Source organism: Mus musculus, chromosome 16 (assembly GCF_000001635.26).
Source record: "Mus musculus strain C57BL/6J chromosome 16, GRCm38.p6 C57BL/6J".
NCBI classification, from domain to species: Eukaryota; Metazoa; Chordata; class Mammalia; order Rodentia; family Muridae; genus Mus; species Mus musculus.
The window spans coordinates 84,016,286-84,088,374 of NC_000082.6; the positions used below are offsets into that span (position 1 = coordinate 84,016,286).

At 36.5% G+C, this 72,089-nt stretch overlaps 1 long non-coding RNA gene across 1 annotated transcript; it reads right to left on the minus strand.

The window, feature by feature from the left end:
* Positions 1 to 16,910: 16,910 nt before the first annotated feature.
* Gm41481 lies at positions 16,911 to 41,167 on the minus strand. Its single transcript, XR_876187.1, has 5 exons — positions 41,089 to 41,167; positions 40,116 to 40,189; positions 30,812 to 30,937; positions 18,501 to 18,608; positions 16,911 to 17,103 (listed from the first exon to the last, which is right to left on the minus strand). It is a non-coding gene; the product is annotated as a predicted gene, 41481 (long non-coding RNA).
* Positions 41,168 to 72,089: the final 30,922 nt, after the last annotated feature.

Here is a 72,089-nt window from a genome sequence, read left to right on the forward strand (position 1 = left end):
GATAAACTACTGGTCTCTTTGGTATTAGTAGAAAAATCTAAAACAAAATATATATCATAACTTTGACAAAGTTCACCAAATGAGAAGAATACCTAAGCTTTTAAAAAGATCATGTTCTAAATAAGACAAAATTTGATTTAGTGGGTGATTTTTAAGAAACCCATTTAGGTTCTAAACATAGGGTTCTCTATGTTCAGAGTATTTGTTTCTCAAATAATTTTAGCCAATTAAACAGTGGTAAATATTAAATATTCACATATGAAGCATGATGAATAGTTCAAATGAGACATACCTTGTAAGTCATAGATAAATATATATGTTTATATAGGTAACTATATTCCAGCATATAAACTTATTCCTATAGTTATGAGAATATTAAAATAGGTTTTGACTAGAAATTGTATTGCTATATGATATTACTCTATGAAATAGCTAGATTTGTAAAAAGTCTCATACAAATTAATGATCTGAGTATTCTATTTTGGCTACTACACATACATGCTGGAAAATCAATACATATATTTGATTCTAGTCTCACATATTTCATTAATGTGAGTCTAATCCTGTAGCTTTTTGCACCCATACAATTGCATTCTTCTGTACTGTTTATTCGCAAGTCTTTTGGTCAATACAAAATTTAGAAATGTCCACTGAACCACACTTAATTTATCTCACTATAGTTTGTTGAGTATTGCTTTAATTACACTGCCTCAGTTACTGATGTAGCTCATGATACAGATGCTAGATTAAGAGAATTTCTCTCATTCCCTCAGTTTAGTTGACTTGGGGACTGTGCACATCTAAGTGACTGACAACTTACTTATAAAGGCTTTCTGTAAATATCCAAGAACAGACGCTCACCATTCCTGTTAATTTCTTGTGGTTCTTTGGACCTAATTTAATTAAGTAGCTACTTTCATCAATGAACAATTTCACAAGGAACTAACTATTGATGCAGATAGCCATATGAGTTTAATTTTACTCTGTAATCTTAACAAATTTTCTTAGAGGACAGATAAACCACAAATTAAAATCACAGGAGGTAAACAATAATAAGCCTATAAATTACTTTAGGGGAGAAATCTAATTAATTATGTTCACATGCTATGTTATTGTCATAGCTGCCTATTAGGGATTTCCAAGGCTGAATGCAGAAGAATCTTTTCTCACAGCCACAACAGTATAAATCCAAAAAGAATACACCACAAATATTTGAGAATAATAATTATACTTTAAGACTGTTTTTGAAATTAAAACCTTGTTACTATCTTTGTATTTATTTTCTGGAATAATCCATGCACTGAGTGTCATGTGTCTAGGCAGTGAATCCAAAATAGACTCCAAAAGAAAATGACAAATGTCTCAAAACTAACATTTACACCATTGTGGTGAAAAGTACAAGGAGGGTTATTAGCACATCATACTAGGAGAATGTCAGTCTCTACCTTTACTGCACCATAGGCAGCCTGTTTCAGATAAATATATGATTTACTCATTGGCAACACATCTTTAATTATTTTCAAATTTTGAACTGTTTAAATTTATATTGGATTTTGTTAACTATCCACACAAGATAAGCATATTTGTGACACACCTATTTTTAGTTAATATTTTTATTGGATATTTTCTTTATTTACATTTCAAATGTTATCCCCTTTCCTGGTTCCCCCTCTGAAAAACACATTCCACCTATATGCTCCCCCTTCCCCTGCTCACCAACCAACCCACTCCCACTTTCTGGCCCTGGCATCCCCCCACACTGAGGCATACAGCCTTCATAGGACAAAGGACCTCTCCTCTCATTGATGTCCAACTAGGCCATCCTCTGCTGCATATGCAGCTGGAGCCATGAGTCCCATCATGTGTGTTCTTTGGTGGTTTAGTCCCTGGGAGCTCTGAGTGGTACTGGTTATTTCATATAGTTGTTCCTCCTATGGGGCTGCAAACCCCTTCAGCTCCTTGGGTCCTTTCTCTAGCTCCTTCATTGAGGACCCTGTGCTCAGTCCAATGGGTGGCTGTGAGCATCCACCTCTGTATTTGTGAGGCACTGACAGAGCCTCTCAGGAGAGAGCATTATCAGGCTCCTCTCAGCAAGCATTTGTTGGCATCCACAACAGTGTCTGGGTTTGGTGATTGTAAATGGGATGGATCTCATTTACAGGTAGTGAGATACCTATTTATTGGAACAAATTATTCAAGGTTTCTGAAACAGCCACTGAAGATGTATTTTCTGCTGATCCTTGACCTGGACATGCTTTGCATGTAGTTTTAGCCTTGTCATAGTAAATGGTATGTCATGGTAACAAATATGACAGACAGTAGGTACATGGAAAAGAGAAGGTTTGAACAAAGAGCTTCTGATTTATCATTTTGGGGCAACATGGCTCCTTACCTTAATTTCTTAGAGGACACCAACCAAAGAAAACACAGCCCAGTTTCACTCTGAAATAATTTGGAGTCTTCAGTTTGGAGACTGGACTTGAGAATTATGAATAAATTCTGAGCTGTCAAAATTTCATACAATAAAATTTCGCTAAGAAATCATATATACACCTTGGTGAATAAAAATAAATCCCCGTGAGAATATATAAAATGGTAGTGTCAGCAGTTAGACTCCAGAGTCCTTGTCACTTTCCTGGACTTGTTATTACTGAGATCTCCTAAAGTATTAAGTTGAGCCTCAATAATTCTGACAGAGCTACAAATTCCACCTGGTGGAATTATTGTCATTTGGTCTAAGGATGTGTGATTATTTCTTGAAAATCAGATTGTAAGATAATGGTAAGAAACTGTATAAATTAATAAGTAGGACCAGATTCTAAAAAGAAAAGATAAAATTTTGTACATTTGGAAGAATTCACATTTAATGCATTAGAAAGTACAAAAGAATTTTTGATGGATTTTAGGTTATCTATAGATTTTCATTATCACTGAATGCTTGCATCATGCCCAAATCCATATGTATAAAGTGTGACACACAGAGAATACTGGAATGTTGGACCTGAAGACATAAGTAAGCATAAAAGTATGGATTCCTTGTTAATGGTGTTATTGTCCTAGGGAAGAGACCCCAGGGTGTCCTCTTGTCTTTCTTCAATGTGTGTGTAAGCTGGAGGAGGACAACTTCTATATCTCTGAAACTAGAAATGAAATGAGATTCTCACCATACACAGCTCATCCAAAATCCTTGACCTTGAATTCTTGTAGCCTCCAGGACTCAAGGAAATAAAATTCTTTTGTTATTAGCCACATAGTCTATAACATTTTATTATAGCAAACTGCATCAGGGATGCCATGATTCCTAGAGACAGACTACAACTCAGCTACAGCAAGGAAACCCAGGGACAAAGGTTGACTTTAAAAATTCCCCTTACACCTGCATGAAGCAGAAAATTAGAACTTGAAGCTAATAACTGATTCTTTTAAATAGATATCAACACCAGCTCTCTACCTGCCTCACCTCTCAGCAGGAATTGTCATCTAGACTGATGATAATTTTACAGAAAAAAATTTGGCAGCTAGAACATACTAGGGACTTTCATTTATTGTTCTCTTTGTAAATTGGTATCTAAAAGAAATAGTTATCACTGTATATTATAAATTTCACTAAGAATGTGTGTGTGTGTGTGTGTGTGTGTGTGTGTGTGTGTGTGTGTGTGTTTGTGTTTGTGTTTCAGTGGGGACTCAGTTACTCAGAAATAAATAATTCTGAAGTCTAGACGAGAATTATATCTCAAGCACTTCAAGAATTACCATCTCCCAAAACATTTGCTTCTTGGCACAAATTGTTGATGGAATCAATCAGCTGGTTATTAATAATAGAGGAAATAATATTAGCAATTCTATTCTGTCCCTGAATTGTTTCAAGTAAGAAACTCTTGCGGAGCCTGGAGAGAAAGGGTCAGCATTGAGAGTATTTGCTGTACCTGCAAAGAAGGTTGGTTCAGTTATAAACACCCACACATCTATCACAATTACTCATAATTCAAATTTGAGAAGATTTGTTCCCTGCTTCTGACCTCTGGAAGTATCCTGTAAATAGTATACATAAACATAGGGGCAGATATAATATGCACACACACACACACACACACACACACACACACACACACACAATGTTTATGATCAGAACATGTGTTTTATGATGTGAAAAACAATAGAATGTGTTGTAAGCTGTAGTATACATGGGGTGTACAGAATGGAACAGAGACTGAAATAATTAACATGATGAGAGAGAAAATGACTCTGCTGAGGACCTTGCTAAACTGCAACATGCAGGATAACACTTATTGCCAACTGGGTTTTCATTTCAGGCAAAAAAACTGAAGAGACTGAGTTTGTTTTAGCCAGCAGGGTGAACAATTAGAAATTAGAAAGCTTAACAGTTGCTACCAGGGCCGATTTGACATAGTGAAATTCCAGCAAAGAGTAGATTTCTGACCATGTTTCTAGAGACAAAAAAGAGACATTAATATTTTTAACCACTTTAATTTGAGCTAGTGGAATTTTCTAATATTTGTAGATATAAATCTAAGCTGGTAGGACTTAGTGCCTCATTATTGAACAGCAAATCCCCCTGTGGCTTTGCTGGTAAAGTACTAAGGATATCTCAGAACACCATCATTACGACCAAACATTTATCTTGATAAAACTTGTTCGAATAAACCTGAAAAGGAAATTAGGTTTATTCATTCAGGTAATTTTGAGAAATTTTACACCAAGTTACACAGTGATAGCGTCTCTAACATCCAATTATGTCACTGAATACAGAGAGGGTAATGAAGATCAAATGATTGCCATTCTAGTTTATTCTACTAAACCAATGAACTTTGGTTTTGTTGTATTTTGTGGTTTTTTTTTTTTTTTACATTTTTTACTGTTTTTTTTTATTTTTATTTTTTTATTAGATATTTTCTTCATTTACATTTCAAATGCTATCCTCAAAACCCCCTATACATTCCCCCTGCCCTGCTCCCCAAATCACCCACTCCTGCTTCCTGGCCCTGGCATTCCCCTGTACTGGGGCATATGATCTTCACAATACCAAGGGCCTCTCCTCCCATTGATGGCTGACTAGTCCATTCTCTGCTACATATACAACTAGAGACACAGCTCTGGAGGGTACTGATTAGTTCATATCATTGTTCCTCCTATAGGGTTGCAGACCTCTTTAACTCCTTGGGTACTTTCTCTAGCTCCTTCATTAGGGGCCCTGTGATCCATCCAATAGATGACTGTGAGCACCTACTTCTGTATTTGCCAGGCATTGGCACAGACTCACAAGAGACAGCTATGTAAGGGTCCTGTCAGCAAAATCTTTCTGGAATATGCAAGAGTGCCTGGGTTTGGTGTTTGTATATGGGATGGATCACCAGGTGGGGCTGTCTCTGGATGGTCTTTCCTTCCATCTTACCTCCGAACTTTATCTCTGTAACTCCTTCCATGGGTATTTTCTTCCCCATTCTAAGAAGGAACAAAGTATCCACACTTTGGTCTTCTTTCTTCTTGAGTTTCATGTGTTTTGCAAATTGTATCTTGGATATACTAAGTTTATGGGCTAATATGTGCTTATCAGTGAGTACATACCATTTGTGTTCCTTTGTGATTGGGTTACATCACTCAGGATGATATCCTCCATATGCACCCATTTGCCTAAGAATGTCATGAATTCATTGTTTTTAATTGCTGTGTAGTACTCCATTGTGTGTATGTAACACATTTTCTGTATCCATTCCTCTGTTGAGAGGCATCTGAGTTCTTTCCAGTTTTTGACAATAATAAATAAGGCTGCTATGAACATAGTGGAGCATGTGTCCTTATTACAAGTTGAAACATCTTCTGGGTATATGCCCAGGAGAGTTATTGCTGGATCCTCCGGTAGTACTATGTCCAATTTTCTGAGAAACCGCCAGACTGATTTCCAGAGTGGTTGTACAAGCTTGCAATCCCACCAACAGTGGAGGAGTGCTCCTCTTTCTCCACATCCTTGCCAGCATCTGCTGTCACCTGAATTTTTGATCTTAGCCATTCTGACTGGTGTGAGATGGAATCTCAGGGTTGTTTTGTTTTGCATTTCCCTGATGATTAATGATGTTGAACATTTTTTTTCAGGTGCTTCTCAGCCATTTGGTATTCCTCAGTTGAGAATTCTTTGTTTAGCTCTGTACCCCATTTTTAATAGGGTTATTTGATTTTCTAGAGTCCATCTTATTGAGATATATATATATATATATATATATATATATATATATATATATATATATTAGATATTAGTCCCCTAGCTGATTTAGGATTGGCAAAGCTCCTTTCCCAATTTATTTACATTTCAAATGTTATCCCCCTTCCTGTTTTCCCCTCCATACACCCTCTATCCCATTCCCCCTCCTCCCTGCTTCTATGAGGAAGCTCCCCTCCTCATGCCCACCTCACACACCCTAGCATTCCCCTACTCAGCTTTCACAGGACCAAGGGATTCTCCTTCCATTGATGCCTGACAAGGCCATCCTCTTCTACATCTGCAGCTGAAGCCATGGGACCCACCATGTGTACCCTTTGGTTGGTTGTTTAGTCCTTGGAAGCTTGGGGTCAGATTGGTTGATATTGTTGTTCTTCCCTTGGGATTGCAAACCCCTTCAGCTCCTTCAGTCCTTCCCCCTATCCCTTCCATTGGAGTTCTGTTTTATAAATGGCTTCTACATAGTTCTGTGTCATGATAGTAATTGCTGTCTCTATGTATATAATCCACTTAAACTACTGGACCTTCTGACAGGTGGTAGAGATTTGTAAATCTGTACATGATTGCTTAATTTTCAAGAGTTTCAGTTGTGTTGATCATCTTTGTATAAAGCCTTATAGTTAACTGCAATGAATTACATGATACTTGCATTTTTGTAAATACTCATAATGAATTGGCCTATTAAAATTCTACAGAAGCACAACTTTTTTCAAAAGAACCCATGCAACATTTTTTGAGGTGCTAGGACATTTCCCATAAGATAAGCAACATGGATTTCATATATGCTTTTACACTTCTTGCTTAAACCTCTCTAACGTGTTTATTGGCACTACTTCTTTGACATCTCTTACTTACCTCTGTAATGTAGTATCAAGTGAGATGAACCAAAAAGAATATAGCCCTGGAACCATGGATTATGGTGAGCAAACACAAAGATGGTTAATCAGCAATATCTTCAGAAAAGATTTGTCCAAAGACAGAAGAGGAAGTTGTCAGAACTGAAATAGTCACACTTCCTATGCTAGCATTGGCTTATACTCCTAACACTTAAGAAACTGAAACAAAAAGATCGTAAGTTTAAATATGACCTCAGATTCATGGGGCTCTGTGCCAAACCAACAAGATGGAATCGTTTGTGCCAGCCTTTCCAAGTTAAGAAAAGGCTAAGAATTTACAAGATGGCTCTCATGTGACGCTGCCTGACACTAACTGAATATACTTTCTTTGAAGTACCCATAATCATCATATATGTATAAGTCTAATATGGTTCAGTGGTTCCTATTCCTAAGAGTATAGATTACCTCTCTATATGAAGTTAAATGGAAGAGACAGAGAGAGAAAGATTGGAAGGAAAAGAAGTAAGCAGGAAAGCATTTCCCACCTCCAAAGTTTCTCTTTCTTTGTCCTTTCTTTTTGTTCATGTTCAATTTAGTTAAAGACAGCTCATTTGAAAGGCTTGCTAAAGGAAACTGCTTTGCTGATGGAGTGCAAATGGAGTCTGAGTGAGGAATCTGCCCTGTGTTATTGAGCAGAAAACAATATTTCTTAAACAGCCTGAGTAGAGGGTAACATAAGTATCATTAACGATTTAGCTTCTCCAAGAGAAAAAAAAAAACCAACAAAAAAAACCAACAAAACCAAAAGAACAAAAAAACAAGACAAAAAGAAACCTCATTATTTTAACAAGTTTTTTTCAGCTAAGAAATTCTCAAGGGCATTATGAAAGAACAATAACTGATATATTTTAATATGTAAGAGTATACTGTGCAAGAGAGCTGCCAGGTTTACCACCTGGGCAGAGTACAGGAAAATTAACACAAACTACACAATAGAGTCCAATTGCATTTACTCTCCAACTTACCAAACCTCTTCCTTTGGTCTCTAATTATATATTCATTTCATTTACTGACTTTTATATATATGCTAATTAATTAATATTTATATATAATCATATATAAATATACTTCAGTATTAAGCATATTAAAATATAAGCAAACTATACAGAGGAATAATTATGCTAAATACTATTTTGCTTTTGTTAGTGTTTTACTTATATACAAAGTGAATTGTAACTAGGTGTGTTGATGACCAGTAGCATAACTATGAATGGAGGTTTGAATACAAATGGCCATTATAGACTTACATATTTCAATGCTTGCTCACCAGAAAGTAAAATGAGAAGACTGGAATATGTGGCTTTGTTGGGGGGAATGTGGTATTGTGGGTGAGCTTTGAGGTTTCATAAGCCCATGCTGCCTACTTCCCACCCCTTCTGCTTACAGATCAGGAAGTAGCTATGAGTGCTGCCATGCTCCCTACCATGATGACAATAAACTAAATTTCTGAAGCTGTAAGTAAGACACAGTTAAATGCTTTATTATATAAGATTTGCCATTGTCATTTTTTCACTGCAATAGAACAGTGACTAAGATATATCTTTCCATGTACACATGTCTTGATGTAACACATTATATCATACATATATATGTACATACATATATATATATATATACATACACACACACATATATATGTATATGTACATACATATATATATATACATATATATACATACACACACACACATATATATATACATATATACATATATATATATATATATATATATATATATATATATATATATACAGCCTTTACTTATATTAAGCCCAAACTCAAAAAACATCAAAGCCCACCATAAATGTATTTGGTTATTAATTTTATTATTATGAGAAACTACAAGCAAATATACATTTTATGGGCATTATATTTTGTTGGCACATAATTAAAACTGTAACTCATTAAGAAATATTTTATGCATGGAAGTAATCAAGACTTTTGTATATACATAATCATGATTAATTCTTAAAATTGTATGTGAATACTTCAAATTTACAAACTGTTGTAATATGTGATATTCATTTATACATCATTTCAAACTTATAAACTAACATAAAATAATAAATTTTTCAATTTATCTTTTATAAGAATATTGATTTATAATACATAATATGAATCATTTACTTTCAGTAATTTTTGAAAACTGATGACAAGTAGATAAGCTATTACCCATTAATTTACAGAAATAATCATTTTGATTTATTTATATATTAACTTTAATCAGTTCTTTAAAATGTAACTAAACAAGTGAAAATGTCTTTATTTAGGTTACAAAAAAACTGTCAGGTTTAAGATGTTCAAAGTATTACTTCCTAGTTACCAGAAACTTACAACTGTTGTATTCAGCAGTGGCAATGCCTAAGTGTCTGTGTACAATCAGAGTATCTGCCATGCACAACCATGTAGATAACTTGCAGGTATCTCTTTAAACAAGTTTATTTTGGGACAGTGAGATGGCTCAATGATGAATGACACTTGCCACCAAGCATGACAACCAATGTATGTATAATTTTTCAGACATACATGATATAAAGAATCAATCCACACAACTTGACCTCCACATCCAAGACATGTTTGCACACCTGCACACATACAAACACACACACACACAAAAACCCACACATAACCTAAAATATAATTATAAGCAAGTCTATATTTAATTCTATTATTTCTGTTTGTATTTGAAATGCCACCTACATACTGTTAGTCTCACTGGGATGTTTAAGTTCTGTGATATTGCTTTTCTAATAATCACAAACTGCAGCATGTATGTATGATGCACTTTGTATCTAAAAACTAAGAGGCAAATATGTTTGTATAAAAGATAACTATTTGACTTGGTTGGAACCTGAGCAGTTCCTGTATTAAGTTCTGTTAGTTCATATAAATCCTGATATGTCTACAAGACACTTTTTCCTTGAAGTCACCCACCACATATGGTTCTTATAATGGTTTGCCTTCCCTTCTGAAGAGATCCTTGATTTCTGAGTGGAGAAGTTGGCAACTCCCCATACAATAGAGAACTAATATCCCAAACACTTAGAGACTTAAAACTCTTGGTACAAAAACGAACAACAAATAATCTCACTTAAAAGTCAGGTAGATTTAAACATAACATTCTCAGTAGAGGAAATTCATAAGACTGTCAAACATTTAAGGAAATGCTCAACTTCCTTAGCCATGATAGAAATGCAAATCAAAGCTACACTTAGATTCTAACACCCATCAGGACCAAGGAGAACAGCACTCCATTGCTGGTGGGATTTCAAACTTATATAGTCATTATGGAAATCAGTAGTCAGTTTGTAAAAAAAATTGGAATCAATCTATCGCAACATCTACCTTTACCACTCTTGGGTATAAGCCCAAAGGACAATTCACCTTACCACAAGAACACTTATTCCACTGTGTTCATTGAAACTCTGTTAATAACACCAATGAATTGGAAACAAGCTAGATCTCTTTCCACAGAAGATTAGATAATGAAAATGTGGTTACATATACACAATAGAGTACTATTGCTCAGCTTTTTAAAAAGTGACGTCTTGAAATTTGCAAACAAATGGATGGACCTAGAATAAAAATCATCCTGAGTAAAGTAACCTAGACTCAGAAAGATAAATATGGTGTGTATTTGCTTATCTGTGGATATCAACCATTAAATAAGTGATAGCCAAGTTATAACCTAAGGGGATGTAAAATACCCAGGGAACTAGGCAAAGCTCAATGAACTCACAGAGACTGAAACAGCAAGGGCACAGTCTACATAGGTCTGTATTCTAGTGCATCTTTCAATTAATACTTTTCTGAGACTCTTGCATATAAACGTAACTTTTATTGGCCTGAAATAATTTATGAGTTTGAGGCTTACTGCCTTCTCTGCTAATCTAGTCCTGGAAGCTTCTAGTCGCTACACAATCTAACCTAGGCCTCGGAGAGTTACTTCTAGATCGTGTTACACTTTCTACCTCCTTTTCAACTCTGGATGGCTTGTCCAACTCTGTTGTTCTGTAAGACGAAGTTTTTCTGAGCAATTCAGTGATGTAGTGACCTATGGAGTAGACTATGTCAGTGCAGAGAGGGGGAAGTACATTATATGCCCACCCAAACCCAAGAAGTTATCTCTAATCCTTACCTGCTGGGAAACAGAAAGTCAGTTTTCTCCAAGGACCTATCACTGAATATACTCACAAGTACCCAAGAGTAGTTGTTGGGCACAAATAGAGATCACATTTTTTTTGTGGTTTTGGCTTTAGTTCAGTCTGAGATACATATTGTCTTACTATGTTTTGTCTACTTGTTTGTTTTGATTTGGGATTTCTGTGTGATTTTTTTTTCCTTTTGAGGAGACAAAAATTATAATGTTAAGTGGGTAGAAAGGAAGGAAGGAGTCAAGGAACAAAAATATAAACTATTCAATTCAAATATTCTTTATAAATTATGTATTCTCCTATTTATAGTGATACCACATTCCCAAAGCACCTGTATATACATTCGGTTACTCATGAGCATGGCATCTGCATTCTCCATAATTTAAAATCAGACTTTTTTCAAGGTACCAAACATAACTCCTGATATGTGTAGGACTGTGTCATCCATTCCACTCATAATATCACAAGCAGATTTTCTCTGTTAACAAACACATATTTTGTTTGGTGCAAACAATACTTTAGATTAAATGGAAAAAGTTACAGTTTATTCTCAGTCAAACGGGCATGACCTTGACCCAGTAACGTGGAGTCAGTTTGATCAAAATAATATATCATTACCTTAAAAACACTTGTACTTTTCATATTTACCTAGGGGAAAAACATACATCAAGTCTTTTTTTTTTTTCTTTAATTCAAATGAATTGGTTGGAACGTGCTGAAAGGAAGTAAGCACAAAACAACAATATCTTCTATGGGTTTCAGATCCTATCTGATGACATGCATTTTGGTTACCCAAGGGTAGTAGTCCCATAAGTTAACACATTTTAAAAGGGCTTTGCTTCACACTTTGAAGAACGGTAACTCAGAAATAGAGGGGAATGAGGAATGACTGACTTCTAAGGGAACTTGCGATAATCTTGGTTCTGAGTCTGTAGCATTGCACATTCTCCTCCATAATCAAGAGTTCTAATCAGTTAATCTTGTAGAATCTTTCACATACGAAATGACTTTTTGTGAGAGCTTCAGTTTATACACTCAATCAAAGAAAAAAGAAAAGAGTATAATTATCCTCATTTAATCCATCCATGTATTTCAAATGAATTATTATATTGAAGTCAGTGGGAATTCTAATTAGTTTGAGTAAAATCTCCCATTCTGAGAGTACAGAAAATACACCATAGAGTATTCATCCTTAAATGGGATATCTATAACACATCTTTTCCTCCTGCAAAGAGGGATCATCATGTAAAAATGTATAGAGAGTCTGTATAAGCCAGATGTTGCAGAGGACAGATTCAAAATATTAATTTTTTAGATATGACAGCTCCCTTGTGTATTAGAATTCATCATGTTTGTGTGGCACATATGAGAACTAACAAGGTCATGCAAGCAAAATTATAGTCTGAATGTTGGGAGAAGGTGGTTCATAAAATCCCACTTATGGCTGAGAAGCTATTAGCTTCTAAACAAGAGTCAGTTTTCTTAAAATATGTGGCTTATCTAATAGGTACCCCTTGCTCCAGAGGATGGACCCCACTTTGCATAATGGCAGCACTAAACTGAGTTGGATGAAAGAGAAAGAGAGAGAGAGAAAGAGAAAAAAATAGAGAGAGAGGAAGGGAGGGAGGGAGGGAGGGAGGGAGGGAGGAAGGAAGGAAGGAAGGAAGGAAGGAAGGAAGGAAGGAAGGAAGGAAGGAAGGCAAGCAAACAAGAAAGAAAGAAAGAAAGAAAGAAAGAAAGAAAGAAAGAAAGAAAGAAAGAAAGAAAGAGAGAAAGAGAGAAAGAGAGAGAGAAAGAAAGAAAGAAAGAAAGAAAGAAAGAAAGAAAGAAAGAAAGAAAGAAAGTAAGTTTATATGTTTAGAATGAAGAAAAGTCATAGATGTGGGAAGGATTGTGGTGATAGAGGTACAGTGGATATAGTCAAAACAGATTGTATATTTCTATAAATTTCGAAATGATACATAAAAATGAATTTAATGTGTAAAAAGAGTTGCCATCATTGTACTAAAAAAGAAGTCAGAAAATTGAAGGAAACATTAAGATATCTAGAAAATGAAATTTCCTTTGGATAAAAGCAAAAATAATGGTGTTTTATTCACACTTAGGTTACCTGAATTCAACACAGTGTTCCTGAAAAAGATCCTGGGAAAGAGAACTGAGCATAGAACTCTCCATAAGAGTAAGTTTTCATCAGGGAGGCAGCAGTTTGTCTGCTACTCAAGCTCTAGGACATGGTCCTTCACCCATGCAAATACAGACAGCGCTAAACAGAATCAGTGTGTTTAACAAAGGAAGAGGGCATGGGAAGGAAAGTGGGAAGGAGACTTGAGTTACAGAGAGTGCTGGTATGCGATTGACCAAAAACTCTTTACGTGACATATAGAATGCTCAGACTGTAAAGATAAATAAAACTATGACAATGACGATTCAAGTGTGCTTCGTGGTAAATTATTCTTCACTGATAGGGTAAGACTAAGTATGTTATGCTCGCATGCTTTCTCAAGCTTCCTTGCTATTGCAATGTAAATTTGAGCCACCCCAATTCAAAGTGAGCTTCTGTGTCATGTTTTGTCCAGGTTGAGAGATTGAGTAGCAGATTTCCTATACGTTTACTTTCCTTCCCTTTGTAAATAACAACGGCTCCAGCACAGAGGAAGAGAATTCAAAGTGAGCATTAGACATAAAAGAAAAATATTTCTGTTGTGAGAAATCCTTCATCATTATAGTTTACTAGTGTTGTTGTATTGAAGACTCGTATGCCAGGAAATTCAATAGTCTAGAAAATAATACAATTTTATAGCAAGAAAAGTATTTCTTTTCTAAAAGTACTCACTTTACTTTCTCAGTAATAGAATTGTTCTCCAACCAAGTATGGAACACACACATAAAGTCAGATGACCAAACAAAAATCATTTTCATTAGTATTTCTTTGGAAAGTACAAAAACAGTGAAACACTGAACCACGAGGAAGGATGAATGGTAATATAGATTCATATTTCAAATTTGAATAGAAAAAGTAATTTAGCTCAGAAAAATATCACCAATGATCAGACCAAAATGGCTTTTATAAAAATAATTTGAGTTATTCAAATTTTCAGTGCTTATAAGCAAACCTGAATCTCCAGTGAATATTCAAGATTCTGAGTACATACACTAAACAATTGACCTTCATCACATTTTATATTAAGCAATTACTTCATACACAGGTTTCAGAGTTCTGGGTGTGTTTTTTAATACTTTATTGATAGTCTGAACTTAGCCATGATTTATTATTTTCTTCATCTTCTTTGTTAATTAGGTTTCACTTTCTTAGTTTTATTTTGTAATATTATTTGACTTTCCTTTAGGATCTACCAGAACGGGGCTTATCAGTTTCTTCTTGATATCTTCTTTTCATGAAAATCAGTGTTCTAAAAATGTGTTTCATTAGGTCCAAGTCATTATAAGGAAGAAAGGAAAATTACTAAAATGACCATGCCATCATTAATTCATGTTATTATTGATACATGGTGAAAATATGCTCTATAGCATTGTTAGCTAAAAAAATTAATTAAAATTGGCAAGCTTAGAGCAATTATATACTTAAATTCAATTAATTTCTTTAATTATGCATGTTCTTGTCTGTCTGTATGGATGTATATACACGTGGGTATAACTATATGTTGTTGCAGGAAAGGACACTGGGTTTGTCTGGAGCTGGAGTTACAGATGGTTGCAAGCCACACAATTTGAGAACCAAGCTTGAGGTACAAAGGCAATATTCACTCTTACTTGCTGAGCCATCCTCTTATATGCAATTTATAATTATAATGTAGTACATGAACAATTTGATGAGTGTTTCATCTTGTACATGGTTGGTCTGAAGCAATGAAATACAGCAATACCCAGGGCCACTGGAATAGTACTAGGACCGTCAGCTGACTCCCTCCTAGGAATCCAGTTATGTCCTTCCTCCCCCTGGATGGCTATTATCTTTGAGAATGACAAAGTATATAGGAAATGGAAGGTGAACTGAAGAGAGACACTGTTGTCAACCTTCATGGGTGCATCACAAGGATAAGGTGAATTTCATGATGATGCAGCTGTTCTTACCAGTTATATTCCTATCTCTCCTCCTCTGTGACCCTCTAATTAAGCCCAATCAATTGGTTGGCCAAGTTGGTATTACATATAACTCCCCCTTTTTAGTCTGTCATCAAGACTCCATCTGGAATGGCAGACACTTTTTCATGACTCTGCAAAAGCAAAGCCAAGATACTTTAAGTCCTTTTAAGAAAACTAAAACACTATCTTTAAAACAAAACTAATATTCAATTTCCAATACAAACTTGAAATGACCATTCTTTATATGAATTCACTTACATTATGATCTTCTGAAATGCTATAATAATGAGAATTTTTCTTCGCCAACTATATGATATCTACAGTGAAATTTTACTCCCTCACATCAAAGATGTTTCCATCCGCATCAGTTTTCCCCACGCATACTCAGTCACAGGCTCGGCAATCTGCAGTTCTGCTCCTCCTTGTCATTTCTCATTAATACACTGGCTATGTCACTGTCACTCCACGACTTCTCACTGTCATTTGACTGCCGGAGTTCATTATTTCTAATTGCTGTTTTATGCCACTCTTTGATCCATCAGTTTTTAATGTTCCACTTAATTGACTTCTTTGTTTAAATGATGTGAGGAAAACTGCAGATAAATTTGTCATTTATCTTATGAGATCTGATACAAGAATGTTTAATTTGATTGTACATTTCCTAAATAGAGAAAGTAAAGGAATACTTTGTGCATTCGATTTATATGTCTATCCTATCACATTAGCCTATGACCTTCTGAAATTAGCTTCAAAGGGTTTGGAAACAATAAGAGCATGCTGGGTTTATTTGTTGTAAATGGGTATGGTTGGTCCTTAGTGTTTTAATCTGAAACATTTCACATAGAAATGCACTTAAGAATTATACCTATAGTCTTTTCATTATCATTCAATTAACCCAAAAATAAAAATGTAAAAGGGAAGCATAATATATATATGTATGTATATATGTATGTATGTATATATATATATATATATATATATATATATATATAATATTTGGTATAATCTCATTCATGTATTTACTTTATAATATGTAGTGAGTTATCAGTATGTTCAATATATTATTACAAGTACCAGACTTTCAGAAGTATATAAATCAAAGTCTGTGACACATTAGGCAAACTTATAGTCAAAAATTAACACACAATATATTAGGAAAAATCCTAAGAACCATAAAGAAACAAATAAAGGAAGGAGAATGTGGAGTGTGGGAGTGGTTATACAAAATGATAGGTGAAAACAAAAATTTTAAATATAAACAGGAATATGTTCCTAAAATATTTTTAATGAAATTAAAACTATACATTCATTTTTCATGTCAATAATCTAAATCATGACAGATCAAAATGTTCCAAATTACCATAAAATTACCAATATCTATATTCCTTCTTAGAATAGATTATATGTAAATATAAATACTAGAAATCTGCTTTTCACTCCAAATGGAACAAAACATGTTAAAAATAATTTTATATAATATTATGACAAATGAAAACTTATACATCCATATAAATGTGTGTTACAATACAATAACTATAAAAAAAGACAGTCCATTTTCTCCATTTCATATGTATCCTTCAGTCTGAAGTCTGTCCTCATAGACTGGAGACTTGAAGTTTCTCTTCCCATAAGGAAGGGAGCCTACTATGAACCACAATAACTGCTTTAGGAAGTCTCTGTCCGAATGCGATAACCACCTAACAGATGACAGCACTGCAAAATACAATCATAAAAAGATGTTAGAACTTCAGTATTCAAATGAAATAGGGAGGAAATTCCAATATTCAGACCATAGCAATATCTCTCCATTTACAGAGTCTGCTTAATCTACTCCAGAAATCATTTGTCCTTTTTACTCCAGAAGACTTTCATAATTGTTTGTTCTTCAGGTTCTAGTTCGTATACACAGATAGCAGCAGCAGCAGCCAGCATCTCTTACTTTCTAGTTCTTCCCTTCCTCTGTCTTTTGCAATAATAGCTTCTCCAGTACTCATTTCTACTAATACAAAATGTCCTCCTCTCTTAATCTCTGTTTCCCTAGTCCTTCAACTCTCAAATTGTTAGCTAGAAACTTTTCACCACAGGCTGAGAATGTTCTTAAAACAGAACATGAATGTTTTTAAACAAGCTCATTGAATTCTATTTCTCTCAGGATCAATTTCTAATGATAACTTTAATGATTGTATAAATAAATGTATAAATAAACGTATAAATTTATACATTTTACTGATAAATCATATTTTCAAAAACTTAGAAAAATATCCTTTATAATTTGTGAACACCTTTTTCAATAGTGTAAACTGACTCTAATGACAAAAAAATCTTCACAAAATATTTTAGAATAATTTGAATTTATTTATATTTTATATCTCCTACTAGATTTATTTTGAAATATTCAAATGGATAGAACACTCAACTATATACATTTCAGCTTTATTAAGAATATCTAGCATCCCATAATGCCCCTCAACTGAGGAATGGATAAAGAAAATGTGGCATATTCGCAGAAAGGTGTGTTACTTAGCTGTTAAAGATAGCATCATGAATATTGCCAGAAAATTGATAGAACTAGAAATTAAAATCTTCCCAAAGGAATTACCCAGACCTGTAAAGACAAACATGGTATGTACTCACTTATAAATGGTTATTAGCTATAAAGGATAACCAAACTACAATGCACAGACATAGAGAGGCTAAGTGCTAGGGGGGACTCATGAACATCTCTGAGAGGGGACATACAATAGATATTACTTGTACTAGAGTTGGGTGTGGACAGGACCTAGAGGGATCAAGTGGGAGAAAGGTGAATTTAGAGAGTACTGAGAGAGAGATTGGAGGGACAAGGAAAAACCTAGTGCAATGGAAACTAAGGAATCTATGAAAAAGACCCTTGCAAAGAGTCCTAGTAATGGGGAATAAGAAGGCTGAACTGGTCATCTCCTGAAACCAGGCAAGGCTTCTGGTGGTGGAACTGGACAGCAAGCCAGCCTCAAAACCTGTAATATGTCCTACCTACAAGACGTGCAAGGGTAAAGGTAGCACAGAAATTGTGGGGGTGGCCAACCAATGACTGGTTGAGCTTGGGACTGACACCATAAGAAGCACCTTACCTCTGACGCTGCCTGGAGGACCAGGACCAGGCTTGTTAGCTCAGAATCTGGACTTCAGAAGCAGATGCAGAGAGCCAGAGTCAAACACTAGGCAGAGCTCAGGGAAGCCTGAGGAAGACAAGGAGGATTATCAAAGCCAAATGGGTCAAGAACACCCACAGAATCAACTAAACGGGCCACATATGAACTCACAGAGACTGAATGGACAATGAGGGAGCAGACAAGGATCTGATATATGCTATGGTTGTGTAACTTGGTCCTTTCCTGGAACTCCTGACACTAGGAGTGGGAGCTGTCTCTGACTCTTTTGTATGTTTTGAGGACCCTTTTCCTCCTATTGAGTTACCTCTTCCAGACTTACTATGAGGAAGGTGCCTAGTCTTATTGTGGTTGACTGCCGTGTTTAGTTGTTATCCCTTGGAGGCCAGCCCTTTTCTGAAGGGAAAGAAGTGTATTGGGGAAGAAGATAAGTGAGGGAGGGTGTAAGGGGAGATGATGGATGGGAAACTGCAGTCAGAATGTAATATAGGTGAGACTAAGCTTTGAAAATTGGAAAATAAAAAAAAATAATTACTGTGATAAGTAAACTAAGTAAAGTCCTTTAAGAACTTTGGGAAATATTTTAGGTAATTTAATAGAGATGATTTATTTCTATCAGGTGGTTCTCAAACCAAAATTTTCAAAGACTATCAAGAATCAAACTCAGTATAACAAAGAGCAAAATATAGTGTGCTCTGTTTTGAAAGTCTTATTTTTAATGTAATTACTTGAAAAAAATTTTGATAGTGATTTGATCATAAAAACAGCAGATATATAACTATATGAGTTTCAGATCCTTTAACTGTATAGAGAAAATAAACTGATGAAAACTTTTATCATTTTTGCTTTCCCAAGGCAAGCACAATAATTTTCTTTAAAAGATGTCTAATACTACTTAACAGGTGAATATCGAAATTGAATCCAACTTACCATGATACTGCAGACTTACTAACTTTATACAGTAAGATACAACTCTATTAAGTAAGAATAATTAAATCCAACATCATTATAATTAACTTGATCCAGAGAAAATAGCATCTCAGTGGAAAAGAATTGCTGAGCATCCATCATATTAAAAGTTATCTCACACCCTGATCCCACAACAGACCCATAGGGAAAACAGAACAATTATCTATGTGCACCTAATGCCAAAGCTAAGACAGAGCAAGCACATAAAAATTGTAGGAGCATGAGAGGATCTTTACCTTTTCATTTATGTTGTTCCCACCTTCTTTCTCCAATTTCTTACTGACCATGATTGCTTTTTAAATGAACTTCTCTAAGATCTATCCTGGTATTCTCAATTCCAGACTTTCACACTTCCAAATTGCTTTCAAAACTTCTATCAGACTAATTTTCACAGGACCATCTTCCACATCATGTCCTCTGACCAGGAATCAGGATGATTTGATCTGACTGCCAGCACTCACTGAGTACGTACACAGATAGTTATTACCTAACTGTGTTTCAGTCGGCTCTTTCCTTTTCTCCAAAGTGAGCAATGATTAGTCTACTCAGGGCAGATGTAATTTGGAAGCCGTATGCATGATCCAATGCCATATTTGCTCCTTCATGGACTAGCCAATAAGTATTCCCAATTCTCAGAAGCCTCTTTGGTATTCAGTTACCAAACACATGCAGATGGCATCATCTGTCCTCTAGACAGACTTTCAGTTTTCTTCTTTTGTTTTCTATTGCATTTAGTATCCAAAAAACATAAAGGTGCTTCCCATTTCTGAGCCTATAATATAGTCAGTGCCTCAAAACCAGCCCTCTTCCTCACTCTCTCTTGTTGACAAGTTTACATCATACTCTGGGAAAAGCAGAAATCAAGAAGTCAACACCTATTTTCCTACAGTTAAATCATCCAGGTCCCATCTTTTATGTCAGCTTTCCTCTCTCTCTCTCTCTCTCTCTCTCTCTCTCTCTCTCTCTCTCTCTCTCTCTCTCTCTTCCTTCCTCTCTCTCTCTCCCTCCCTCCCTTCCTTCTTTCCTTCCTTCTTTCCTTCCTTTTATTTCTTTGGAATCCACTATCTTCAGGCTACTCAACAGCTCTGCCTACTCATTACCCTTGATAACTCCTTGTTACAAGATTAAAAAGATCAAAGATAAAACAAAGAATCTCAGCATATTTTTCTCGAGAGAAAAAAAATGGAAACAAAGCCTGCTTTTCTTCCAGTGTTTTCTTCTGTGTATCACTGGCAGCAATCAACACAAGGCTAATTCATCATCTGTCTTCTGCTCTTTCTTCACACATAATAGTGCGTCACAAGTTAAGTAGATTATATCTGCTTCCCTCGGTGACGCCTTTATCCTCTCTACCTCCAACTCTACATGTTTGTAAAGCATGTCTTCCTTTTCCTTTGGATCTGAGCAGTACTGTTCGACTTGTGTCCACAGAGTCTTCTACAGTGTTTCTAGAAAGTCTAGAAAGTGATGGTTGTTAATAAAGCAATGATTTTATTTACCTTTATTTGTCTGTTCTTAAAGTAATAACACTGTTTACAGATCCCGTACTTCTAGACACATTACTTTCCCTTGTTTTCTATGACGACTCTCAGAGATTTCTAATTCCAGATACACTTTCTCATTTCCCTATTTTCTCTTCTAACTGTTCATTTAAAATTTACATTCACAAATTGCCCTTCCTCCCCAATGTGGGCTCCTCTGTTAGATTTTCTTATTTATGCTGTCTTATTTATATTGACTACTTAAATATACTACTCTATCTAGCTCAATGACAATAGAGTAAAGCCTTTTACAACAAGTCAATCCAGAAAAATTTTAAGAAGCAGAGGCAGTGGGTAACCACTGAAACCATATATATGGAAGCAATATGACAATTAAATATAATAACATGCACGTGCTATGACTGTGTACACAATACAAACATGAGATGGGGCCAGACTGGAAGACAAGCAAAAATCCAATCTCTAGTGGAGGAGCTATTAGTAATTGATGGCTAAAGAGAATGAATTACTTTTCTTCAAGGGTAAAGTCCCACAGACTATCTAAGCACCAAGAATATGTCCTGAACACATATGAGGGAGGGGCAGAGTGGACTCTGGATGTGGAACAGGAACCATAAATTCTGGAAACAATAGGCAAGAGGGAGATAGAGAAGAATTGCAATGGAGGAATAGAAGTAAACTTGATTTCCAATGTCTTGATTTTACTTTAGATATTATAACAACCACATTTCTCCATTCCCCTTTCTCCATTCAAACCTTTCCATATAATCCTCCCATTCTCCTTCATATGCATGGTGTTTTTTACATTCAAATATATGCATATATGTATTTGTGTGAACATACATATATATAATATAAATATAATGGTTTAGACCAGATATTACTTTTATGTATAGTTTTTATTAACTTGTTTTAAAAACACCAAAAAGCATAAGTAAATATTTTAAAAATACATTGTAAAATCACCCAAGTAATATGAATTTCCTTGTTTAGTACCAGATAGCTTTGTTTATAATATTTGCTAGTTATAAGTTTAATATATTTTTAGGACTCTTCTATTATTTTCCCCGCTGTTATAGTATGGTTTACATAAAAATCAATGTTATGCTTTTATTATTATTTTTGCTTTTTGTTTCTGATATACACAAAAGTCCTAGAACTGCAGTTTGATAAGTGATATTTACAATATTTGTCAAGCCAGTAAATATCATATAATAATATAAATCGCAATGTTTAATGGAATTCAGTTATGATTAGTTCTCGATTTTTTAATTTTTAAAAATTAGACAATGCTGCTTGACAATATCATGCAACCATAATTTTAAAAAGATAACAGCTATGAAATTATAAGGCACTGTGTTGGTTTATGGTAGTAGTGTTGTAAGCTGTTGTATAGTAGAGGTATTTTAGATATGAAGATTAAGACACTGCACACTAATCTAAGATATGTCCTAATTTTTAAAACTTTAAGAATAAGAGATCATTTGTATTGGAATAGAAGTTTTTGTTGTAAATATGTCTTACAATGCAATAATAAATCATTTCAACTCTATCAGAAAATACTCTCATTTTCTCTACAAAACAGTGCTAGTTTTATGCTTAATGAGTTATAAGATAAACTATTTCAGTGACATAATATTCCTCATAATTTTAGAAATCAATACTGGACAACTAACATAGCACACCAGGCCTTTTGATCAGTTTATTCGCTTCCTTCTTATATTCCATTCAGTTTTAGCATTTGTTCTATAGTCATTAACAATTAAATCTGTATTCAGAATCCTCATTGTAAAAGGCTGTTTTAAACAAGTCATCTCTCTATGAAAATATTATTGATATATTTTATTAAGCATTTTGTATATGCATCTCTGCAGAGTCCATGAACTCTCACCCATTTAAAAGAAGGTTGATTTGAAATGCTGTGTTCCCAATAAAGCAATTTGATTCTCTCTAAAATCTGCTTCTTTTATTTTAACTTTCAATATTTAAAGAAACCCCCTACTTTCAAAATATTACCATGTTAGTATGTATATTATGGGGTCCTGTATAATATTTCCATAATTACATAGAGGATGTTCTGTTAATCATAGTTATCTAATAGAACGGACCTGATAGAAGGTGTGTGTGTGTGTGTGTGTGTGTGTGTGTGTGTGTAAGAGGATTTATTGGATTAGTTTGAATGATACGGTTGAGAAAGCTGAGCAATAGGTGTCTCACACTGAAAGGATAAAAGTCTGGTTGCTGCTCAGTCCACAACTCTAGATGTCACAAAAATCCCATTTGACTGATTTCTACAATAAAAAAAAGTAAAGATTATAAAAAAGAATCTCTGCATTAACCCCAGATCAATCCCTTCAAGGTAGTTATTATCTAACACTCTATCATCAGGTCACCTGTACTTGCCCCATGTTAAAATAATGGTCTGCTGGAATCTGTCAAAAACTCTCAGGTATTCCCTTAGCACATTCTACTTCTCTGATATCATTGCATGGTATTGACTTTGGTGGGTCATGTTATACTTTCATCAAAGGCTATGGCAGTAGGTGTTGGCTCATTTAGCTTAGTATCTTGAAGATTAATTTCTTTAGTGCAGTGATTTCCCCAGTAGCACAAGTATTGATAAATGACTTATGATAATGCAAGGGCGTTTTTTTTCTGAATTGCCATGTATAATTATCTTTGAAGTTAACACACACTAATTAGAACCCAACCTCCCTTGTTATTGTGATAACTGAAGATCAATTTGCTAATCACTAAATGACACAAGAGCATGACAGGGTTATTACAGATTATCTCGGCCTGATAGGCTCCAGCTTTGGCTGATGTCTGGAAGCCTGCCAGGACTTTTGGACTTAAGTCAAGGTTAAAGCAGCACACTGTCCAGTTGGCACAACAGTTACCAGAACATCTGAGCATCCAAAGAAAGCACAAATGGCTTCCCTAGGAGGCACAGGTTCTCCTGTAGCTCACTTTGGACTATTTTTTCAGTGAGACATTTCTATTCAACTGGTGCTGGGATTTGAAAGTCTCTCGATTTACTCTTAGCTCCTAAAGAAGGGCACATGATGCTTCTAGGCAAATTTTAGAGCTGAAAGAAATATATTTGTTTATTCTAGTAGTCAATTTACTTTCTTTTTCTTTTTTAGAAAAAAAATGCAATCATCCAATATTCTCACAGCAATTTCAAGTTCCATCATGTTATGATTGGAAAGTAGATTTCCAAGAAAACCTCCATGTAAACAATATCAGGTAATTGATTACTCATCCTTGAAAACAAAATCTCAAGAAAGATGTTTCATTTGTCCTTTAATGTTTCTTGTGATACATACAGCACTATATCATCAAATCATGAAATCAAATACACTATTAAGTATCTCTGTTTATGTAAGAGCCATAAAAATAGAATTTCAATGTATTACCAAGCAAACATTTGTCTATAAACAAAAATCGAACACAGAAATATTCCTTAATGCTTACTAAATATTAAGCAACTACAACAATTTATCTCAAAATAATTTCTTTGAAACCGTATCATCCATAAATTCAATCTTCAATCTGATCTTCATAAGATGCATTTGTGATATTTAAATATGTTGCTTGCTAGCTTATTTTCAGTTACCACTCCCTAAATCGATATATTTTATTTTTCAAATACAGCATATCAGGTCTATTTATTTCTGAAATATTTCATGAAACTACAGGAAAACAAATGATATTTTTGAAAGATCATTACCTTTGCATTAATATTATTAATTTATAATTAATAAAGCTATGAGACATAGTTTTAGAGTACTATGATAGATATACCTGAGAAGTCTTGAAAATATCTATGTAAATTAAAAATGAAATATAAGAAATTCACAAAATATACAAATATAAGAATCATCTGACTAGTGAGATAGCTCTGTCTACAAAGAGGTTATCATGAAAGTGTGAAGACCTAATTTCAGATGCCCAGAACTCATGTCTAAAGCTAGCCATAGCACTATAAACCTGTAAGCCCTGCAGTGGAGAATTGAAGACAAGCCAGTCCCTGGAGCTGGCTGGACAGCTAGTCTATCCAAACTGGTAAAAGGGTTCTGTAAAAAACAAAACAAAACAAAACAAAACAAAACAAAAAACAAAAAACAAAAAAACCTAAGAAGTAGAGAGAAATTCAGAAATACACCAACACTGCCTTCTGTCCTCCTACACACACACACACACACACACACACACACACACACACACACACACATTATGCATTTAATATAAAAAAGGAAGCCTACATACTAATGTCCCTTAATAACTCTAGGTTTTTATTTTTATGTACTATTTTTTTCTATCATATGAATGGATGGTCTAAAGAAGTATGTGAATGGAGGTTATCTAAGGGCATAAACTATAAAAGCCCTAGAATCTCACAGTAGGGCATCCAGAAAGTTTGAAGCCCAAGGGAACAGAATAAACGATAAAGTTCTATTTATGTCTATCTCCCTTGTAGGCACTGGACAATCATGTACATAGAAGGCAGGGCACCTGCATCCTGAAACAGCAACAGCTTCCGGAATTGTTGCATCAGAAGTTAGCTGAGAAGGGATTAGCATTATGGAAGAATTAAAACGCATGCAGGAGCAAACTAATTTTAGAACAACCTTTGAAGGAAGCAAGCCCAATTTCCACCTGTGCTACAGACCTAAAAGGTTTGTACTCGATGCAAAGCCTCTGTGTGTGTGTGTGTGTGTGTGTGTGTGTGTGTGTGTGTGTGTGTGTGGTTGACAGTGGCTGGGTCTAACAGCAATCACTGGCTAGTTGTGAATGTTGTTGGGTGTGGGGCCTGATGAATGAAGTGGGTGGGCAGCGACAGCATTCCCTCAATTCGCTTTCTGTAAGGAGTAATGGCTGCCAAGCTCACTTTGTTAGGGAAAGATTGCAAAGCTGTACTCCTACTTAATTATTGCAGCCGTCTTTACCTCAGCTGCTGGGTTTGGCATGGGTTCTGTGGATTTTCTGTGTGATCTGCCAACACTGCTTCTGTTGTCTTGGCTTGCTGAAAACTCTCCTGGAAAGAGCCCAAGGACAAGGGTACGCCCCACCACAGTGGTGCCAACTGAATACTTATGCCTTTTCCTGGGCATCCACCTGGATATAGGGGTGCACAGAAGAATGCTTTTCCCTGGGCTCTTCACAGTGTTGGGGTGCCCACTGAGTAAGGCCTTTCCCTGGCCATCATCTTGTTATGGTGTCCATTGAGTTCTGAGACACAGTTTCTAAGAGGCATAGAACTGATCTCTGGAGCTGATTCAGTACAGTGACGGACATCGTCACTTAACCTTTGAGTTCCAGTGATTAACCCCCATGTACATCCAATCACTGAGCCCATTTCTAGACTTATATTTATACTCTTCTAGAGAACGGTTATAACAGACATGACAGGCGTGCTTATAGCACAAACTTAGATGGTTTTGAGAAGCAAACCTTGTTTTATTTTTAATCAAGGCTTGACAAATACTCATATCTCATACTTGATGTATTAAAATATCCTACTCTAGGAAAAATGACTTAATATTTTTTAAATTTCCGTGATAATTCCAAGTAGCCTAGCTTTTTGAGAGTCACAAAAATCTTGCATGTTCACAGTGAGTCAATAGTGGTATTGCCATGAGATGCTCGATTTTTTACTGTAAGGATCCATGAACCATCTTACTTCTAAGTGTGGCCAATCCAGATACCCTCTAATTTGTAAATTTGTAAAGTTACTCAGTCTTTTCTTTTCCTTTAAGATTAAAAAACAAACAAAAAAAACAAAACAAAACAAAACAAAACAAAAAAAAAAAAACAGGATATAATGTAAACAGTGTCTTACTTCTTGAAGCTGCAAAACCAAAAATTAGAACTCTGCATCTGGTGGGATTTATTTTTCATTATTTTTCAAGGTAAGGCATAGATGGAAACAAGAAAGGGAAAGAGCAAGAAAGTAAGGAAGGAAGGGGAGAGAAAGAAAGATGATATTTCTCTTATCTATAGCTAATATACCCTTGTGATAACATTCTATTCACATGTGATATTGCCCTCATGTATCAAAAACCTTCTAAAAGATTTATATCTTTACACTACTAAAATATATTTAAATTTTAGTATGGGTTTTGAAGAAAATACTCAAAATATAGCATATGATGCATCCCATAATATCTGTTACTACGAATAATTTTCATGTCGTTATGATTGCCATTATAAAATATCATCACAAAGCTACCATCTTTTCTACCAAATTATCATTTGGCCTATTGAAATCTATCCCAGCTTCTTTAAATATGAAAAGAGGGGTCTGCATTAAAATTGAAATACAGGGAACACATGAAACATACTATCTAGCTCCAAGTTGATACATTTTGCTCTGAAGTTTTTCAGCACTCTTATATCAGATTTCAATTTCAATTTTAATAAAATAAATATGAAGCTAATTTTCATATTACCATTGAAGGACGCTCCTTCTTTGTTGGCTACTGTTGTGCTATTTTTTCTATGCTAAGTTTTATGGGGATATCATATTTTCCTTGGTCAGGTTCCTAGACTACTAAAATAAATACTCTAAAAATTGTTTCCATAATTGTGGGATGGATTAATGGGCAAAGTTGCTTGTCACCAAGACTGGCGACTTGAGTTCAATCCCAAGGTCCTTGCAGGCATAGATACGGTTCTAACCTACATAAAATGTGCCCCTTGCCTTGTACCTATACACCAGGACATGTGGGCATGCATGTATACACAATTGCACATGCATAGTCACTAAATAAATACGTGTAATTTTAACTTAAAAATCATTTTACTTCACAAATGTGAAAGTAAATGGTAGATAAAATATGAAATGTTTGAAGACAGAAACAATAATGGAGTTAGACATAAATTTTGTAATGTATTTAGTGGAATAAACTTGAGATTAGCAGTTCTTTATCTAGGTAAAATTAGGTAATAATTTCAACATAATGCAAACTTTGTGCAATATGTTTGATAAATATTCATAATCAGTATTCTCTCTCTTCCTCACCTCTGTTCCTCTTTCTGACCATTCCTACTTCCTCTGTTTAAGTTTAGTATCACAACTACAAGTTCCAAAGACTAAATACCCTCTGTGAATTCAATGATGCTATAAGACTGAATACATAATAAGGGATAAAATCATTTAAGAAACCTGAACCAATTGAACAACTAGATTAAAGAAATAATATTTATTTTAGGACAATATAAGTACTGAAAATATCAATTGAATAATAATGTAAAATATTAACAATTTGATTCATTAATACATACGTTAGGTAGTATTTAAAATTCTATCATGACACATCCAGCTATGCTGTAAACATCTTCTTTATCTAAACTTAAGTCTTAAATCAAGTCAGATATTCGTTGGGTGCTCCAACAAGTTCTGTGTCACCATTGCCCTAGAGTATTTTGGAAGCAGGTCAAGGTTTTTGTGGTAGGGGTGGTGTCCAGTTTCTCTTTTGGTAGCCTGCAGAGCAGCTTCTTGCATCAATGAGACTGGAACATAGAGTTTAAGAGTCCATGTAGGCACCAGCTTGATTTCTCCCTGTTGAGTATGTTGTGTGAATATAGTTGGCAATGGAGCTCTGCTGTCAGTGTACTGAGAGCAACCCTTTGTCATAGCATCAGCCTGGGTTGTTTGGAAAATTTTATTGGACTTTCTAGGTCAACAAGTTAATAGTTAAGGGTACATAGACCCTGCACTGTAAGATGTGTCTGGCTACAAGAGATGGCCAGAGACTCCATATACCCTAAAACTAGATTCCTCATTAGGATCTCCTCATTAGATCCCAGTAAGTTTCCAGTACACTGGGTTTCCACACAGCTCACCAATGCTCCTCCCACTTTAAGCTATATCTCCCCATACTCTTCTTACATTTAATTTCCTCCCTACTATAGTCCCTCCTACTCCTGGCCCTATCTACCCCTTGTCTACATTGAAAACCTTTCAAATTCTCAGGGTTATCCATGTACCCCACCAACACACACACACACACACACACATCTCCTTTTTACCTAACCTCTCTGGTGAAGGAACTCTGGCCAGCACAGGCTTTGTGAATATGATAGGTCTTTGCCCTCTTTTCCACCCCGCTGCATTGCTAAAAGTCATTTGATTACATTCTTAAAGCTAGCCAACAAATAAGGCAAGGTCTATTGCCTTATTTGGCCACTTCCTCCTCCTGAGACTGACTGCCAAGGTCAGGATATCAATGTATTGAAATTTAGCAAGTCAAAGGCCCCCTTGGTTCACCTAATTAGCATGCCAAAGTAAAATGAAACTCTCATGCTAGTACAGAGTTCCTGCCCTTACCTTTTTAAAGCATCATTTTCCTGTGGGCCACATTGTTCTCTATCCAGAGGAGGTCCTTCATTCCTCCAGGACAAATACCCTATACCTTTCCCTAATATCCTCCCCTTCTCCCTCATCCTCAATTCCTCCATTTGCTTCTGATTCTCTACCCCATTCTCCTCTGGGTTGAATGAGTCTCCTTTGTGCTAAGAACTTGGGCTTATGTGTAGGTATATAGATTATAGCTTGGTTGTCATTTATTTAATGGATAATGTCCACTTATGTGTGAACACATGCTATATTTGTCTTTTTGGGTCTGAGCTACTTTACTCATGATGAATTTTTCTACTTCCATCCATTTGCCTGCAAATTGCATGGTGTCATTTTTAAATTTTTAACTTACTCTTCTCTCATATATTACAAAAGTACATTCCAGTCAGTTTCCCCTCTATCCTCTCCTCCAAGGCCCTCGCCAGATTCCTCAGTCCTCATTCACCATCCAGTCCTCCTCTGTTTCTCTTCATAAAAAGGCAGGCCTTCCAGGAATAATAACCGCACACAGCATATCAAGTAAGACTAGGGCACCTCCCCTCTATTAAGGCTGGAAAAGGCAACCAAGTTGGAGGAAAGGGATCCCAAAAGCAGTCAAGAGTCAGAGTCGGCCCCATTCCCACAGTTTAAAATCCTAGCAGATCAAGCTATATGCAGATTATAGGGTTGGTTTGTTTTAAAAACCTCCTTCTTTCTAACTAATTGGTTATTTTATTTATTTATATTTCAAAATTTTCCCCTTCACAGTCTCCCCTCCACAAGCTTCCCATCCCATCCCCCAATTTATCTCTAAGAGGATGCTCCACCACCCACCTACCCACTCCAACCTCACCCCTCTAGCATCCCCCATACCCTAGAGCAACAGGCTTCCAGAGAACTGAGGGTCCCCCCTCCCACTGATGCCAGAAAAGGCAGTCCTATGCTACACATGTAGCTGAGGCCATGGGCCTATCCATATATACTCTTTGGTTGGTAGTTTAGTTTCTAGAGCTCTGGAGGATCCTGTTAGTTGATATTGTTGTTCTTCCTATGGGGTTGCAATCTCCTTTAGCTTATTGAGTCCTTCCCATAATTCTTACATTGGGTTCCCAAGATCAGTCCAATGATTTGTCTGTATCTCCATCTGTTTTAGTCAGATGCTGCCAGAGCCTCTCAGAGGACAGCCATACTAGGCTTCTGTCCCTGAGCATTTCTTGGCATCTGCCATAGTGTCAGGGTTTGATGTCTGCAGATAGTATGGATCCCAAGGTGGGGCAATCTCCGGATGCAGAAAAAAAAAAAAAAAAAGAAAAAGAAAAAATGGAGTAGAGGCTGAAGGAAAGGCCATCTAGAACCCACTTTTAATGATTCTCAAATGCTTTGACTCCCCTCGCCTTCTAACCCATTGTCCAAAGGTAGGGGAGAAAAGATAGTAAACAGGACAAGGGGATGTGCACCTGTTTAGAAGTAGTTCCTTAAGACATCTCCAATCTCTGTTAGGATACCAGCAGTCCAGTTCAGTAGTGGTAGGATAATGAACATGAATCAGCAGCAGTGGGACAATCCAGCAGAAACTTCCAGGCCTCCAACAAATAAATTAACATGCATCAGAGTGGGCAGCAAAGACCAGCTGGGACCCCATCAGAAGTTCTTTGCCTTGCCTCTCTGAATGAAGCAAAGATCAATGAAGACAAAGATACTAGACCAAGGAAGTGCTGCAAGGCTAGATATGCAAGTGCACAGTAACTATCTGTTGAATCCTATATACACTTCGTACAAATATCATGTGGCCTCCCACCGGTCTTGCCTCAGCAAACCACCAAATGAGTAGGCCTCACCATCAGAGTCTACATCACATGAATCAAAGAAAATTCCACTGAAGTTTGTTGTTTAAAAAATGTCTTTTTCATATTGTTGTTCCACCTATAGGGTTTCAGACCCCTTCAGCTCCTTGGGTACTTTCTCTAGCTCCTCCATTGGGGGCCCTGTGTTCCATCCAATAGATGACTGAGAGCATCAACTTCTGTATTTGCCAGGCACTGGCATAGCCTCACATGAGACAGCTATATCAGGGTCTCTTCAGCAAAATCTTGCTGGCATATGCAATAGTGTCTGGGTTTGGTGGCTGATTATGGGATGGATCCCCGGGTTGGGTAGTCTCTAGATGGTCCCAGTACCTTCAGAGCTCATGTCTCTAGCTGCATATGTAGGAGAAGATGGCCTAGTAGGCCGGCCATCATTGGGAAGAGAGGCCCCTTTGTCTTGCAAACTTTATATGCCCCAGTACAGGAGAACACAGGGCCAAGAAGTGGGAGTGCGTGGGTAGGGGAGCAGGGCAGGGGGAGGGTATAGCGAACTTTCAGGATAGCATTTGAAATGCAAATAAAGAAAATATCTAATAAAATAAAATAAAAATGAAATAAAATTGACTTTTTCTCTATTATTAACTAACGTCATACAATACAAATAATTACAAGAATCATAAAAGTAGAACTTTCTATCATTTCAAATAAATAGCTTATGAATAATATATTCTAATAAAACAACCTTAAATTTTTATTAATAGACAATAATTCTAACAAAACAACCTTAAAAATATCCTATTTGTATAGGATTTTGGTTATAGACAAAATGTGAGAGGTTGGCAATATCAACAAGACAGGTAAGGTATATGCTGATCCTGCTACTTGAAAACAGCTCTGAGACATAAAAAAAAAAAAAAAGAAAGAAAGAAAGAAAGAAAGAAAGAAAGGAAGAAAGGAAGAAAGGAAGAAAGGAAGAAAGAAAAAGTCTTTACATAGCAAATAGATCTTGTTCACTACAAAGTCCTCGAGACTTTTCATACCATTCTTTTAAGTGACATAGATAAAAATTAATATTACAATCTGAGATAATCCAAACTAACTTTTATAGTACGAAAGTTGTCTTTCACCTGCTCAAACAAAGATCAGGAAAGCACCCTTAATAGATCTGTGCATACTGCACATTCCATACAAATGTCTTTATAAAACTATGTATTTCATGTAAGGTTTGTATGTTGCAGAATTGCAGTTCAGGAGGGCAGCCCTGATAAGATTTACCCATGGGGATGATGAAATGCCCTGCTGTTCTAGCTCCCTGCTTCATCCTAACTAAACTGCATGGAAGCTGTTTCCTCTAAAGACTTGCTTCTGGACATCTTCAGAACAGCTAGCTCACTTGTCCCAGCCTTTCAGACTGTTCCAATCAGGAATTCATAAATGCCTGCATTTTCTCAGTTTACACAGACTAGACACCAAGTGCTGTAGCTAACTTTCTTAAGACTAACCATTTTTCTAATTCCCCTCCCCCATCCCCACCCCCGCCAAAAAGAATTATTACTACAAAGCACCAGGAAGCAGTTATAAGAAGAACATTGTCCCAATCCATTAGATTGGGGTGGATAGTTTGGAGCATTTTATGATTATAGATATGTTGTCATTTTAAGAGATAATAACAAATAATTATGCTTGTTTGAAGGGAGGAAACAAAATAGGGAAATTAGGCTCAATGATTTTTATCTTTTTTCCTTTCTTTCTCTTTCTCTCTTCCTTTCTTCCTTCCTTCCTTTCTTTCTTTCTTTCTTTCTTTCTTTCTTTCTTTCTTTCTTTCTTTCTTTCTTTCTTCCTTCCTTCCTTCCTTCCTTCCTTCCTTTCTTTCTTTCTTTCTTCCTTCCTTCCTTCCTTCTTCCTTCCTTCCTTCCTTCCTTCCTTCCTTCCTTCCTTCCTTCCTTTCTTTCTTTCTTTCCTAGTTAAGGGAAAGATGGTTGAAAAGAAAAAGGGGGATAAATAAATATTATAAGAAATTAGATAAATAGGAATAGATTCCTGAATACCTGAATATTTTCTTAAAGCAAAAGGATTTTATAGCCATAAGCATACATTGTTACAGAATTTTATATATTGGTACAAAGCTAAGGTTATACTTTGTTACACTGGTAGAGAATTTTGTATATTGATACAGGTTTAAGGTTTCCATTAGTATAAATCTTTGTATATTGAGACAAAACTGAAGATTAAGCTTGTTACAACGTAATATATGTATGTTTCAACTCTTAGATAGGGATTGTGTTTATGCAACTCATTTGAAAGTACAAGGTTTAGTCCCATTCCTTTTTAATAGCTGCTATTACAAACTCTTGAGGATAATTTTATTCTTTTAAGGCCCTTTTGACATTGAGACATGTCAATTTCAGGCATTCAAACTGGAAGATGATAGAGTTCCTTCAACTCTTTCTAGCTAGCCACTGGGCAAAGAAAATGCCTTGACTTTATCTGCAGACAGAATACTGGCCAGAAAGGACAAATTGATGCAAGGAATTTGGCTGCCAACTCTGCCAATATAGAGTATGCAAGTCCTGCACAATTACTGCTTCATCAGATGTCTGTCAGACATTCTGGGCCAGAAGGCTGAAGATAGATGCTCCAATGTTGATGATAATATTGAGAATGGTTCAGGAGGTGAGCTATCTCTGTCAATTTTATATTTTTGGAAGCTACATCCTTGTGGTTTGTGCATAATCAGGTACTATTTATTTCTTTCTCAGGCATTTCATTGGGTTGGAGGCTAAATGTCATGATCTTACTATACGCTTAGATTGATTAAGATTTGAAATGATATTCTAGGTCTAAGAAGGTAATTTTAGAAGTGTAATACAAGTAAGAATAGAAATTGATTTAGATGCAGAACTCTGAAATGACTGGGATATGATAGATATAGAATACTTTCTCCTGAGTTCTCAAATACAAACAGATTAGATTTTTTTTTTAGAAAATATACCTCTTACTTAAAATTTTTCATGATAATTTCATTATTGTTCCTAGGGTGTTCTGTTTCTAAGAGAGAGAATCTTTTGATTTAGACAAAAAAAAAAAAAAAAAAACAGGAAATTGTTGAGAGTTGGTCTGTTGCTATGTATCATATCACTAAATTCTATACCTGAAGGTCCTAGGTCTATGAGGGGCGTATCTTGTTTACATGCTTTTGTTGTGCAAATCTTGTTATTTGATTTAAAATATTGGTTAAATAAAATTAGCTGTAGCCAATTACTGGACAGATTAGAGTTAAGTGGGTTTTGAGTTACCTGGTTAGAATGAAAAAGAAATGATTGAAGAGAGAAGAGTTGGAGAAGGAGGAAGAATGAGAAGAGAGCAGAAAGCTTCCATGGGGTGGACCATGAGCCTGTAGCCAGGAGAAACAGCAAGTATCTTGAGTGAACCACTGGGGAGGTAGCCAGGCCAGCAGTTAGAAGGGTAGACTAGGGATTCCTTCTCAGTAATTCTCAAAGCCAAATAAAATAACCATAGACCAAATTTCATCTATTTGCAAAGTATTTGGGGATAAGTTTAAAGTGGTTGTACTACAAGTTAATGTGCATTAGCTACTTCATTGGGCATAGATTTACTTAGAGAGGTGGAGGGACAGACTTGTTGCTAGTCTCTGTGGTGCTTCCAGAGAATATCTACTGAAATGAGAGGACCTAATATGGATACATGTGGCACAGAGCCAGGGGATGAGAGTCCAGGCAGAGTAAATGGGACAAAAATAAGGAGGGTAGCTAAGTGATGGTATTCTAATATTTTTCTTCCTTCTGTCCCACCATGATAAGAATTTCTCTTCTGTCATGCCATGTCTGCAATGGGCTCTGGAAATCTGTTCCACTAAAGTACTGAGACCTCTACAACATAATAGCCGCTAATGTAGACATTCTTTTTCAGCATTCAATTTTCAATTTCATAATTTAAGAACTATAAATTTTACCCATTTCATGTAAAATTACACATTAAATTAATATATTACCAGGTCCTCTTATACTGACAGTTTATTTACGTACTTGTATTACCCTCCAATTTATTCCAATATTTTTTAAAATTTATTCAATCTATAGTTAGAGAAAAACATTCTATTTTTAAATTTTTAATTAGTTTTTATGTTGCCAAGTTGGCAAGGTATTCTTAAGCAGTTTTGGCATGTTTTTGATTATGATTTCAAATGATCTGTCAAAATGACAAGCATTTTGATGGCATTTTCATAAATAGTAGTGAAACACATTCTACTTGGTGTTTCAATTTTCATCTAGAATTAATGCACATTAGAGCCCATATATTAACTTTTAACTAATTCGTGTTTGCACTGGTGTCTTTTCTAATATTAATTCATTTGTGCTCTAATTTCTTTCTTCACTTTTAAGATACTTTCATGCATGATATGAGAAGTGATGATTTTGTACCTGATATATTTGCCTAAGTTTCCATCACTAGAATTCCTCAGTGTTACACCTTCTTGCTTCTTCATTTTTGGGCTTGTGTGATGCAGTCTATGGTGGTCCAAATTGATCTTCAGGATACAAAATAACCAGCTTTGTTTCTTGAGCTTCTGCTTCTCTCTTTTAACATATTAACAGTGAATAATTAAATATTTGCTCTTCATATTTTCATGTTTGCTTTCATGTTTTTATTAAGACATTCTAATTCGTGAACACATCATCAACAATTCCATATTAATTTTCTGCTTATAATTATGTGGTATATTGTATGGTATTGTGCTATATCGTATAGTATTGTTTATTGCTATCTAGTCCAAGTGAAAGATTTGACGTTGCAAAAATATCTAGTGAATTTCTCTCCTCACCCACATTTTAAGTGTAGAATTTAAAAACTTTGTGTTGAACTCAGGCTTTTCACTTGGTTACTGGGCAGGCTTGGAGTAGATTCTTTATGCCTTGGCTTCTGAAAGACATTATTAGCTCCTCAGAGTTTTCTTGTATCATTACATTGGCTAATACCAAAAAGTCAGTGAAAATGATACATATCAAATATTAATATCTTATTTATAAATCTAGATCAGGCTTCTAGTCTTTATTTTCCAGTTAGCTTATCAAAATCAGCATTGATATTATTGTATGTGAGGAAACATTTTTCACTTTAACTATATCTTTAAAATTCATGAACACGATGTCTTTTTATTATTTAATATATAAAGTTGTACACTTAGATTTTTTTAAACCTATTTTTCTTAAGATCAGGAATGTTCCTTGTGTCCATAATCACTCCAGGACTTCTAGTCATTTAATTTTCTGTATCTAGTGAGATGATAATGTATCTTTCAGTTTGTCGATATGGTAGACTACATTTATGTAATTTGATTTACATGTGCTTAACCATCTAGGCCTTTCTGGAATGAGGCCAACTTGGTCATGCTTGATGATCTTTTTGATGTGTCCTTGGATTTGATTGGCAAATATTTTATTTTGAATTTTTGGACCTGGGTTCATAAGGAAAATTGGTCAGTATTTTTTTTTTTACTTTGTTGGGTCCTTCTGGGGCTATGTTATCATCCAATTCTATAAAGTTTTCAATTTCTTTCATTTCTTTCTTGTTACATTTTTCATTCAGTAGTGAGTAGTTTTCATGAGTTTCTAAGCTTTCTATTGTTTCTGTTGTTGATATGCAGCTTTGGATTTTCTAGGAATGTGAAAAAAAAGTGTTTCTATTGTAATTTGACACTGGATAGGTGTCTGAATACATAATGAATGAAGAATATGCCCTGCTTTATTTCAAAGTGTTGAGCAAAATCGTAAGAGTAAATTGGGGATTTGAAAAGTAGAATCATCATATAGAATATCAGCATTCCATTTCTTACATTCACAAGTAAGTTGCTGTTCATACTAAGTGGAATATTCTTGAAATGTTTCAACAACTGTAGTTTTAAGAAGGCTGTCAGTTTGGATACAAAGGTATTTTGTTCTTTTAGTGCTGCGAAAATTTGGTTACAGAGCAAAGGTATATCCAAAGCCTAACACACACACACATTATTTTTGATAATGTTACATATGGTATAATTTTAAAAATGAAGAATGTCTTCTCTATTAAATACTGAAGGTAATTAGTATATATCTGTTATCAGATGCAACTTCTAAGATGCCTAATTGTTCAAATGATAGGATTAACACAGAAAACCCTGGAACACTGAAGAAGGCAAGGCAGGCAGCTTGCAGATTGACCTGGGGTAAACAAACTGAGCAGGTAAGAGGAAGAACAGTATTTGTACAAACCAAGAAAGCTAGTTGTCTTGAACTCTGTCTCAAGAAGCCTTCCTTAAGAATCACAGAAAAGGTACTGTTGGTCATTTAGAGGCTCCTGCATCTAATTGAAACAGATGATATTGTGGGTAATGACAGCTTTTACACAAGCCCCTAACTATTCTAGGTACCACCCCCATAGATAAGGAGTTAGGTGTGAGGTGCTCAATAGAAACTGAAGCTGCATCTTGGTAGTGATGATAAAAATTGGCCCCTTTTAGGCAATTAAGACAGGGGTTATAGTAAACCACAAGCAAGTTATCTAACCTGGAAACAATGAGAAGATGCATTTGTAAATTATTGGCATACAAAGACAAAGCAAAACAAGGAAAACCAAGACAAGCCAAGATCAAAAAAAAAAAAAAATGAACGAGGGTTCTTAGGACATGTGATCACTCACCTGAATGAACAACCAGCACTAAACTGTCTTTGTGTTTGGGCCATAGAACATGCAACACAGCTTATGAGCCTTGATTTACTCTACCCTCATTATACAGAGAATTAACTAAGACTTTTTACAAATCATCTTAGTCTTTGTTAAAATTATGCCACATCTTATTCAAAGTTCCTAGATGAGCCATTCATCAGTTATGGATCTACTTGAGACCTCCCACCTCACTCTCAAGAGTCTTTCTCACTGTTATTGATTGATCATGCATTCACTTTTGCCCACCTCCTTCTACACCTTTTGTCTTCACTGTTTTGAGATAATGTACTCAAGAGTCATTGGCTTGAGATAATGTACTCAAGAGTCATTGGCTGCCAAGGACCAACCTGAGCTTGGAGAGGTATTCTGGGAGAAGAGGTGTCTGGGAGCCACAAAACAAATGATTAGAAGTCAAGTTGTTGGTCCTACCTGGTGGCCTAAGTTCTACTCAAGACAGTTTCTCAGATTGATCTCTCTCGTGACAGCTTTCTCTTCCCATTCTAAAACCTCTCTGGATAGCTCATCTCTTGCAGATCAAAAGTTCAGTCTTTTATTTACATAACAATTCAGTCATTACCCCAGGTTCTCTTTTGATAATCCCATGAACCAGCATTCCAGGACCCCAGCCCCTTAATTATTTTTTTAATTATCTTTAAAGTTTTTTTTTTACAGTCTAGTTATTATCCCTCTCACCATTTAGCCCTTCCAACAGTTCTTCATTCCAAGGGCACCCTAGAGAGGAAAGGCTTATTTCTTCTTGTAGCTGGCAGACATTTATCCAGGGAAGTCAGAACAGAAACTGAAAGATGTAGAGTGAAAGCAAAAACACAGCAGTGGCTGTGAAGGATTGATGCTTACTGGCTCTTTCTTGATGTTCAGTTTCTTATGTATCCTAAGACCGCCTGTACAAGGAGAGTGTCACCCACCAGTCAACCTATATGCCCACTGTTTCTGCAGGTTGACACAAAGGAATGTAGGTGTACTATAATTGAAGACTAGGAAGGTCTCTGAATAAGACTGAGTGGGATCTGGGTCTGGATCAAGAGCTAATGTCCCCAAGCAGTGGAGATGCTTTGGACGGACAAAATTCAGTAGTGAAGTAATTCTGGAGAGACTGAAATGAAAGACACAATGAAGTGATTGTTATTATTCTAATAAATGAAAGGAATAATATGTTCAATGTTTTTACTTTGAAAAGTAAGTGTTACTTGGACTTTTCAGAAAAAATAGATTTTACTTAAATATTATCTAATATGTCCTGGATATTCCTGTTGTTTCCCTAAAGCCAAACAAACAAACAAAGCAAAAACAAAAACAAAAAACAAGCATTCATTGAGAAAGATTAATGATAGAGATCTCATGCCCTTGACACTTTAAAAGAGAACAAAACAGAATGGGATGTTTTTTGTTGTTTGTTTTTGTTTTATTTTCTTAACAAGAAAGCTATTTGAATCATATTCAAGTCATAAAATGAGAATTTACATTCTATAGATTCCAAGATAATGTATGAAATTCTATAGATCTTTAAATTAATTAAGTTCATCACATTTTAATAAAAACTTGTTTTCCAATCATTTTTTTCTGGCAATTAGTAGTCTCTGAAAATAACACTCTGGCTATATACTCATGAATATACTTACAAATCAATGTTATCATATAAATATTGAGTTTATTACTAACATTCTAATTTCTGTAATAATGAATTCTCTACAATGCTACCAATGTGAAATACAGCTGCCAACATCTTATAAAATGTCTTATGCAGAAATATATACACTTTTTATGTGGGATTACTTTATAGGATATAATATAATATAATAACAACATTCTTCCCATTTCTCTTCTCCCTCCAAATTCTTTCTTATCCTGATTTCCTCCAAACTAATGATCTTTTTTATTAATTATCATTGTATGCATATAGGTATATATGCTCAATTTGGACTATAAATTAAGACATAAATTCAAAGATTCATTCTGCTGGCCCTCGGGCCTTACTTCTGCCTCCCTTCACAGTACCTTATCATATTACCTTTTTTCACTCCCTCTCCCCTCTCTCACCCAGGCCCCTCCCTCGCTCTGCCGCCTTATGATTGCTTTTTTTTTTTCTCAATCTAAGTGGGATTGAAGCATCCTCCACTTGGTTCCTTTGGCTTGTTAACCCTCGAGTTCTGTGGATGGTATCTTGGGTGTTCTGTATTTTTTTTTGGCTAATATTTACTTATTAGTGAGTACATACCATTCATGTTCTTTGGGGTCTGATGTCCCACCCAGCAGGGCCTAGTTATTCCGTGGGTCGAGGAGGACCGAGGCCTGCAAGAGAAGTGGGCAGAGAGCAAAGAGTTGTCAAGGTCTGTTTAATGGATGCTAGGAACCTGGTTATAAGCACACAATGAGAAATAATAGGGAGGGGTCGAGGGGGCATAATAAAATACAGAGAAAGAGATGGACATCTGGGGCAGATGCTGATTACAGGCTTCTCGCAGCATATCTTAGAATGTCAGCCCCCGAACAGTTCAGGGCGGCCTTCAAACATTTTGCAATTTATCTTGGACTGCCATAAACAGTCCCAGGCACCAAACGGAGACATAGAGGAAGAGGTGAAGCTGCCTTAATCTAAACAGTTCTAGGTGCCAAGTGAAGGAGGGAGTGTAGCTGGCAGTCTCAGGCACCAGGTGGAGGCAATGAAGGAGGGGGGTAACATAATTCCCTTCAAAGAGTCAGCCAGATCTTTAGGATGAGAGTAACTGTGGGACCTAGTTTCCCACAGTTTGGTCTCTCACAGTCTGAGTTACCTTACTCAAAATGATATTTTCTATTTCCACCCATTTGTCTGTAAAACTCATGATGTCTTCATTCTGATAGCTAAATAATATTCCATTCTGTAAATGAACCACAATTTCTTTATCCATTCTTTCATTGTGGGACATCTGGGTTGATTCCAGCTTCTGGCAGTCACATATAATAAGGCCACTATGAACATAGTGGAACATGTGCCCCTGTGGCATGGTGGGGCATCTTTTGGGTATGTCAAGACTTTGAACATTTCTTTAAGTGCTTCTAGGCCATTTTCAGATTCCTTTGTAAGAAAGGTGGGGGGTACCCTCTAGAATCTACCAGAGACCTGGAAAGTGAAAGATTCTCAGAACTCCAAGGGTGGGGACCTTAGATGAAATGCCCTACAGTGGAGAGAGGGAACTTATAGATCTCACCTCCAGTAGAAGGACTGGGCATCAAGTAAAGTCATGGGGTTGCCATCTCATAGTCAAAAACTCTGACCCAGAATTGTTCCTGTCTAAAAAAACTGCAGGGACAAAACTGGAGAAAAGACTGAGGGAAAAGAAGTCCAATAACTGGCCCAACTTGGGATCCAGCTCAAGGGGAGGCTCCAAAGCCTAAAACTATTACTGGTACTATGGTGTGCTTACCGAGAGGAAACTAGCATAGCCACACTCCGAGGGGCCCAACAGGCAGCTGACTGAGACAGAAGCAGATACTTACACACCCAACCATTGGACTAAAGTGGGGGACCCCCTATAGTTGAATGGGAAAGATTGAAGAAGCTGAAAGGGAACACAACCCCACAGGAAGACCAGCAGTATCAACTAACCCAGGTCCCAGGTAGCTCCCAGAAACTGAGCCACCAATCAGGATCATAAATGGGCTAGTCCGAGGACCCTGGCAGAAATAAAGCAGAGATCTGCCTTGTTAGGCCTTAGTAGGAGAAGATGTGCTTAATCATAGACTGATTTGAGGCCCCAGGGAAGAGGGAAGCCTGGGGTGGCACCCTTTCTGAGGCAAGAGGGAAGAGGAATAGGATGAGGAATTCTGGGAGGGGCGCTGAGATGTTGGGGTAATGACAGGATTGTAAATAAATAAAATAATTAAAGTGTTTTTTTAAAAAGAAAAGAAGACAAACCAACTTTTCCTTTAAAATCTAAAAACCAAAAACCAAAAGAACTGGTTAGCTGCTATACTCTCACGTGTTCACTATATTAGGCTACACTACTCTGAACTAAGCAGCAGCTAATTTCACCTACCTATTTAAAATTTTATACCCTGACTGAGATAGATGCAGATACTTACACCAAATCAATGGAATAGAAAGGCTGGAAGAAGTTGAGGTAGAGGGCGACCACATAGGAAGACCAGCAGTTTCAACTAAACTAGACTCCTGAGACCAATCAAGCAGCATAAACTATCTGGTCCAAGGCCCAGACATGTATACAGCAGAGGATTGCCTGGTCTGGCCTGAGTGAGAGAACAACCACCTAACCATTGAGAGACTTGAGACTCCAGGGAGTAGAGAGGGCTGGTGGGGGCAGGGGGAACATCATCTTGTAGACAGTGGGAAGGAGGAATGGAATGTGGAACTGTTGAAGGGTGGACCAAGAGGAGCATAACAATTGGACTATAAAAATAAATTAAAGATAATAATAATAATAATAATAATAATAATAATAATAATAATAATGTAGAGATTAATTAAGTAGGAGACCATATAAATTAAATTAAGTGGATTATCAGGATTTATAGACTTGAGAGTTAGACTAGTCAAACTGGGGGAGCCATTGTGGTTCCAAGATCCCTCAGAGACTAGTCTGTGCAGGTGAGAGTGTGGACTACAGAAGCTACACAGCTTCTGGGACAGGCAGAATTGAAACAGCTTCTGGGACAGGTCCTGTTTCAGACCTTCATATTCTGCCAGGAGGTAGGTCTGAAAGCCAGATACCTGTGCACCTACCTGAAGAGGAACGCTTACAAGCAGAGAGTGCTCTGACCACTGAAACTCAGGAGAGATCTAGTCTCCCAGGTCTGCTGATAGAGGCCAACAGAATCACAGGAGGAACAAGCTCCAACCAGAGACAACTATAACAAATAACTGCAGAGATTACCATATGGCGAAAGGCAAAAGTAAGAATCTTACTAACAGAAACTAAGAACACTCACCAACATCAGAACCCAGCATTCCCACCTGAGCCAGTCCTGGATACCCCAACATACCCAAAAATATAGACCCGGATTTAAAAGTATATCTCATGATGCTGGTAGACAACATTAAGAAGGACTTTAATAACTCACTTAAAGAAATAAAGGAGAACACTGCTAAAGAGATAAAAGTCCTGAAAGAAAAAAAAGGAAAACACAACCAAACAGGTGATGGGATTGAGCAAAACCATAGAAGACCTAAAAAGGGAAGTAGATACAATAAAGAAAACCCAAAATGAGACAACACTGGAGATAGAAACCCTAGGAAAGAAATCTGGAAACATAGATGCCAGCATCAGCAACAGAATACAAGAGATTGAAGAGAGAATCTCAGGTGCAAAAGATTCCATAGAGAACATGGGCACAACAATCAAAGAGAATGCAAACTGCAAAAAGATCGTAACTCAAAACCTCAAGAAAATCAAGAACACATTTGAGAAGACCAAACCAAAGAACAATAGGAGTAGATGAGAATGAAGATTTTCAACTTAAAGGGAAAGCAAATATCTTCAACAAAATTATAGAAGAAAACTTCCCAAACCTAAAGAAAGAGATGCCCATGACCATACAAGAAGCCTACAGAACTCCAAATAGACTGAACCAGAAAAGAAATTCCTCCAGACACATAATAATCAGAACAGCAAATGAACTAAATAAAGATAGAATATTAAAAGCAGTAAGTGAAAAGGGTCAAGTAACATATAAAGGCAGGCCTATCAGAATTACACCAGACTTTTCACCATAGACTATGAAAGCCAGAAGATCCTGGACAGATGTTATACAGATACTAAGAGAACACAAATGCCAGCCTAGGCTACTATACCCAGCCAAACTCTCAATTACCATAGATGGAGAAACCAAAGTATTCCACGACAAAACCAAATTCACAAATTATCTTTCCACAGATCCAGCCCTTCAAGGAATAATAACAGAAAAAAAAAACAATACGAGGACGGAAACCATGCCCTAGAAAAAGCAAGAGAGGAATCCTTCAATAAACCTAACAGAAGACAGCCATAAGAACAGAATGCCAACACTAACAACAAAAATAATAGGAAGCAACAATTACTTTTCCTTAATATCTCTTAATATCAATGGACTCAACTCCCCAATAAAATGACATAGACTAACAGACTGGCTACACAAACAGGACCAAAATTTTGCTGCTTACAAGAAACCTATCTCAGGGAAAAAGACAGACACTACCTCAGAATGAAAGGCTGGAAAACAATTTTCTAAGCAAATGGTCTGAAGAAACAAGCTGGAGTAGCCATTCTAATTTCGAATAAAATCAACTTTCAACCCAAAGTTATCAAAAAAGACAAGGAGGGGCACTTCATACTCATCAAAGGTAAAATCTTCCAAGAGGAACTTTCAATTCTGAATATGTATGCTCCAAATATAAGGGCAGCCACATTCACTAAAGAAACTTTAGTAAAGCTCAAAGCACACATTACACCTCACACAATAATAGTGGGAGACTTCAACACCCCACTTTCATCAATGGACAGATCATGGAAACTGAAACTAAACAGGGACACAGTGAAACTAACAGAAGTGATGAAACAAATGGATTTAACAGATATCCACAAAACATTTTATCCTAAAACAAAAAGATATACCTTCTTCTCAGCACTTCATGGTACCTTCTCCAAAACTTACCATATAATTGGTCACAAAACAGGCCTCAACAGATATAAAAAATATTGAAATTGTCCCATGCATCCTATCAGATCACCATGGACTAAGGCTGATCTTCAATAAAAACATAAATAATAAAAAGCCAACATTCACGTGGAAATTGAACAACACTGTTCTCAATGATACCTTGGTCAAGGAAGGAATAAAGAAATAAATTAAGGACTTTTTAGAGTTTAATGAAAATGAAGCCACAACATACCCAAAGTTATGGGACACAATGAAGGCATTTCTAAGTGGAAAACTCATAGCTCTGAGTGCCTCCAAAAAGAAACTAGAGAGAGCATACATAGAGAGAGCAGCTTGACAACACACTTAAAAGCTCTAAAAAAAAAGGAAGCAAATTCACCCAAGAGGAGTAGATGGCAGGAAATAATCAAACTCAGGGGTGAAATCAACCAAGTGGAAACAAGATCTATTCAAAGAATCAACTAAACGATGAGCTGGTTCTTTGAGAAAAAGAAACAAGATAGATAAACCCTTAGCCAGACTCACTAGAGAGCACAGGGACAGCATCCTAATTCACAAAATCAGAAATGAAAAGGGAAATATAACAACAGATCCTGAAAAAATACAAAACACCATCAGATCCTTCTACAAAAAGCTATACTCAACACAACTGGAAAACCTAGATGAAATGTACAAATGTACAAATTTCAGACAGATACCAGGTACTTAAGTTAAGTCAGGATCAGGTTAATGATCTAAACAGTCCTATATCCCCTAAAGAAATAGAAGCAGTCATTAATAGTCTCCCAACCAAAAAAAGCCCAGGACCAGATAGGTTTAGTACAGAGTTCTATCAGACCTTCAAATAAGACCTAATTTCAACTCTTCTCAAACTATTCCACAAAATTGAAAGAGAAGGTACTCTACCCAATTCATTCTATGAATCTACAATTATTCTGATACCTAAACCACAGAAAGACCCAACAAAGATAGAGAACTTCAGAACAATTTCCCTTATGAATATCGATACAAAAGTACTCAATAAAATTCTCCCTAGCCGAATCCAAAAACACATCAAAACAATCATCCATCCTGACCAAGCAGGTTTTATTCCAGCAATGCAGGGATAGTTTCATATACAGCAATCCATCAATGTAATCCACTACATAAACAAACTCAAAGACAAAAACCACTTGATCCACTTGATCATCTCATTAGATGCTGAGAAAGCATGTAACGAAGTCCAACACCCATTCATAATAAAAGTCTTTTTTTTCCCATTTTTATTAGGTATTTAGCTCATTTACATTTCCAATGCTATACCAAAAGTCCCCCATACCCACCCACCCCCACTCCCCTACCCAACCACACCCATTTTTGGCCCTGGTGGTCCCCTGTACTGGGGCATATAAAGTTTGTGTGTCCAATAGGCCTCTCTTTCCAGTGATGGCCGACTAGGCCATCTTTTGATACATATGCAGCTAGAGTCAAGAGCTCCGGGGTACTGGTTAGTTCATAATGTTGTTCCACCTTATAGGGTTGCAGATCCCTTTAGCTCCTTGGGTACTTTCTCTAGCTCCTCCATTGGGAGCCCTGTGATCCATTCATTAGCTGACTGTGAGCATCCACTTCTGTGTTTGCTAGGCCCCGGCATAGTCTCACAAGAGACAGCTACATCTGGGTCCTTTCGATAAAATCTTGCTAGTATACGCAATGGTGTCAGCGTTTGGATGCTGATTATGGGGTGGATCCCTGGATATGGCAGTCTCTACATGGTCCATCCTTTCATCTCAGCTCCAAACTTTGTCTCTGTAACTCCTTCCATGGGTGTTTTGTTAATAAAAGTCTTAGAAAGATCAGGAATTCAAGGCCCATACCTAAACATGATAAAAGCAATCTACAGAAAACCAGTAGCCAACATGAAAGTAACTGGTGAGAAGCTGGAGGCAATCGCACTAAAATCAGGGACTAGACAAGGCTGCCCACTTTCTCCCTACTTACTCAACATTGTATGTGAAGTCCTAGCCAGAGCAATTCGACAACTAAAGGAGATCAAGGGGATACAAATTGGAAAAGAAGAAGTCAAAATATCACTTTTTGCAGATGATATGATAGTTTATATAAGTGACACCAAAAATTCCACCAGAGAACTCCTAAACCTGATAAAGAACTTCAGTGAAGTAGCTGGATATAAAATTAACTCAAACAAGTCAATGGCCTTTCTGTACAGAAAGGATAAAGAGTCTGAGAAAGAAATTAGGGAAACAACACCCTTCTCAATAGTCACAAATAATATAAAATACCTTGGCATGACTCTAACAAAGGAAGTGAAAGATCTGTATGATAATAACATCAAGTCTCTGAAGAAAGAAATTAAAGAAGATCTTTGAAGGTGGAAAGATCTCCCATGCTCATGGATTGGCAGGATCAATATAATAAAAATGGCTATCTTGCCAAAAGCAATCTACAGATTCAGTGAAATCCCCATCAAAATTCCAACTCAATTCTTCAATGAATTAGAAAGGGCAATCTGCAAATTCATCTGGAATAACAAAAAACCTAGGATAGCAAAAACTCTTCTCAAGGATAAAAGAACCTCTGGTGGAATCACCATGCCTGACCTAAAGCTGTACTACAGAGCAATTGTGATAAAAACTGCATGGTACTTGTATAGTGACAGGCAAGGAGACCAATGGAATAGAATTGAAGGCCGAGAAATGAACCCAAACACCTATGGTCACTTGATCTTTGACAAGGGAGATAAAACCATCCATTGGAAAAAAAGACAGCATTTTCAACAAATGGTGCTGGCACACCTGGCAGTTAACATGTAGAAGAATGCAAATTGATCCACTCCTATCTCCTTGTACTTAGGTCAAATTTAAGTGGATCAAGGAACTCCACATAAAACCTGAGACAGTGAAACTTATAGAGGAGAAAGTGGGGAAAAGCCTAGAAGATATGGGCACAGGGGAGAAATTCCTGAATAGAACAGCAATGGTTTGTGCTGAAAGATCGAGAATCGACAAATGGGACCTCATAAAATTGCAAAGGTTCTGTAAGGCAAAGGATACCGTCAATAAGACAAAAAGGCCACCAACAGATTGGGAAAGGATCTTTAACTATCCTAAATCAGATAGGGGACTAATATCCAATATATATATATATATATATATATATATAAAGAACTCAAGAAGGTGGACTCCAGAAAATCAAATAACCCCATTAAAAATGGTGTGCAGAGCTTAACAAAGAATTCTCACCTGAGGAATACCAAATGGGTGAGAAGCACCTGAAAAAATGTTCAACATCCTTAATCATCAGAGAAATGCAAATCAAAACAACCATGAGATTCCACCTCACACCAGTCAGAATGGCTAAGATCAAAAATTCAGTTGACAGCAGATGCTGGTGAGGATGTGGAGAAAGAGGAACACTCCTTCATTGTTGGTGGGATTGCAAGCTTGTACAACCACTCTGGAAATCAGTCTGGTGGTTTCTCAGAAAATTGGACAAAGTAATACCAGAGGATCCCGCAATACCTCTCCTGGGCATAAATCCAGAAGATGTTCCAACTGGTAAGAAGGACAAGGACACATGCTCTTCTATGTTCATAGCAGCCTTATTTATAATAGCCAGAAGCTGTAAAGAACCCAGATGCCCCTCAACAGAGGAATGGATACAGAAAATGTGGTACATTTACACAATGGAGTACTACTCAGCTATTAAAAAGAATGAATTTATGAAGTTCCTAGGCAAATGGATGGACCTGGAGGGCATCATCCTACGTGAGGTCACCCAATCACAAAAGAACTCACATGGTATGTACTCACTGATAAGTTGATATTAGCCCAGATACTTAGAAAACCCAAGATATAAGATATAATTTGTGAAACTCATGAAACTAAAGAAGAACGAAGACCAAAGTGTGGACACTTTGCCCCTTCTTAGAATTGGGAACAAAATACCCATGGAAGGAGTTACAGAGACAAAGTTTGGAGCTGAGATGAAAGGATGGACCATCTAGAGACTGCCATATCCAGGGATCCATCCCACAATCAGCCTCCAAACACTGACATCATTCCATACACTAGCAAGATTTTGCTGAAAATACCCTCATATAGCTGTCTCTTGTGAGACTATGCCGGGGCCTAACAAACACAGAAGTGGATGCTCACAGTCGGCTATTGGATGGATCACAGGGCCCCCAATGGAGGAGCTAGAGAAAGTACCCAAGGAGCTAAAGAGATCTGCAACCCTATAAGTGGAACAACAATATGTACTACCCAGATAGAGTTTTACAACTGAACTGAAATATATGATTATAAGTTTAGGTGGAAGATGGTAAAAGAAATTTACTTTTCTAGTTAGAAAATAAACCAGACATTAAATTTGAACCACTGTTTTGTTATTGTTGTTGTTATTTTAAAATTCATTGAATTAGGAAATTTGATTGTAATGTAACATTGCTTGTCCTTTTCTCTTACCTTCCATCAATCCTTCTCCCATCCCCCTTGCTTCCAACTCCATTCATTATCTTTCTATACTTTGCTATTGTTTTACATGCAAACACACACACACACACACACACACACACACACACACATTTTATAGAAATACAACCTGTTTTGTCTTTTCAGTCATGTTTGAATATATGTACTTTTGTGGATGACCTCTTGATATTGGATAAGCAATTACCAGGTTCATCCCTGTGAAGGACTTGACTTATCTCACTATTCTTTTTTTTTTTAATTTCTTTTTTTATTAGGTATTTATTTCATTTACCTTTCCAATGCTATCCCAAAATTCCCCCAAACACTTCCCCACCCACTCCCCCACCCACCCACTCCCATTTCTTGGCCCTGGTACTGAGGCAGATAAATTTTGCTCGACCAATGGGCCTCTCACTATTTTTTAGTTAACTGTGCTTCTTTTCTAAGATGGTGATCCCCCAAGATTTCTTCTTTCATATTAGCATGTCTATGGATGTTGTCATTTTTCAAGTCCTGTTTAGGCAGCCTTAATTTTTAGGTACATGGGTAACTCTCGCTTGTCATTTCTAGGATACACAATCTCTCTCTTACACACACACACACACACACACACACACACACACACACACACAAATATCCCAGTCCTCTGGCTCTTAAATTTTTTCTACACTCGATTTAACAATGTTCCCTGAGATCTAGACACCGGATTTCTGTTGTAAATGCATCCATTGGGGACTGTGAAGATCTTATCATGAGTGTTCTTTGCATTTTGGTCAATGTGGATTTCTGTAACAGTCTTAGTCTGCTGCAAAGATAAATTTATTTTCATAAGAGAGAAAATTATCTAAATTCTAAATAAACATATCAACACAGAGATTCATACACACACACACACACACACACAAACTCATACTATATACATATATGTATATATGTATATTCATATGAGTGATAGTGTTTTGGGAGTTCTGCAACTCACTTGACTAATAACCTAAATGGGAGGTTCCTGTGCCTGGTACTGGGATTGTATATATGTAATATGTGTGTATATATGTGTATTATAGGTATTTATATATATAGTTTTTTGTTTGTTTGTTTGTTTTTTGGTTACTCTGTATAACTCTGGATGTCCTGGAACTCACTTTGTAGACCAGGCTGGCCTCAAACTCAGAAATCCGCATGCCTCTGCCTCCCAAGTGCTAGGATTAAAGGAGATATATATAGTTATATATTATATATATTATATATATAATATATATATACATATATATAATATATATAATATATATATATATATTATATATATATATTCACAAGAGAATACACCTTGGCACAGACATTTCCTAGGAAAACAGTGTAAGCAAAAAAGACGACAGTTTTGACAGAGTAAAGCACAGCTAAGCCACATGCTGTGATGGTTGTCCTGATGCCCTTTGCTTCCTGTTTGAGTCTCTGCCTGTTTCAGTATTGTGGGGCTATTAGCATAATGATTCTCACCCATACATTCTCTGTCAAAATTGTTTCTGTATTCCCTTGGGAAAAATCCTGAATACACTATCCACTCCTCTCAAGGAAGTAACCTTAAATGACCCTACATGGGAGTAGTCTCTGTGCCTTGGAGAGTGTTATCTGCCCCTAAGGAAAGTCATGAAACAAAACAATTAGACTAGGTTGAACTCTGAGAAAACTGACAAGAAATTCAGAGCACTGAGCTCCTTTTACAGTATATTTAGAATTTCTCAGAATTGTCACCTACAAGATAGAATATCATACATACTAAGCCTCCAGTAAGAACTCAGAAACAAAAATTAAAATGATTAACATAAGACAATAGCATGTATAGATGGTATAAAAGAATGGAGGAATTAGGTATAAGGACTTGTCATTCTTGGGAAGGTTGGTTTACACCAGGTTACAGTAATGATATTTAATTCCTTTATTAAACAAATTCTTATAAGATTATAAATACAAATAAGGTTAATTACTTGAGAGCAGTGGATAGTATATTCAGGATTTTTCCAGGGGAATACAGAAACAATTTTGACAGAGAATATATAGTGAGAATCATTATGTTAATAGCCTCACAATACTGAAACAGGCAGAGACTCAAACAGGAAGCAAAGGGCATCAGGACAACCATCACAGCATGTGGCTTAGCTGTGCTTTACCCTGTCAAAACTGCAGTCTTTTTTGCTTACACTGTTTTCCTAGGAAATGTCTGTGCCAAAGTATATTCTCTTGTGAATATATATATATATATATATATATATATATATATATATATATATATATGTATATATGTGTGTGTGTGTGTGTGTGTGTCTATAAAACTATATATATCGCCTTTACCTAGCACTTGGGAGGCAGAGGCAGGCAGATTTCTGAGTTTGAGGCCAGCCTGGCCTACAAAGTGAGTTCCAGGACATCCAGAGCTATACAGAGAAACCAAAAAACAAACAAACAAACAAACAAAAATCTATATATATAAATACCTATAATACACATATATACACACATATTACATATATACAATCCCGGTACCAGGCACAGCCTGAGTTGTCAGGCTTAGATGAATTTGAAAGTAATATGACTGACCATTAAAGGTTAGCAATATAGCACTTAAAGCGGGGTGATTTGTCTAGACTGACTTGGATTCTGTCTATTCTCTAAGCATCTAGAAACTAGAAAATGCTGCCAGCCTGAGAATAGCCTATTACTTGCCTGCTAGCCTGCTTCCTCCCTTGCTTGCTTGCTTGCTTGCTTGTTGTTTAAGGTAAACTGATTTTGTAGAACTTTAGTAATAAGGATATGGGATTGATAATTAATAGAGACTTTCTACCTGTATTTAACCTGTAACCCTGGCCATTCTAAAAAGATATGCCTGGGATAAAACTATATGATATGTATCTCTTGAAGACATGAGTGTTTTTTTTTTTAATCTGTATAAATAAAGAAATTTTCTGATTGTTAGTCAGAGAGTTGCAAATCATCCCAGTCTTGGTGTCTGACTCACTCCTCTCCTCCCTTGACCATTACATCCTTTCTGGAAACAATTCACTGCTAGAGTTGCCCCTGGCAACATCTCTTATGGCCTTTTCAAACATCCTTAAGGTTGCTTTTTTTGTCATACCTCTATGATTTGGTGAAATTTATTTTGTTTACTTGAACTACAATTTGGCTAAGAAGGAAAACAGTTTTAGATTAAAAATTAAAGCCAGAGAGCTTAGGCTTATATCAGGTTGTTCCATATCTGAAATGTGTAACCTTGGCTAAATAGGGTAAGTCTGAAACTAATGTTTTCTTTTTATTAAAGTAAAATATTCAGTGTTCCCGATGCAGTGCAAAATTCCCACCTCATAATGCTACTGTATGATCCAAAAGACAGGCCATATAGATACAAAAATAAATACAAACATCCATAGTAAAAGTGAACTTAACAGATATCTACAGAGTATCTATTCGGTTTTTGTTTAACGCGAAAGAATACACACTCTATGCAGGAGGAACATATGGCAGCTTGTCTAAAATCAACCACATTCTTCAACACCAAAAATTTCTTTACAAATTCAAAATATTGAAATCAATATTTTTAGTCTATCTAAGCACAATGCAATAACGCTTATAATTAACAGCAAAACAAAAGAAAACAACAAATCCCTCTAATAAATATATAAACTCAGGGATGTTAAACATCTCATTGCTAAATGATGAATGAGTTAAATAAGAAATCATTGCGATTTATAAGTACTTAGGACTGCTCAAGACAAATAAACAGTATGAGCTACTTTTTTTGGATGTTTGCTGCTCCTAATCCTCTCTGTGCTGCCGTTACTGAGATAACTGCTGCTGTTGTTCCATTCCTAATAGGTAACAGGTTGACTCCTGTCCATATAATCATCAAGAATGTTTTCTCACCATGCTATGGCACATTAACCACTGCAAATGTTGATTACTTAGTAGCTACATCTGTACAGAGAGCCCTTAAATAGTTTATATCCATTACTAGATGATATGATGGTTTAGGGATAGACCTAATTCATTGTGACAGTCACTAATGTCTCACTAGGCTTAGTCTTATTATGTTATTTTTATTTTCATCCAGAGTTATGCAAATACTGCATATGGTTGCTGCTCTATTAAACGCAACTCTATTAAAGTCCAATGTGACTGACATTGCACATCAGATCACCGTATTTTTCCAAGTATCTGAACATGGTTTTACTGTCAAGTTTATGACATGGACATGATAGAACTAGAAATCCTCTGGGAGATAGTTTCTACAATTACTTAAATTTCTTACATTTAGAATCCTCATGATGTCTCAAGAGATATAAAAGACTGAGACATTTAACCGTTATGTCTTCTATTCTGCTTTATCTTCACATCCTCGTGAATCTTGATTTAGGCTAAGTTCATCATTAATCTTTAACATATCAACCCAAGAACACAATTAGAGTCAAGGAGAATAATGAGTGGTATTAAATGAACACAGATGAACATGCCCAAGAACACATTCAACTACTGCATATGTTGCCTTATTACACAGAGATTCTAAATCACAGAGACACAGAACTTTTAACACTTGGTAAAAAAAGAAAAAATCAAGGATTAGCAAGCATGAGTGCTACAGCTCAGATTAAACCGTGTGAAGAAGTTTTATGGGTAAAACACTTTCTGTGACAACTACTCCATTTGGCCACTATGACCAAAAAAATTACCTCAGCAATGCATAAGTGAACATGGCTGTTTTCTTTCCGAGTCCAGCTTATGGGCAGCAAATTTATATTAGGTATAATTACATGTGTTCACTATATTGTTCTTTAACATTTTTGGAAGAATTAAAATTACACAAACAAAAGCAGGTTGTAGACTGCATTTGGCTCATTAGATCCAGTTTTATAACCATCTTATGTATTATCAGATTATTTTATATTTAACAAGTGTATTAATACTCCAGTAATGATAAAATTATTAATTAATAATATCAAATATCTCAAAGAATACATAAGAGTATTTTTATAATAAATTATCTATTTTGCATCTGTAACAGATAGAAATTTTATTGTATTTATTTTCCCCTTTTATTAAAATTAGATTATTTTCTCATACACTATATACTGACTACTACTTCCTTCCTCTACTTCCAGTTTTTTCCACCTTTGTTACCATCTGGATCTGCTGCATTTCTGTCTTTTATTAGAAATGACCTGGCTTCTAAGAAGTAACTACAAAACATTGCAAATATATATATATATATAAATCTAAGACACAAACTAACTGAAGTTAGACAAGGCAAATTAACAGAAGAAAAGGGGCCTCAAGAACAAGTACAAGAATCAAAGCCCCACTTATTCACACACTCAAGACTCCTGTGAATTACTGAACTGAAATCTATAATGTGCAAGCAGGGGACTTGGTGCAGACACACGGAAACCCTCTGCTTGCTGCTTCAGGTCTCTGTGAGATGATAGGAGCTTTGCTCAGTAACTTCAGAGGATCTTGTTCTCTTGGTGTCCTCCATCTCCTCTTAGTTTTACATTCTGCTTCATCTGTTGTTAGGTTCCCTGAACCCTGAAGGGGTAGATTAGATGGAGACATCCCAATTAGAGCTGTATGTTCCAATGTTTCTCTTGCTTCATAATGTCTGGCTATAGGTCTCTACAATTTTACAATATGCTGCAGGAGGAAGATTCTGAGATGATGGCTGAATAAGGCATGGATCTATGAGTACAGCAGAATATCATTAGGAGTCGTTTTATTGTTACTTTCTTTTCAGAGCACTAGTTTTTTTGTTTTTAAGCCCATAATGTTTGATTTTACCCTAGGTCTCTGAGATATCTAGATTCTGGTTCCTGGATACCCAAGAATACTGGCTGGTTTTGTGTGTCATCTTGACATAAGCTGGAGTTATCACAGAGAAAGTAGCCTCTCTTGAGGAAATGACTCCATAGGATCTAGATGTAAGGCATTTTCCCAATTAATGATCAAGGTTGAGAGGGCCCATTGTGGTGGTGCCATCCCTGGGCTGGTAATCTATAATTAAGCATGCTGAGCAAGCCAGAGGAAGAAAGCCAGTAAGCAGCACCTTCCATGGCCTCTGCATCAGCTCCTGCCTCTAAGTTCCTGCCTGAGTGAGTCCGTGTCCTGACTTCCTTTGGTAATGAACAGCAATATGAAAGTGTAAGCTGAATAAACCCTTTCCTCCACAACTTGATTCTTGGTTATGATGTTTTGTGCAGGAATACAAACCCTGACTAAGACAGCAAGTAATAACAGGTATGGGTTTTATCTCATGGAATAGGCCTTAAGTCAAATTTGACACTGTTAACTAGTTCCATGAGCTTTTTGCCACCCTTGCCCTAGCATATTTTATAGGCAGGGTAGATTGTGGATTAAAGGTTTTAAGGCTGTATTGGTTTTTATGTTTTTCCTTTGGTAGCCTGCAGAGTGCCTTTCTATACAAAAGATACTAGAAGGTAGGGGATGAAGTTAAAGCTCAGCCTCTCCATGTTCAATAGGTTGTGTTGTCCTTGTAGTCAGCTTGAGTAGAACAATCCATCTTTTTGGCCTGGATTGTTTGGAGATTTCCATGTGACTTATAGGGATAATTTTAAATACGTCACTTGCTAGTAGATATTTTTACAATGAAACAATTTCTGATGATTTCTGTTTCACAAATACCATGAAAGAAAAATTTGTGTCAGTACTGTCCTAATCTCACTGAATGACAAGAGCTGAACCTCAACAGTCGATACCTGAAAGCAGCAAGAAATAGAGAATCAGGGTGTATGGAGCTATGGATTTGATTTTTCCTGCTGGGTAAGAATAAAGATGAGTAAACTACATATGAATAGTGACAAACATAAGCACTAAAAACAGACCAGGGCATTGCTAAAGGTTTTATTACATATGGAAAGCAACATGGACGACATAAGAAAGCATAAAAGGGAGGAAAACCTCATCATCCTGGCTGCCTGTGAATTTTGCTTTGTTCATAGTCAGTCTTCATCATCTCAGCCAATTTTTATGATGAGTCATGGAGTCCCCCAGTGATTTTCCTTTTTCCTCCAACCTTATTGACATACATTAGGGTAACAGCTAAGACATCCTATATCTCAAACTCAGATCTAGTCCTTAGTGAGATCTCATGAGGTACTAGTACTGAAAAAAAAGACTGTCCCTTGGCATCATATGTTATTTTAATGGTTCACTACCATTCAACAAGAATGGTCCAACACAGTAATATTATTGAGAGTATGCAAAAATAACCTCCAGCCACAAATTTAATATACAAAGTGGTTATTGTAATGGATAGCAATATTGCACTTTAAAAATAATGAGAAAAATAATAGAGTACTAGATCCTAAATAGGGTATATTTCAAATACCCACCACAACCATTATTATTATTATTATTATTGTTGTTGTTGTTGTTGTTCATAAAACATCAAGGAAACAGGACAAAAAGAATTTAAGAGTCACCAGATAGCTGTTGTACTCATGAACTTGCACCAATGATGGTCAACCATACAGAACCTACACAAGATAAAGTCTGCCAAAATTTTGAAATAGTTTGGGAGATATTCCTGCTTGAGGAAGGAGAATCATTTCTTTGTTTTGCTTTGTTTTTTATATATGTGACCACTGGTGGACTATCCCGAGCTTTTGTCCCCGCCGGCAAGAACACACTCAGGACAACTGGAATCTTCTGCGGCAAAGATTTATTGCTTACTTATCAGGAGGGAAGACCCAAACGGGGAAAATGGCTCTGCTTATATAGCCCGCAGCATGATGTTTAAGCGCCTGATGTGGCGTGACAGCTCCTGATTCATTGCTTGCCCATCACCCCATTACTACGCCGCAAGATGGGCAGTGACTAGGTGTGAGTTCACTCTTGCACATGCACAGAAGGCTTATTTACTAATTAGGTGCAGTGGAAGCCAGCACCATCTTATAATGGTGATTGCTCACTGCACATACGCAATTGCTCGCAGCACGGCTCTCCACATCTCCCCCTTTTTATTTTATTAAAACTTGAGGCTGGTCTAGGCCTCTGCAGTCATGTCCATCTGCTGTGGCTCCTGTCTTAGGTCATTCCTCCAATGTCACAGCCTTTCCTGTCATAGGGTAACCCTATCACCACTGGGCCCCGTGTCTTAGGTTGATCTGTGCATGAGGAAAGTTGCCTGTCCCTGGATACCGCAGTGCTATGTGAGAGTAACTATTAAATGACCTAGGGCGAACTCTATAAAAGAGGCCAGGCAAAAAACGAATTAGTATACCTCAGCGAGGTGTAAGTGCTGATCAATGAGCATTGAGTCTCTTGCATCCCAGTGCAATGTATCCACAAATCCGTGGGACACAATAGCAGAGAACTCAGATGCCATTTAGGTCTTAAGCATGGACAGCCAAATTTCAGGGGAGGCCCCGTGTTCAATGGCTGCAAGTGCTTGAGCAATTACAACCTTGTCATTTGTTTGTTGGGTTCTGAGCTTGCAAACTAACCAGAGCATAAACACAAGTCCACAGCAGGTGGCAACACCAAATAAACCCACCCCCACCCATTCCTTAAAATAAGAAAATGCAGATGAAATCCAGGAGGAGAGGCCCTCTGTCAATGACAGGTCCACTCGTGTCGAGTTGATCTTTAGAACGGCTGCTCTCAGGGCCTCAAGGGTCTCATCGAATCTTTCAGACCAATTTCCTTCGAGATACAAAGAAATCTGCCTAGACAGATTAGCAAATATGTAAATATTGATTTTTCCCTAAGGAGGAAATATGCGTGACATCCATTTGCCAGCTCAAAGAACGGGAGCTAATAGTGGAGCAGGACTGATAGCCTAGCCCTTGTGAAGAGTGTGATAACTGAGTTACAGGCCAGGCTTTTGGCCACCAGTGAGAAGAAATAATACTTTTGTCTGCTTCTATATCTAAAATTCCCTTAAATTGTTTCCCTTCTATAACTAACTCCAAGGATGGCCTGGAATCTAAAGGCATTATTAAGTAAACAGAATCATTTCCAGTAGAACCAATCCCTCTGGCAGCTCGATGAATACCAGAGGAAGGAAAACAACCATGTAGGCTTGGCAAAATTATTAGTTGAGCTATTCTGTCCCCTTGTGATATAGAAAAGACACCTTGAGGACAAGAACAGAGAACCTGAAGTTCCCCTTTATAATCCTGATCTACAACTCCAGGGTGGACAATAAGACCTTGTAGGCTGCAAGAGCCTGCCTCATATATCTCTAATTGAACGACAGTCCTTAGCCCAATGATATCCTTTTCCACATTTAGTACACAATCCTGGTGCTGTCGTTTTTATAGGGGCTCTTCAGTCCTTTTATAAATGTCCTGGTTTGCCACAATTAAAACAAAGTTTGAGCTCAGTTGAATCTGAGCGCCTCCTCCCCTGCAGAATGGCTGCTACCAATCCAGCATTAGTAAGTGGCCCTCCAAGTTCACGGCAAACCTTTAACCAGTCCTGTAACCCCTTACTCTTTCTAGGTGTAATTGCTGATCTGCATTCCTGCGTAGCTTGTTCATAAACCAATTGTTCAATTAAAGGCATAGCTGCTTCTGGGTCTCCAAATATCCTCCCTGCTGCCTCTGTCATTCTGGCCACAAAGTCTGAGAAGGACTCCTGTGCACCTTGAGTAATCTTGGACAAATGCCCACTTGCCTATCCCTTCTTAGAGAGTGTCTTCCATGCCTTAACAGCGGCAGCTGAGATCTGAGCGTACACTCCCCAATGATTATCTGTTTGGTTAGCAGCATGCTGTCCCTGACCTGTAAGTAATTCAAATGTCCACGTTCTTTGGTTCCCTTCCATGGTGGCATTGGCCCTTGCCTGCGTCTGGCAGGAGTCCTGCCACAAGGCTTTCCACTCAAGATACATTCCCATACTGGGGACTGCAGCTTTTACTACAATCTGCCAATCACCAGGAGTCATAGCGTGATTCGCAAGCCTTTCAACTTGTGCTATAGTGAAATTAGCACTGACTCCATAATTGCAAACTGCTTCTGCTAGCTCCTTAATCTGTATATACTCTCTGGGAGCGTGAACACGCCCTCCCTCAGCTCCTTCAAAAACTGGGAATGCTTGCTGCACTTTTCTCTGTTCCTCTTTTGGAATGAATGAATCTGAATGATACCTCTGCACATAGGGCAGAGGTGCACTAGGACCCTGAAGCAGACAGTCTGGAGGCTGAGCAGCAAGCTGGCTTTCACCAGCCGCTTTTTGCCTTTTTCTGGACTGAGTAGCTCGCTTTTTATCTTGCTGGTACCTTTCTCCCTTATAACGAACTGCTTCCTCTTCCAAATCCGTTTCTTCAGAGGAGCTAAGTCCTTCATCTGATTCTGAGCTACTAAGAGCTAGCTGCTTAAACTCATCTAGTGGAGGTTTCTCACACACGCTATTGTCTCACCAGCAAGAACACATGCGTGAGAAACCGGATCCTTCTGCAGCAACTTTATTACACCAGTTTCAACATGAAGAGGAAGACCCCAAGCACAAAAAGGCACCGCCTATATATACCTTAGTGTGGTGTGTCCACACCCGATTGGCTGCTCTCCCAGAGCCTCACCACCACGCCCCAGGATGGGCAGTGACTTGGCACGAATTTACTCTTGCACCTGGGCACATTACTTGTTTACCAGTTAGGCACAGTGGAGGCTCATGATGGCAATTGCTCACGGCTTTCCACAGCGGGTATAAGTTCCTTTTCCTAGAAACCTCCGCTGATTGATCTATTTTCTTTTCTTTTTCCTTCTCCTTCCTTCCAAACTCTCCCCAGGTATACTTCCCTGACATTAACTTTTCCTCAGGTTCAAGACCCGTGGAAAGGCCTGTATGCTTAATTGGTGCACCATGTTTCCTCTTTGCTCCAACTCTCTCTCCCCGCTTTACCTCTGATAGACTGTCTTGAATTTCATCCAGAATTCTCTGCCCTGCCTTAACCACTTGTTGACATGTGAAAAGGAACAAAAAGGCTTCTAACATTGGAGAAAGTTCAAGGCCAGACATACCTCGTAAAGCTGTAATGTCCCCGCAGTTCTGGTTCCGCCTCTCGAACGAGGGATCTCCCTTGCGCCAGTGTGATGGTAGTTCCCGGTTTTCTCGGCACCACTTATTGCCCGAGCTTTTGTCCCTGCCAGCAAGAACACACTCAGAACAACCGGAATCTTCTGCGGCAAAGCTTTTATTGCTTACTTATCAGGAGGGAAGACCCCGAACCTGGAAAATGGTGCTGCTTATATAGCCTGTAGCATGACGTTTCAGTACCTGATGTGGCGTGACAGCTCCTGATTTGTTGCTCGCCCATCACCCCATTACTACTCCGCGAGATGGGCAGTGACTAGGCGTGAGTTCACTCTTGCACTTGCGCATAAGGCTTGTTTACTAGTTAGGCGCAGTGGAAGCCAACGCCATCTTATAATGGCGATTGCTCACTGCATGCATGTGATTGCTCGCAGCACGGCTCTCCACAGTGGACTTGCACATATTCAGTGGATGGCTCCAAACACATGCACATAGGTACATCACTAATTGGCACATTCTGTTATAAAAACAAGAATACATGAATATGAAAGGGAGGAATTTGAGAGGGAATTGAGGAAATTTGGAGTAAAATTGTGACAGGTAGATAGATTCATATTTCGTTGCACACATTCTTGAAATTCTCAAAGACAAAGAAATATTAATATTAAAAGGCATATTAAATTATTAGATTTTAAACATTCTCACCACAAAATGTAAGCTATTTGCCAGTTGGCTTCATTTGTCCATTCAGAAATGAGTATATACATTTGCAGTGCATAAATATATATTAATGAATAAAACAAATTAAAATTTAAGAATCTAGATGTTAATTTGTTGAGAAAATGAAAGAAATAAAATGAAAATGTATTTTTCATGTCAAAAATACATTTATATATTCTGTTTTCACATAAAATACGTAAACAATATTGTCTCCAACTGCATAGCATCTATTTCCTATTTTTCCTAAATATATTTGTGTGTGTAAATTCATTTACAAAGCTTACCTATTCCAAATGACTTGTTTCCAAGTATGAAAGAATAGGGAAATTGATTTTCTTGCTGTAAGAAAATGCTTCTGAGGAATCGCCAGACTGATTTCCAGAGTGGTTGTACCAACTTAGAATCCCACCAGCAATGGAGGAGTGTTCCTTTTTCTCCACATCCTCACCAGCATCTGTGGTCACCTGAATTTTTGATCCTAGCCATTCTGTCTGATGTGAGGTAGAATATCAGGATTGTTTTGATTTGCATTTCCCTGATGATTAAGGATGTTGAACATTTTTTCAAGTGCTTCTCAGTCCTTCAGTATTCCTCGGTTGAGAACTCTTTGTTTAGCTCTGTACACCATTTTTAATGGGGTTATTTGAATTTCTGGAGTTCAGCTTCTTGAGCTCTTTGTATATATTGGATATATTGGTGTCTGGCAAATACAGAAGTGGATGCTCACAGTCATCTATTGGATGGAACACAAGGTTCCCAGTGGAGGAGCTAGAGAAAGTAACCAAGGAGCTGAAGGGGTCTATAACCCTATAGGTGGAACAACAATACAAACTAACCAGTACCCCCAGAGCTCATGTCTCTAACTGCATATGTAGCAGAAGATGGCCTAGTCGGCCATCATTGGAAAGAGAGACTGCTTGTTCTAGCAAACTTTCTATGTCCCAGTACAGGGGAACACCAAAGCCAAGAAGTGGAAGTGAGTGGGTAGGGGAGCAGGGTGCGGGGAGTGTATAGAGGTCTTTTGAGATAGCATTTGAGATAGCATTTGAAATGTAAATGTAAAAAATATCTAATAAAAATGTGGGAAAAAAGAAAATGCTTCTGCTCTTTGAACTGATTGAGTCAAAGCATGAACTTATTAATAACAATACTATGCTATCACTAGAAGTAGATATTAGCCACAGAAAATAGAAAAACTGTGTAAGGTGGTTTTTCACTTGTTTGTTTGTTTGTTCTGTTTTTTTGTTTGTTATGTTTCTTGTTGCTTTGTTTATTATACTTGAGCTTTTCAAATATATAAACATATGTTTATAAGTATATATGTAATAAATATATATTAATAACATATATATGTAAAAGGTTAACAAACTATAGAAGGTACCAGTTCAGAATGAAAGAATTAATAAACCCAGGAAAATGCCAGTTTTGTAGTAATTCATAGAGAAATTTGATAGCCTTGGGATTACTATAAATGTTGAAATTTGGGATAAATCCTATAATCACGCACTAAATGCAGACCCTATTGCATATGCCAGCAAGATTTTGCTGAAAGGACCCTGATATAGCTGTCTCTTGTGAGGTTATGCCAGTGCCTGGCAAATACAGAAGTGAAGGTTCACAGTCATCTATTGGATGGAACACAGGGCCCCCAATGGAGGAGCTAGAGAAAGTACCCAAGGAGCTGAAGGAGTCTGAAACCCTATAGGTGGAACAACAATATGAACTAACCAGTACCCCCAGAGCTCATGTGTCTAGCTGCATATGTAGCAGAAGATGGCCTAATCGGCCATCATTGAGAAGAGAGACCCAACTTGGTCTAGCAAACTTTCTATGCCCCAGTACAAGGGAACGCCAGGGCCAAGAAGTGGGAGTGGGTGGGAAGGGGAGCAGGGCGTGGGGAGGGTATAGGGGATGTTTGGGATAGCATTTGAAATGTAAATGAAGAAAATATTTAATAAAAATGGAAAAAAAAAGAAAGTTCTGTTGATATTTCCTTCAGGATAAGAATTTGTGTTTATTCTACTAATCCTAAAGATGGATGATACCATTTTCCAGTAAGCTGCAAAATTTTGAAACACATGAAATGTATTTCTATATAGGAGTTTGAAGTCTCTATATTGAGAACTCGAAATTAAAAAAAAAAACAAAACAAAAGAAAACAAAACAAAACAAAAAAAACTGTTTCTCAAGTTTCAGATACATGCCTCTTTGACAGATAAACTTTGATTCACTACAAGCACAAGAAATCATAGATAACAAATTTAAACATGGAAGCTTCTAGAATAAATCCTGGAGATACTCAAATGTACTCAGAGATAAGCTCTCTTTTTCCTGTCCCTTGTTTAGAGCAATTCAGAACTCTGCTGCCTGCTGGATAGACACACATCAAATATGACATCAGCAATTCAAGTCACTTTTCCAGCAATGCCAGGAAAGCACAGAAACCCACTCTCTCCACACTATAGTCTCTGCATTCATTAAAAGTTCTTGAAAATTTCTATTTGAGATTCCACTGTGCAAGAACTTCTGAGTGTACATGAGATGATTGCAATTTTTCAGTGTATCTTTTTTGACACTGGAGACAAAACTACATTCAGTTCTATTTAAAATATTTGTCTTCCAGAGTTCTCATGAGGCCTCCTATCTTCAGATAGTTAAAATTGTCTGAAATAAAAACTGAACAGAAATTACACTACAAACACTACTGAACCTGTTTTTTTCAAGTGAGGGGTGTACCTTATACCAGCTTATTCTCTAGGAAGGCTAGAGAACTGAAAATGTCTTTAACCTGTTAAGAACTCTGAGATATGCTATTGTTTAAGATGAAGTATACTTGCTTGAAAGTATTTTCAAGTCATATGCTACCTGATAAATACTATATGCCATTAGAGTCTATATCAACATTCTCAATTACCCTAGTAAACAAAAGAAATATACTACTTGACAGGGATTGTTCAGAGTTTGCGACTAGTTTGTGTTTTCTTTAATCATGTTCTGGTTCATAATCTTTGTATTGATTTTATATAATTATATCAACAAGCCTAAGTAAATCTGGGTATCTTAAATACATTTTCTAATAAGTCTTTTTTTTAAAGTCAGTATTTCAAACACTGGACAGTTATACATTTTTAGTATATGTGGGTATTGGTTACACATCTTATTGCTGTAACTAAATACATGACAAGAAGCAACATTAGGGAAAGAAGGGTTCTTTTGATTAAAACAGAGCCAATTAGGGTATGGGCGGCATGTCAGCATATGGTGAGTGCTTCTGGTCACATCAAAACTACATATAGCAGGAGAATAACAGATAGGAAGTGGCTATAAAATGCCAATCCTGATGGTAGTGATCCATTTCCTTCAGCAAGTCTTTATTAACAGCCTGAGTGTTCCACACAATTTCAAAGGTTCACCACCAAGTCAGATTCATGTTTACATTTACATATGCCTACGACTAATATTTCACATTAAACCAAAGCATCCCATCATAGAAGCAATATTCATAGCAGAATTTAAAATATCAGGGATGAACACTCGTGATGAAAAATAAAAATATTTTATAGAATATGACCCTGCTTTTTTAACAATAGCAAATATATCTAGTGAATAAGCAAAACTTTCAAACCAGGATATATGAACATTTACTAGTTTAAAGGAGGTGCTATTATGCTATGATAAATTGGGTCCACTTTTGCAACCAAGATATGTGACATGATATAAGAACATTTTATTTTCTTTCTTTTTTTAAAAAGAAAAAAAAAAGAAAAATTTCACTAATGATTCTTGAGGTTGAGTCACAGCATGAAGAGCTTTGCTAAGCCACTAAAATACCAGTGATTAGATAGTTAATTAATGAGTAGATGAACTCAGTGTTGGGACTAACTGAAGCCTTAAATGTATCACATTATCAGTGGCTTTTAAGTTCCCAAGGAGATACGTTCATAGATACAGTGAAGAAAATCTAGACATGGGAATTGAAAACAAACAAACAAACAAACAAAAAACCTGAGAAACTGTTCTATTTATTCTACAAGAAATAGAAGAAAATAAATAGAATTAAAGACTGTATCTTCTAATAGTCAAAAATGTTTAATTCCTTTATAGATAATAAGAACTCAGGCGAGTACCTTTAGTTGAATTATGCCTTGGGAGGCCTTATGTATCCTGAATATATTTATTCTTTCCTTTGCAAACTTTATGGTCTTCCAGATACTAAATAGTAAGAAAATAGATATAATCAACAAAAGGCTGTTCAATCCCTGTATAAGCCTAGCAATGCTCTTAAGGACTATGATAAAGAGTCATCCTCCAATAATCCAGACAGATCACTGATACTACCAGGAAACTGAAGGAAAGATGATTCATGTGAAGCAATCTGAAGCATGTGTAACACAGTGTAACACAGAATATAATACAGATTTTGACAACAATTCTATAAGGAAGTGAAAAATGACTGCATCAATATTTCTACAGATAGTTCCATCAATGAAGATGATATAGTCTTATTACATGGAATGATAATCTTATTACATGGAATGATAGTCTTATTACATGGAATGATAAGTCTTATTACATGGAATGGTAAGTCTTATTACATGCAATGATAGTCTTCTTATTACATGGGATGTACAATCTATGATGAGCATCATTTCTCCTAAGGCTTTAATATTAAAAATAATTAGTGGTGATTTAGAAGAGATAAACATCACTGAGATGAAATATTCTTTAAATCCAAGGCTTTCCTCCTACCTTTCATTCTATTACTTCCAATAACTACTAGCTTCTAAGTCAATCCATACCAGTATACAAATTTATTGCATTGCAAAGCACTTTAAAAGTGCCTATGTGCTGTTTCCTCTAATCATGCCTAAAATATAAAAAGGTCCTAAGTTCACTGTCACTGTTTTCATGGATGAGTTAAATGCTCAAGAGTGAATGTCACCAGGTTAGGAAAGTGTAAATACTAGACTCTGTGAACTCAGGTTAAGATTTTCCTTAAATCGGTCTGACTCGTGAAGCTATATAAAGAAACAAGCTTGACCTATGTTTCTGTAAACTTGTTATAATTCTATTACCTTCCTTTGTATTATTAATTAAGCACATTTTTAGAAAAATTACTTTTAAAGCAATTTATAGGTCAATGTAAAAACTCATATTTGAGCAATTATACCTTCAATTCATAAAACCAACAGATGAAACAGAATTATAGCCATGTAGAATCCAAGCACAAATTTCAGACAATATTAGCTACTACAAAGTCAAAGTTTAAACATAAAGACAGATTATGTTACAATAATAATTTAGGAAACAATAACATAAAAAATATTAAACTATCTTTAACATTATATTATCAAATGTAATACTGTGGGGAAAAGCTCAAGATATATAATAGAATTAGATATGTCAGACTTGGAAGAATAAAATAAAATCAGACTAAATCAGACTGAATTTTATTAAAACTGCTATAAAGTAAAATTATGCTGATAAAGGATTTATTGAAAAAATGAATCATGTGGACAGCTAGGTTTTTAAAAATTACCAAGAACTATAATGAAGAAGAAAATAAATTTAAACATAACTTCAGGAAATGTAAAAATAAAAGAAATTTTGTTTTATTCCTATAAAAATATTTGACTTAGGGTGCTAAAACATTATCCCCTTATGTATGTGGCTTATATTACAAAATAGAGGGCTTGGTCATTCATACAAATCTCTACTTAAAAACTTAATGTTGACAATAGTAAGTGTTGATAACCTTTTATATGTCAGTAGGTACTATTTAGTTTGATATTATAAGTACAATTATTGAAAAGTAAGAAGGAATATAATGATCTAGGTTTGGATTCATGTTAAGTAGGTATAAATAAAACTATCTATGATTGTGTATATATACACATGCATGATATTTTCTCACTGTGGGACATGCTATTCTATCAAAGTTACTCTAACAGAGTACAGTTTTGTCTTCAATTACTCACTTTTATCATATTTCTTCTTTTTCTGTTGCTGTAACAAAATACCTAAGACTAGCTAGCTCACTTGTCAATGAAAGAGTCTTATATTAGCTTATGACTGTAGAGAAGTTAGAAGTCAAAGTGTGTGCCACTGGCATCTACTTGGTTTCTGGACAGAACAAATCATCAAACCCAACAAGGGCGAACATAGAAATTAACTGTTGTCTTAACTACTTAATTTGTTTTCAAAAATGTATTTCTTTTTATTTTACGTCTAAGGATATACTTCCTGCATCTATTTCTATGCTCCATATTCATCAATTGTCCACAGGCAATTAAATTGCATTAAAGAGGACTTGAATCTCCTGGAATTTGAGTTACAATGGGTTGTAAGTCCCCTCCCCCACCCGAGTGTGCTAGGTTTGAATCTGGATCTACTGCCGGAGGAGCCAAAGCTCTTAATTTTCATCTCTTCAGCTCCTAACTAATTCTAAGAGTGGATTACACAGCAATATCTACTCTCATAGTGACAATATGATTTCAAAAAAATATATATATATATATGATTTGGTAGTAGCTGCCAAAAGCAAGTAAGTATTCTTCAAGGAGGTTTTACTTAGTTTTTACCCTCCACAGAATTGCAATAAATGTAATTGCACTATATATATAAAAACTAAACTTGTCAATTTTTAAAATTTGTACAGTTGTTTTCTCATGTTCCCTTCAGAATATGCAGACTGTAAAAATCAGTATATATACTCTCATAGGTAAATATTCTCTCTGGAACAAAATCAAAACCAGGGTCTCTCAACACTTGAATATCTCTGTTCGAGACAAGGCTCAGTACATTTCTTGGGGAAAGATTTTAACAAGGAAGGAAATCTGGAGACACAGGTGATAATTACATATACAGGCAACATCATCACAACAGAACAAAGGAGAAAGTTGTATTTCCTAAGATTAGACTAGTTGACTTATCCTACACAGAATACCTCTATAAGTCACTTTCAGCTCATTTTCAAATAAGCTTACAGGTAATCTCCGAATTTCATTGTCAACACAAATCTGCACCAAACCCAGGTCCCCAGAACTCAGTGGTTTATGGTTAAGAGAGTACAATCTATGATTATAGTCAGATGTAGTCCTCAGTGAGGTATCTGAGTGTCAAGATAGTTTATTCATAGCAAAGCATCAGCCTTAAACCCACAAACAAGAAACACTAAATGGGTTCAAGGGGTTATCCTTGTGTGTGTGTGTGTGTGTGTGTGTGTGTGTGTGTGTGTGTGTGTATGTATAAAACTATATATGTCAATAATAAATAAGAACTCATGCATTTAAGCAGAAATGAGAGGAGGAGTTGGGGGAGAGGTGGTGGTAGAAGTAATAGACATGCAGTACTCATGTGCCTTATTTTGGGTTTCATTTCTGTGAAGAGACACCATGACCTTAACAACTCTTATAAAGAACAGTGTTTACTTGGGGCTGGCTTAAAGGTTCTGAGGTTCAGTCCATTCATTGTTAGCATTACGAGAAGCATGGCAGTGTCCAGGTAGGCATGGCACTAGAAGAAATAAGATCCAACATCATGATCTGAAAGCAAACAGGAGAAGACTGGCTCCCAGGCAGGTTCAAGGCTGCTTGCAAAACCCATCCCCAAAATAACACACTTCCTCCAACAAGGACATACCTTCTTCAGGCCACATCACCTTAAAGTGCTGCTGACTTCCTGAGCCAAGAATATTCAAACCACCACATCATGTATGACATTTTAAAGCACAAATTAATAAAAATCCTTATATAAATACCTTTTGATTTATATTTTTTATTTATATAAATGTGTCTTAGTCAGGGTTTTTATTCCTGCACAAACATCATGACCAAGAAGCAAGTTGGGGAGGAAAGGGTTTGTTTGGCTTACACTTCCATACTGCTGTTCATCACCAAAGGAAGTCAGGACTGGAACTCAAGCAGGTCAGGGAGCAGGAGCTGATGCAGAGGCCATAGAGAGATGTTCTTTACTGGCTTGCCTCCCCTGGCTTGCTCAGCCTGCTCTCTTATAGAACCCAAGACTACCAGCCCAGGGATGGCACCACCCACAAGGGGCCTTTCCCCCTTGATCACTAATTGAGAAAATGCCTTACAGTTGGATCTCATGGAGGCATTTCCTCGACTGAAGCTCCTTTCTCTGTGATAACTCCAGCTGTGTCAAGTTGACACAAAACTAGCCAGTACAAAATGTATATTTTATATTATAATAGTATAAATTTTAAATAAATATGTATATATTTATAAATAAAAAGAGACCATGAATTTTAAAAAATAATGGATAATTCATGAGATGAATTTCAGAGTAGAACAATAAGGGGTACATGATGCATGTGAGTCTTAATGATAAAATGAGACCACCAGAGCCATGCTGAGGCTGAAAGACAATGCCTTACCTTGCAGCATGTATTGCTGGGCTGTTCCCAAGAGAAGGAAGAGGAGCCTTTGTGAAGGGGGACTCAGAGAGATTTTAGGTAGCATTGTTTCAGTTGGGTGGGAGAATGGCAGAAAAGCATTAAAAGAAAAGAAATTGTTACAACGAAACAATAATTGCTGTAAGCAAAATCTTTATTAGGGTACTTCAGACCATCAGATATAAGAATGTTGTATTCAAACTGCCCTACTGAAGTAATTATTTTGAATTTTTATTTTTAAGATTATAATATAATGTAATTATATGAGTCCTGCTGCCTTCCAACCCTGCCAAAAATGTAAGACCCCTTGCAGTCTCTCAAATTCATAGCTGTTTTTTCTTTGGTTTTTAGTATATATACATACATATGAATACACATGTGCTAATAAAGAAATGATTAATAGATGATAAATAGATGGATGGTAGACTTAGCCTTATGTCTGATTAGAGAGAAATTGGTATATATGCCTATTACACATTTAGGCTTGCTATTCCCTATTGATTGATTGTTTTGTTTTATATATGTAGCTGAATGAAATTGGTGGTTGCTTCTCTTGCTTGGAAGTTTGTATCATTCCTTCTTGTGCCATGAAATGTAGTCCTCCAAGAGAAGAATTTCAAGTCAGGAGCTGTTTGGGGTCCTCTAGGCCCTGTGCCTGAAATGAAGATGTTTTCAACAATAGGGACTTTTCTTACATGTCTGAAAGATAACCAAAGACCACATTAGTAGTCTATGACACTGTGGATTCTCTTGGACACCCCTGACCAGAAATTTGAAGAGAAATTCTTATTCTTGCTGTTGGGATTTTTATTATATAGTATTTTGCTCTCTGAGAAATAATTTCCAGCCAAGATGAAAAAAAATATTGCCTATGTATTTATATTCTGTGTAACCCTCTCGTGGAACTTACTTTTGTAGATCAAGCTGGCCTCAAACTCAGAAATCTGCATGCCTCTGCCTCCCAAGTTCTGGGATTAAAGGTTCATACCACCACTGCCCAGTTTTTAGTTATTTTTAGTAGATAAATAATAATACTATTGCTTATGACTTTTAAAAATACACTTACTGATGTTTTACATCCTTCCTTTTGCTGTATTTTTCTCTGCCTCTCTACTTTTTAATCCCCTATACTCCAATATTACTTTTATACCCTTCTGTAAGGAGCCACCTAGAAGAAGCTTAAAACTAGTAGGCAATCTTCCTGAGATCGTTCTGTCATAAACTATGAAATTATTGACAGATTTGCTTCTTTAGGCAAGTCTGAGGAGATTTCATCTACAGAAAGATTCCTGCTATTAATATGCTTTTCCTATTATTATAAAATATTTAACAATCAGTAGGTATTAGCCTCAGCTTTTGAGCAGATTTCTGCAGAATAATGAAGATGTACTGTCTTGTAGTGATGCTATATAGACAAATAGATGATTTCTTAATTCTTCATGGTGATCCTATATGATTGCTAAAATTATATTAGAAATTATTAAGATATTTATATAGAATGTCTATTAAGTTCTTTCTGATATCAAAACTGCAATGAGAACACTGCCATTCTTCAAGTGTCAAGAGTTACTTGCTTTGAGATAGCATGCAGTCATCTACTACTTAGAGCATATTCCAAGAGGTTATATAACAATTTGCAAAAGGTCATAAGAAGGGAACTAAGGGTTTACAACAGATGCAAGGACTTAAGATAAACTATTGACTGGGTTTATCTACACGAAACTTCACTAATAACTTATTCAAAAAAATTATGCTTTCTAGCTTTTAATGAACCTGTTGAGCTAGTCACAGATAATGAATAAATGTTTATCCAGATAATTACTCCTAACAATTAATATTTTGATAAATCCCCTTATGTTTTATAATGAGGTACTAAATGCTAGAGACTGCAGTTTCTGGCCACAGAGAAACTCAGGCAGGTCAGCTACCACAGCAAAGTGACTTAGACTTAAGACAGGTAAACATCTTATTACTAAGCAGCAACCATAAATATCTAGCACTACCAAGTCTTGCCTCTGACAGGGCTCTTCCCCCTTGGTTTACCTCAAGAAAAAACCAAGAAAGAAGAACAACCAGCGTTGGCCCCCAGTAAATGTCTATTCAGTGATCTGTTCCTCAAGCTCCACAATGTCCAAGACCTCTTTTAATATCCTGATTTCTACAGTTACTCCAGGTAACTCACAACTATCCTAAAATTTATATGGAACCAGAAAAGATCACAGGTAGCCAAAAAATCTTGAGCAAAAATAATAATTCTTGATACATTACTTTTACAGATCTCTAGGTATAATACAAAGTCATAGTAACGAAAACAAAATGTAGTGATGTGAAAACAAACAAACAAACGGATATATAGACCACTAAAGTAAAAGTGGTGACCCAAACATGATCCTGTGTAGCTTCAGCAAAGACAACAAAAATATAAGCTTAAGAAAAGAAAACAAACTCAACAAGTGCTGTTGGAAAAACTAGCTATCCACCTACAGAACACAGAAATTTGACCTTTATCTCTCCACTTTCACAAAATAATAAACCAAGCAAATCAAAGACCTGAATGAAATCTAATTGAAATCTAAAGCATTCAAACAGCTAGAAGAAAATGTAAGCATTAACTTATACTATCTAGGTCTAAAAAAGACTATATAGGGAACTAATGCAGATAGTTGACAAGTGGACCTTCATAAAACTAAAACGGCTCTGCATAGACTTAAAAAAAAATCAGGGATCCACCCCATAATCAGCATCCAAACGCTGACACCATTGCATACACTAGCAAGATTTTATCGAAAGGACCCAGATGTAGCTGTCTCTTGTGAGACTATGCCGGGGCCTAGCAAACACAGAAGTGGATGCCCACAGTCAGCTAATGGATGGATCACAGGGCTCCCAATGGAGGAGCTAGAGAAAGTACCCA